Raw genomic sequence first — 71537 nt, 5'->3', positions numbered from 1 at the left:
CCTTCCTCACAGAAACCTGGATGAACGCCTCCACAGCCCCGACATCGCCATAGCCATCCCGGAGGGCTACAAGATCACCCGGAGGGACCGCGTCAACCAAACCGGAGGAGGCATCGCCATCGTCCACATAAACACCATCCGCATCACAACCAACTCCGACGACACCCTCACCGCCGCCGAGCACCTTCACTTCCAGATACACACCGACCCCAAGACCACCCTCAGAAGCACACTCATCGACAGACCCCCGGGACCACGCACACAATTCAGCGAAGCCATTGCAGACTTTGTCAGTCCGCACACCCTCACCTCCTCAGACTACATCCTCCTAGGGGACCTCAACTTCCACCTGGAGAACAACAACGACAGCAACACCTAACTTTAGGACTCCTAAACTGAGAAAAATCCTAACTTTAAGACTTTCAGTATTCACAGAAGGCATTTAGGAGTCCTAAAGTTAGGAGTCCTAACTTTAGGACTCCTAAATGCCACCATTGGTCCCATAGTGTCAGTGTATGATCCAGATCAAGCGAGAAATGGGAGTTCATCACAGTCAGTAGTAGGAGCGGGAGAACTGGTTGCCGCCTTGTTTTTGGACACAGAGAAGGCGTTTGATAGGGTCTCCTGGGAGTATCTATGGGAAGTGATGAGGTGGTATGGATTAGGGGATGGTTACATTCAAGCGATTCAGGCGTTATATAGGGAACCGATGGCTCGGATTAGGATTAATAGAGGTCTCACCACCCCAGTATTTATCAAGAGGGGAACCAGGCAGGGCTGTCCGTCATCACCGTTGTTGTTTGCGTTGTAAATGGATCCCTTTTTGCGCAAATTAGAAAGGAACCCAAATATACCAGCAGTACGTTTTAATAGTAGGCAGTTTAAAACTTTCACCTACGCGGATGACGTGGCAATAGTTACCCCTAACCCCGCCACGGCCATTAGCGAGATAGAAACGGAGGCAAGATTATTTGGGGCAATCTCAGGATATGGGCTCAATCGTAACAAGACTCAAATAGTACTAAGCTCATTCGCTGTGTGCAATGATCCTCGCGTAGTCAGTGCCGCTGTCTACCTGGGGGTGGAGATTTCTTCTGATTTAAATGGGGTTGTGGAAAAGAATATGACACCTCTTATGGCTAAGGTTAGTGCAGACCTGGTTAGGATGAATAATCTCATTCTCTCCCTGGTAGGGTGCACGAATGTAATTAAGATGCTCATTCTTCCAAGGTTTTTATATTTGTTTAGGGCAATCCCGTTGTTTTTTGAGGGTATATGGTTTAATAAATTGGAAGCTCTGCTGGGCGCATGGGAAAACCAGGAGAGCGTATAGATTCATGTTTTTACCTAGAGACAGATGGGGTGCCCCGGATTTCAGATTCTACTATTGGGCTTCGGCGTTACAATTTATGCAGGGGCTGGTTGGTGGGGGGGGGGGATAGACCCGAGAATAACATCAAGCTCTACCGCAGTGTATGAAACCATCCTTGGCCCTGACAATGAGAATTGTGAGGAAATATAAATTTTATGGTCAAGTTGTGTTCCCTATCGTGTACCCCACCGTCTCCATGTACCAGCTTAAAGTGCATGTAACTTCCCTCCTGTGCCAGCTATGAAGACGCAAATACATTTGCGTCCAACGTTAACATGTCCTCTTTCAGACCCACCTTGAATGGGTTGAATAGTCCGTTCCTAAGTATGCTATGCCAACGTCCTTTTGTAGTGTACTTTACACGTTTTTCAGCTCTGGCAAAGTAGGCCCTGAATTTCTGCCATCGAGCCTTTTTCTGGCTTCTGACTCTGAAAGCCTCAGCCCAGGCTGTCTCTGTACCCGTGAACTCTGACTTACTTCCAGCGCGGCCCACCGCGCTTAGCTCAGCCTGCTGCCTGCCAAGACTGACTACAACCTTCGAATTATCTGTTCCGCTCCTCGAAAATACATTCCTGCCTACTAGTTTAAGTAAACATCTCCCAGCTGCAGAGCAGAAGGGCCGGCCTTACTGTCTCCGTGCAAGTAATTCATAGCCTCTGTTACCATGCTCCCATGGAAGGCCCATGCCCCCACGCTTCTCATGCAGACACTTAGGCGCTTATACACGCACTCACAGTCAGTATAGAATAGCTTCTGCCCCAGAGACCTTTTCCGTTCAGATAATATGGTTCCCAAACATCAGATATCAGATATGATAGAAGTACGAGTTGATCTGACATGCCAGACTTCTGTCTCTTTCCGCTAGTGTAAATGTCAAGTCCCCTGCACCCTCCAGTTTCACGTCAATCACACGTCATGCAGCTGCGCGCGCATCCAAGCCTCCGATTTCTGCTGACATTGCAACATTTCTGTTTAGTGCCACCCACTTATGACACCTACCTGTGACGTTTCTAGCACACACCTCCAGTTCACGCCTAGTTCACGCCTTCTGATTACGTACTCCTAACACGTGGATGCTGTTATCTTGTCTTCTCTCAGCTGTTACGCCTACTATATTGGTTTCTATGATGTGATTTAAGTATATAAGCTATGCATTGTCAATAAAATATTACTCTATCCCTTCCTGAACCCCTTGTGGTTGCAGGAACATGATATCCAGTTCCGGAACGATTCCTTTTTAAGGAATAAAACCCCTAAGAACTCTAACACCACGGACTCTGTTTTTTTCTTTCCGATTGAGTTATTATTGATTAAGTACTTACCTGCATAGAAATTAAGATGGTAAATTAAATATTTACGACATTTTGGCGCCCGAATAGGGACCCCTCCCCCACCCCACGCGCCGGTTGGTGCGTTGCAAGCTCTGTCCCCTGCCATCAGTTAGACGGAAACTACGCGTACCGGCAGGATTTCCTGTATCTCCCTCTGGCCCACGGAGGTGACGAAGACTGCGATCAGCACCCAGACGAGGCGGTGAGGAGTGTGGAGGATCCCGACCAGAGCCTAGCCGAAAGAAGCAAGGTCCGAGGTGTCAAGAGGCCCACCAGTTTTCCGAAGTACCCACGTGTTGAGTCGAGTCGAGTCCGGTCCAGTCCAGTCGAGTTTTCCGAGGCCTTCTGTTTCCGTGCTTCCCGGTGAGTACCATTGCTGGGACGTATCTAGACGGGTTTGGGTACACAAGTCCAGTCTGCACTGTTTTAGACAGTGTATCTGTACTGTTTAGCAGTACATCAGTTATTTCAAGTTCTTGCACTGTTCTTAGCAGTGTATCTGTGCTGTTTAGCAGTACATCCGGTATAGGGGGTAGTCATATATGTCTCAAATGTCTCTTCATGTGATTAATATCGTGGTATGAGTGTGACTGTTTTTATGTGCATTATTGTGTTCTTGTATAAGTAGCTGTATTCAGTATTAAGTAGCAAGGATTGAGCATTCAGTACTAAGTAAACGAGATGCTGTTTTTCAACAAGTTAAAGCAGATAGGAACTAGGAAAGGGATACTAGAGGAAGAAATTCCTATCCCCCCTAGGGACACTCCTGGAAATTTTATGTACCATAAGCATGGCTTAGATGCCATATTGTATCTAGATTTATGGGCCGATTATACTAAGCATCTAGACGAGAGACACAGATGGCCTGTTACCGGAACATGGGATGCCGAGTGCATCATGAAGGTAGAGGAAGCACTATGGAAAAAGAAAGCCAGACAATCTCAGAAAGACGCCATAGAGTTTTTGCGTAAGGAATCACATAAGCGTGCTGAAAAAGCACTACGTAGAGAAGACAGACTTAAAGAATCAGATAAAGCCCAAGAAAACGAATTAGTTACTGAAGGGATCCGAGTAAAATCAGAGCCAATAGACCGCGCACGAAACAATCTCGTAAATGGCATGTATCTCGCGGCCGAGGGTTCGCCTGAGGCCACTTCAGAAATACCGAAAAATCTGCTGCCACCATTGGTTCCAACTAAAGTAACTCACAGGACCACTAAAGACATATTCCTGAATTCCTATCTAGAGGATGTAGCACCCGCTTACACCAATCTGCCTGTTCGCGTCCCGCCTACTGACGGTGACGGAGGTGGCAACCCGCCACAACTGCAACCAGGTTTCCCCGTTCGATCACCCACCATTCCTCCACCTCCACCACTTCCTGCACCTAAAGTCGATCTACCAAAACCGCTTCTACCTGACCCTACTAAAAGACAAATTCAAGTACAGATACAGACTCCACAGAGAGATAATGTCCAAGCTTCCGCTTCAGGAGGTGCGATAGGGGGTCTTCGGACCCCGCCATTAACACACAGATTACACCTTAGGGATATGCAGAGTCCTTTCACGTTCAAATCACCCCGTCTCGACCTACTCAAAGAACCACTTGCAGTTTGCAGGTCCGGCAAAGACGATAGAATGATGATGGCATCACTACGGTTACGATATGCTGCCGATTACCTGCTGTTATTTGCAGGAATGAAAGAGCGCCTAGATAGAATATATCACTTTGTTCAGACTGGGAAAGACCCTGAAAGTATTAAGGATGCCATGGAGCATCAGAAAGTTGACACTCAAGCATATTCTCCAGGCGTTAGTTAGTTAAGCATTTGTAATCACACACACAGCAAAATGCATTAATCCCCCCTCAAATGGACACCAGGCTTGTGGTTGTATCAAAATATGGTTTCTTTATATAAAAATATGTATGCAGGCAGATATTTAACACAAGACCTTAAATAACGCTTTTCTTGGCCACCAGAATGTAAAGCAGGCAAATGCTCTTCTTGGTTGCAGGTCAAAATGAATACTCTTAGTCTTTTAAAAAAATGTTACTTGTGGTTCCAGTTACTTTGGGACAGTTCTCTGAGTCCCTGTGGGATGCTCCACTCCACAATGCTCCCTTTTACCCTTCTTAGGGGCTCACAGCCAGTCTTTGGCCTCCGGTGTACTTGGCAGCACTTCCCCCGCTCTGGGGGAGGAAAGCGATCTGGACTCTACCGCGGCTCACGCATCTGGCGTGAGTATGCCTATGCCGCGTACGGCTCTTCCCAGCGGCTCGGGGTCAGAGCTGGGGGCGGGCCGGGCTTGCGGTGCGGCTGGTGCTGCGGGAGGGCTCAGAGGAGCAGGGCGCCTGTCAGGGGAGCTAGGGGTCCCAGATGGGAGGACGGCAGTGTGCGCTCGCTCTCACTCACCCGGGAGGACTTTGGTGTAAGCGCAGGCTGCCTCCTTCAGCCCCCTGACACGATCGACTCCTGGTGACGGGCTCACGGGTTGCAGCAGCAGAAGCGGCTGACTGTGCAAAAGGGGAAAACAAACGTTGCGGGCCCCTAGCCCGGTGTGAAGCTTTTCCGATGGCTGTTACTTCGTGGAGGGCGAGTCGTGCACAGTCAGCGCGACTCATCCAGTTCAGGGTGGCACCTTTGGGTCCTGGACGTCAGCGGGTGTGGGCACACAGGCAGGCACGGCCCTCAAACCCCAGCACCACGGTACGGGGGTCTCCACAAAGGGGGCAGCGCGGCCTGTAAACACTTGGGGGCAGTGAAGCGGAGACGGCAGGGCACGGACCGTGCAGGCTGAAGTCTCGGCGGAGATCACGATTTCCCCAGGAATTCCGGCGGGAGGGGCGGGAGGGGCGAGAGCGCTTCAGCGCGCTCCAGTAGCAGACAGTGGCAGAGGAGCAGGCAGCCTAACCCGGGGGCAGAGAGCGACTCTAATTAGAGCGAGGCTCTCAAGGGTGAAGAGGCAGGCAAGCTCCAGAGTGCCACAGCGTTAGGAGGGGGCGATGAGGGGCGCAGTCTTACTCCGGCGGGAGGCACACACGGGTCGGCGTTCAAAGATGAGCAAAGGCACCAAGAACCCACTAGTCCTGGGGTTCAGTTAAGGGAGCTTGCTCAATCAAGCCCTTGGAGAATGTTTCGTAGCACAAAGCAGCAAAGTCTTTAAAGCAAGTCTTCTTCCTGTCCTTTCTCAGCAAGGCAAGCAGCAGGCCAGTCCTTCCAGCGTCTTCTTCTCCTTCTAGTCGGGCAGAGGTTCTTCGTGGGGAAACAGGATTTCGATTTCTTAGGAGCAGGGCTCCTACCTTTATACTGCATTTCTTTTGTTCTTACAGACAGGCCAGGGTGGCCTTTGCATAACTACTTTCAGTCTCTGAGCACTGTGTTGGGGGTACTCTGACTTCTGCTTTCAGTGTGAGGGGCTGGCACATCAGACGCTCCACAGGAGGTGGAGCCAGCATTGTGTGGACAGGGGCAGCCAGGAGTACCTTGTTGATGGTGCCTCACCCTTCCTGGGCCAGGTGCCGGCTGAGTCATCAGTCGCTCCCCAGGGGGGCGGAGCCAGCATTGTGGTGGCAGAGCACAGCCTGATTAAGAGCCCAGGGCCACTCCTACCTCCCACTAAGGTGTAATCCTTGCATTCACCACCTGTCATCCCCCAGCCCTGTCACTCACACAACCCAGACAGTCAGATACACATACTGCAGAGGCGGGCTGAAATGGTTAGGCAAGCAAATGCTAGCTCTCTAAAAGTAGCATTTGCAAACACAGGATATTAAAATAAACTTTACTAAAAGAAGTATTTTATTATTCTGAGTTCAGGCATACTAAACATTATTTTCTACCAGGTTCCCTGAGCCTGCTGGGATTATAGAGTGTAATAATTCCAGCAGCCCATCTGGCCTAAAGGGAGCAGGTAGCCTTACAATAGTGAAAAACAAATTTGGCTGTAATTCACTATAAGGACATGCCACACACATCAGGGCTTGTCCTACCTTACACTTACAATGCACCCTGCCCTAGGGCCTACCATAGGGGTGACTAATATGAAGTTAAGGGAAGGTTTAGGGGCTGGCAAGTGGGTGCACTTGCCCAGCCAGCATGACAGTACCAGACTGCACGCAGGTTCTGCAATGGCAGACCCTAGACACATTTTAAGGCTGCTTCTGTGGGTGGCACAATCAGCGCTGCAGGCCCACTAGCAGAATTGGCATTTACACGCCCTGGCACTTCTGGTGCACTTTACTGGGGACTGACAGTAAATCCAATGAACCAATCAGGACATCAATCACAGTTACACTTTACATTGGGAGAGCATATGCCCTTTAGCACTGGCCAGAGTCATTAAACCAACAAAAACAGGTCAGAGAGAGTATTGGAGGAAGGCAAAAAGTTTAGGGATGACCCTGCCAAGAGGGCCAGTTCCAACACACCTGTGACAAGAGCTGGTTAGAAGCATTGACAACCTTTGGTACTGATTACATGCAGCATTTCAGGTCACAGGAGGCACTGCTGAATGCATCTGGCTAGCAGCAGTGGTGGCCTCTAGGAAGAAGGAATTGAGACTGCGTAACTGCATATACTTGTTGCCTTAATACTGATAATTGTTTACAAATGAATGCCTTAACACGCATTGTTATATTACACAACCAAATTACAACGATCTTATATCAATTTGATGTGTTTGTTCGCCTTAGTATGGCTGCAAGTCCTGACTTCTCTGAAGGCTGTCGCTACTCACGCTGCTCCCTGCCCTGGTATCATAGCGCTTATTGCCAGACTGCCAGACTGATCTTTGCATTTGAGTCCAAGTGTGCACTGCTTGCTGCAATTAATTGTGCCTGATTGTATCGTATTGTATTGTATCGTTTCCGTAGCGCTTAACTGCTGGACTGCTGCTCATTTGTCAATCATCTGTGCGCTGCTTGCTTTGCCTATTATAATTTTGTGTGCCAGATTGTGCCGGTGCGACTGCCCAGTTAATTCGCGATTTCTAGGTTGTGCCCCAATCTCGTCCAGTTTCACTTGTGGCTTGCTGCCATTTTGTTGTTTGTTTGTTGTGCCTCCCAGCCCGGCTCTCCACCCCGCTCCCGCCTCCCAGCTGCTCCTCCCTCGCTCCGCCCCCCTCCACTATCCACTTATGACAGATGCTTTTGCACGCAGCGAATGCGCCCTTTGCGCGCCGAAGGTGCGCCAAAGGTATGCCCGTCTACGCCCGTCCACGCCTGGACCGCGCCCAGCGCCAAACCCCCTGGCCCCCGCAAATTCCACTCCGCCCGCATAACGTACAACGCCACAACCCTCTCAGCCCTTAACGCCGGCCGACCACCTAACTGCTACCAAGCCGTCCCAGGACACACCCATGGACCCTTCACCTGCCACTCCTGCAAGTTCGACTGCATCAGAACCCACACCAAATCCACAAACTCCAAGCCAATGATGCACAGCTTAGCACCTCCAAACGCCATGCAAGTGCTCAGAATCACCTTACAGGGGGAGGATAAAAATGACCAGATAATCCTCATAAATCTCTATTTACACCAGTGTGACAGAACTAAAGGCATCCAGCAACTGAGGGTGGAGCTCGAGAAAATTATAACGGAAGAGCATGCCAACAGCCTGATCATTACCAGGGACTTCAATTCAAATATGTTCAGGAGTTCATTTGAAGATATTGATACGGAGGAGGACCCATCCGTACGGGACGCAGTAATACAATATAATAACTCAGGCGGAAGACAAACAAAAACAGCTCAGAGGCTTCTAGCGATTTGGGAGCAGCTGGGCTTCCGAGCATTAACCCCTTGTGCGCGGCTGCGATTCTGCGCCTGTGTGGTCATTTTAATGAGTGGGCGAGTTCATGACGGCCCCCAGCCGTCATCAGCACACGCCCACCGTGATGCATGATGGACGGGGGCATCAGCATGGAAGGGGTTAAACAGAAGTGTAGTAAGGCTTATAGGTCCATTGTCGACATTGCTAAATTAGCATGTGCACTAGTCACACTCTGTACCAGCCACGCTGCACGGTGCAGTGCACCTGTCACCAGCTGCACATGGCAGTGCACCAGTCACACTCTGCACGGTGCAGTGCACCTGTCACCATCTGCACGGTGCAGTGCACCAGTCACAATCTGCACGGTGCAGTGCACCTGTCACCATCTGCACGGTGCAGTGCACCTGTCACACTCTGCACGGTGCAGTGCACCAGTCATACTCTGCACGGTGCACGAGCCACACTGCACAGTGCAGTGCACCAGTCATCCTCTGAACAGTGCAGTGCACCAGTCACACTCTGCATGTTGCAGTGCACCTGTCACCCTCTGTACGGAGCAGTGCACCTGTCACCATCTGCACGGTGCAGTGCATCTGTCACCATCTGCACAGTGCAGTGAGTCACACTCTGCATGTTGCATTGCACCTGTCACCCTCTGTACGGTGCAGTGCACCTGTCACCATGTGCATGGTGCAGTGAGCCACACTCTGTATGTTGCAGTGCACCTGTCACCCTTTGTACGGTGCAGTGCACCTGTCACCCTCTGCACGGTGCAGTGCACCAGTCACACTCTGCACGGCGCAGTGCACCAGCACACTCTGCACGGTGCAGTGCATCTGTCACCATCTGCACGGTGCAGTGCACCAGTCACACTCTGCACGGTGCACCAGCCACACTGCACAGTGCAATGCACCTGTCAGCCTCTGCACGATGCAGTGCACCAATCACACTCTGCATGGTGCAGTGCACCTGTCACACTCTGCACGGTGCAGTGCACCTGTCACCCGATGCACTGTGCAGTGCACCAGTCACCCTCTGCACGGTGCAGTGCACCAGTCACACTCTGCACGGTGCAGTGCACCAGTTACACTCTGCACAGTGCAGTGCACCAGTCACACTCTGCACACTGCAGTGCACCAGTCACACTCTGCACGGTGCAGTGCACTAGTCACACTCTGCACGGTGCACCAGCCACAGTGCAGTGCACCTGTCACCCTCTGCACGATGCAGTGCACCAACCACACTCTGCACGGTGCAGTGCACCAGTCACACTCTGCACGGTGCAGTGCACCAGACACCCTCTGCATGGTGTAGTGAACCAGTCACCATCTGCACGTTGCAGTGCACCAGTCACACTCTGCATGGTGCAGTGCACCAGTCACACTCTGCACGGTGCAGTTCACCTGTCACCATCTGCACAGTGCAGTGCACCAGTCACACTCTGCACAGTGCAGTGCAACTGTCACCCTCTGCACGGTGCAGTGCACCATTCACACTCTGCATGGTGCAGTGCACCAGTCACACTCTGCACAGTGCAGTGCACCTGTCACCCTCTGCATGGTGCAGTGCACCTGTCACACTCTGCACAGTGCAGTGCACCAGTCAGACTCTGCACGGTGCAGCGCACCTGTCACCATCTGCACAGTGCAGTGCCCCAGTCACACTCTGCACGGTGCACCAGCCACACTGCATGGTGCAGTGCACCTGTCACCCTCTGCACAGTGCAGTGCACCAATTGCACTCTGCACGGTGCAGTGCACCTGTCACCATCTGCACAGTGCAGTGCACCAGTCACCCTCTGCACAGTGCAGTGCACCTGTCACCATCTGCACAGTGCAGTGAAACAGTCACACTCTGCACTGTGCAGTGCACCAGTCACACTCTGCACGGTGCAGTGCACCTGTCACCCTCTGCACGGTGCAGTGCACCAGTCACCCTCTGCACAGTGCAGTGCACCAGTCACAATCTGCACGGTGCAGTGCACCTGTCACCCTCTGCACGGTGCAGTGCACCAGTCACACTCTGCACACTGCAGTGCACCAGTCACACTCTGCAGCGCACTAGTCATGCTCTGCACGGTGCATGCACCAGTCACACTCTGCATGGTGCAGTGCACCAGTCACACTCTGCATGGTGCAGTGCACCAGTCACCCTCTGCACGGTGTAGTGAACCAGTCACCATCTGCATGTTGCAGTGCACCAGTCACACTCTGCATGGTGCAGTGCACCAGTCACACTCTGCACGGTGCAGTTCACCTGTCACCATCTGCACAGTGCAGTGCACCAGTCACACTCTGCACGGTGCACCAGCCACACTGCACGGTGCAGTGCACCTGTCACCCTCTGCACGGTGCAGTGCACCAAACACACTCTGCAAGGTGCAGTGCACCTGTCACACTCTGCACGGTGCAGTGCACTCGTCACCCTCTGCACGGTGCAGTGCACCAGTCACACTCTGCATGGTGCAGTTGGTGACTGGTTCACTGCACCGTACAGAGGGAGACTGGTGTATTGCGCCGTGCAGAGGGTGACAGGTGCACTGCACCATGCAGTGTGGCTGGTGCAGAGTGTGCAGTGCACCAATCACACTCTGCACGGTGCAGTGCACCTGTCACACTCTGCACAGTGCAGTGCACCAGTCACACTCTGCACGGTGCAGTGCACCAGTCACACTCTGCACGGTCCAGTGCACCTGTCACCCTCTGCACGGTGCAGTGCACCAGGCACACTCTGGACGGTGCAGTGGACCTGTCACCATCTGCATGGTGCAGTGCACCAGTCACACTCTGTACGGTGCACCAGCCACACTGCACGGTGCAGTGCACCTGTCACCCTCTGCATGGTGCAGTGCACCCGTCACACTCTGCACGGTGCACCAGCCACACTGCATGGTGCAGCACACCTGCTACCCTCTGCACGGTGCAGTGCACCAGTCACACTTTGCACGGTGCAGTGCACCAGTCACAGTCTGCACGGTGCACCAACCACACTGCACGGTGCAGCGCACCTGTCACCCTCTGCATGGTGCAGTGCACCTGTCACCATCCATTCCGGTCAAGTAGCACGCATCAGGTGTGACGCTCGCGCATTTCAGTGTGGTTTTCCGCAACACAGCACTGAAATGCATTGTCACGCATTTAGTGCCACTTGCCAGCGCACGCCACCTACGGTGCCTGTGAACCGAGACATGGTGCCAGAAGCTGCTTCCTGGACTCAGTAGTTCCTAAATAGTTTAAAATGGTCTGCTCTCAGCTCTGGAGTGGCTGCCCGCCCTGTCGCGCCTGGCTCCAGGCTACATGAATAATTGCGGCGGTGCCGCGCGGCTTTAACACACTGCTCTTGCAATTACCGACTGCTCTATGCAGTGAGTGGTTGCTGCTACTGGCTTAGGTGGCACATCATCGGGGATTATAATCTGGATGTGACCATTAGTGAGCCCGGACTTCGTTGGGGGACGAGGCATCCAAAGTTGCTTCGTTTATGAGGCAGGCTGACGTCCCGGCAGTGGAGAACGGGTCCACAAACTGAGGAAGAGATGTTTCTGGATAACCGAGGCATGGGGAGTCAGTCAGTGGAACCACCACAGGGCAATACTGGCTTCCACCTTCGAATGAACAGGTGGCAGCGGCAGGGTGCTCCAGACATCTCTGGGACCTTGCTGCGCATGCGGAGAGGTGCAGAGGATGATGATGCCAAGGCCGTGCAGCTGTATGAGCCGAGGGTGATAGCCGAGTACCCATGTCTCATTGACACGGGCCACCTGAGTCCTACCAGGCCACTGCTCACGTTAATCACAGACCCGTCCAGAGTCAGGCATGGTGGGGCCTTGGAGACGGACAGGGCTGAGAGCAGAGGGGAACCAACCATGACTGACCAAGAGTGCCCGCAAGTCCAGAACCCACGCTACCCCATGACGGAGAACTCGTATAGCGCTTTTGCCATGATTCTGCTCTCATTGATCGTCTTCGCCGTGGGCATCATCGGCAACCTGTCCATCATGTGCATCGTGTGGCATAACTAGTCCAGGTGCACTGCTGACCGGACGGTCACGGACCGGGAAGAGACAGCAGTCTGAACTCGTCTAGTCCAAGAAAGTGTTACTTAAGTTACATCAGTCCAACAGGCAAAGTGCTGCGCACCAGGCAGAGCCGTTACTGACTTACTACTTTACAGTTAGCTTATTATTGTACTTTTGTGTCAGTACAGATGCAGAGCGGCACGAGTTTGTCTGATCATCAACAGAAAAAATAATTTCACAAACAATAGGATCTGGAGGCAGTTACCTAAACGCTGCTGTCCGGCCCTCCGTATCCAGCACGCTCCCTCCTCACTTACTCTACTTTAACACTTACACACAGTCACACAGCTGGGGTGCTTCTGACTCAATTCAATTCAATTAATTTATATAGCGCGCTACATACCCAGAGGGTCTCAAGGCGCTTGGAGAAGGGTGGGGAATTACTTGTCGAATATCCATGTTTTAAGTTGCTTTCTGAATGCTAGGTGGTTCTGAGTGAGGCGGAGGTGAATGGGAAGCGAGTTCCATGTTTTAGCCGCCAGGTAGGAGAAGGATCTTCCTCCCATGGTGGTTTTGTTGATGCGAGGTATAGCAGCAAGGGCTTGGTGGGAGGAGCGTAGCTGGCGGGGTGGGGGGTGTAGAAGGAAAGTCGTGTGTTGAGGCATTTGGGTCCAAGTTCGTAAAGTGCTTTGTGTGCGTGGGTTAGGAGGCGAAATGTTAGCCTCTTATTAACGGGGAGCCAGTGGAGGTTTTTCAGGTGACCAGTGTTAGACGGAGACCTGGAGGGTCGGCCGAGTACAGGGGGAGAGGCCTCCGGTGAGGGCCGTCTCTGGTGATCGTACAGACAAGTAACTTCCCCCCCCACAGATGGACACCACACAAAGATGAATTCGGCACACTTTATACGAATCTTGAGGCAAGGTGATAAACGATACAGCGGGACCAGGATACGAGGATCCTGCCAATTCTAGTCTCTGTAGGGAAAAGGTACTAAGACTGTCCCGGTACTGGAACAGCAAGATATGGAGCTCACAATCCTCGAGCTTGAGGGTTCGCAAAGATGGGCTGCGGCAGCGCCAGCAGGCTACGAAGATGGTTCGAGGTGGTGAGGGCCGCACCAGCAGGCTTCGAGGATGGTTCACGATGAGGAGGGCCGCGGCAGCGCCAGCAGGCTAGGAAGATGGTTCACGATGAAGAGGGCCGCGGCAGCGCCAGCAGGCCTGGACCATGGTTCACGATGAAGAGGGCCGTGGCAGCGCCAGCAGGCCTGGACAATGGTTCACGAGGAAGAGGGCCACGGCAGCGCCAGCAGGCTTCGAAGATGGTTCACAAGAAAGGGCCGCGGCAGCGCCAGCAGGCCTCCAAGGATGAGTTTGTCTCGGTGTCTCTCGACTCCAGGATACAACTGCCTTCCTGCTCTGGAGCTGCCCCAGTTATAGGTCAGGCCTCCTTTGATGTCCGGACCCTCGCACTTGGAGGTCGGGAGGTCCGGGATGAGGGAGTCCAGACACCCAGCAGGGGGGTGGAGCCAGCGCCCGGGGAGGCCGGGGGCGATCGACACCTGGCGGAGGGGAGCCATTGACACTCCTTCTCCCATTGACCTGCCAAGTGGTCTCTTCACCTCCTGGGTGGATGGTGGTGCCTCGATGTCGGGGCCTGGCCAGGCCCAGGGTTGGGGTCGACCCGAGGCCACGCGGCCTTGTCGTGTAGTGTCCAAAAATGGCGGCTGGGCCGGGGCAGTGGTACTGACGGGGGCCCGGGCCAGCCGATACCGGGGTGGACAGGAGTTGGAGCTCCGTTGTGGACGGGCCGTGGGTTGCCCCGGTAGGTTGCCGGGATGGTTCTTGTCTTGGATACATGGTTCTTGTCTTGGATACAGGGAGAGCAGGGGTCCGGGCCCGCCATGCGGGGAGGGAGCGGGCCTTCCACGAGGCCTGTCCAACAACCAGAAATGTGGTCTTTACGCGGAATGTCTAGTATGAGTCCGGCTGATGCGTTCTGGATGCGTTGGAGTTTTTTCTGAAGTTTTGCGGTGGTGCCGGCGTATAGGGTGTTTCCGTAGTCCAGGCGGCTTGTAACCAGTGCGTGAGTGACCGTTTTTCTAGTTTCGGTGGGGATCCAGCGAAATGTTTTTTTGAGCATGCGAAGAATGTTGAAGCAAGATGATGAAACGGTGTTGACTTGTCTGGTCATCAGAGTGAGGAGTCCAGAATGACTCCCAGGTTCCGTGCGTGGTCTATTGGGATGGGTGCTTTTCCAAGGGACTCTGGCCTCCACGAATTGTCCCAGGCGGAGGGGGAGGTACCTAAGATAAGGACTTCTGTTTTGTCGGAGTTCATTTTCAGACGGCTGTGCTTCATCCACTCGGCTACTTCTCTCATCCCTTTATGTATGTTGGTTTTGGCGGTGTTAGGGTCTTTGGTGAGTGAGAGGATCAGTTGAGTGTCATCAGCGTAGGAGATGATGTTGAGGTTGTGTTGGCGTGCGATGGCCGCGAGGGGGCTCATGTATACGTTGAAGAGGGTGGGGCTGAGTGAGGATCCTTGAGGTAAGCCGCAAATGACTTCAGTGGCCTCTGACTTGAATGGTGGTAGGCGGACTCTCTGGGTTCTTCCGGCAAGGAACGATGTGATCCATTCCAGCGCTTTTCCTTGGATTCCGATGTTTCTGAGGCGTTGTAACAGGGTGCTATGACAGACTGTGTCGAAGGCTGCGGAGAGGTCGAGGAGGATGAGGGCGACTGTGTCTCCATTGTCCAGTAGAGTTCGAATGTCGTCTGTTGCTGCGATGAGTGTGGTCTCAGTGCTGTGTTTGGCTCGGAAGCCTGACTGTGAGGAGTCAAGGGAATTGTTGGTTTCGAGGAAGGCGGCGAGCTGGTTGTTGACAGCTTTCTCGATGACTTTGGCCGGGAATGGAAGGAGCGAGATGGGGCGATAGTTTTTCAGTTCTGTGGGGTCAGCTGTGGGTTTTTTCAGAAGGGCGCTGAGTTCGGCGTGTTTCCAGCTTTCCGGGAAGGTGGCGGAGTTGAGGGAGCAGTTGATGACGTCTCGGAGGTGAGGTGCTATGATGGAATCTGCTTTGTTGAAGATGTGGTGAGTGCATGGGTCTGTGGGGGATCCTGAGTGGATGGAGTTCATCAGGCGGATGGTGTCCTCAGTGGAGATTGGGTTCCAGTCGTTAAGGGTGTTCAAGGGGGGTGAAGGTACGGCAGAAGGTTGGGTGGGTTGTTCTCCGGGTTGGTTGTCAAAGATGTTGTGGATGTCTGCGATTTTGTCGTGGAAGAACGAAGCAAGGGAGTCGCAAAGGGCTTGAGAGGGGGTGATGTCGTTGGAGTTGGCAGTGGGGTTGGTAAACTCTTTGACGATGTTGAATAATTCCTTGCTGTTGTGGGCGTTGTTGTCCAGTCGGTCTTTGAAAGCGGCTTTCTTGGCAGTCCTGATCAGTTGGTGGTGTATGCGGGTGGCGTTTTTGAAGGAGTCCCTGGTGCTGGTGTTTGGGTCTTTTTTCCAGGCCTTCTCAAGGGAGCGACAGAGTTTCTTGGATTTCTTAAGATCATCGTTGAACCAGGAGGCGTTTTTGTTGCCTAGCTTGGTTTGACGTTTTTTTCAGGGGTGCTAGGTTGTCGGCGCTGTTGGTTAGCCATTGAGTGAGGTTAATGGCTGCTTGGTTGGCGTTCGAAGAGTGGGCAGGGGGGTCTTGAAGAAACGATGAGGAGATCTGGTTGATGGTGATTTTGTTCCAGTTTCTTCACAGAGTAGGTTGAGGGTGGTTGTGGGTTGTGGTCTTTTTGTAGATAAAGTGAACGCAGCTGTGGTCCGTCCAAAGGAGAGCTGTGGTGTGACTGAAGGAGATATGTTTGCTGGAGGTGAAGATGGGGTTGAGTGTGTGACCTGCGTGGCGAGTGGGGGAATTAACAAGTTGTTTAAGTCCGAGAGTGGCGAGATTGTCCGGAAGGGTGGTGGTGTTGCTGTCGTTGCTCTTTTCTAGATGGAAATTGAGGTCTCCCAATAGAATGTAGTCCTCGGAAGGGAGGGCGTGTGGGGTGATAAAGTCAGTGATGTCTTCACTGAATTGTGCACGGGGTCCTGGTGGTCTGTAGAGGAGGGTGCCTCTGAGTGTGTTCTTGGGGTCGGTGTGGATCTGGAAGTGAAGGTGTTCGGCGCTAGCGAGATTGACGTCTGAGCTGGTAGAGACGCGGATGGAGTTCTTGTGGACGATAGCGATGCCTCCGGGGCCGCCGCCAGAGGGTCGTTTCTGTTTTTTTTTTAGTACCTATACAACTTTTCTGATAATGTAACCTTCTCCTTTCCTGACACTTGTATTTGCTATCTAATGGACTGGTTTGCCGAAAACATAGGTGGTCTAGCTATCTTCACACAGCTGCCACCAGACACCACTGCGCTCCTGATTATCTCATTTCAAGTTACTGCGCAATTCCTTTTAAATGGCAGGATTCGTTGCTACATTTGTTTCACTCTTGCGCCAAGTCCAGTTCACCTCTCCTCACTCTGGGGATAATTTTCCTTTCCATTGGTTTGAGGCAGAAAAGACATTGACAGTGGCGTATGGTTCTCTTTTGGAGGCGTCACAAGGTACACACAGTAACATGACTGTTTGAATGTTTTTATTGGCTTTGCAAACGCACGTGACAATAAGTAGGTCGTCTCTAGATCTTGCACGTTTCGTGACATTTTTTATTTGTGCCACAAAGCATACACTGAAAAAAAAGGTTTCATGTATACGTCCGATACAAAGGAACCTCGAAGGGCATCGTATGCACAACCCTGGGCTAAAAATGTAGAAAAGGACGCAGGTCTTTCACAGAGCTCCAGTGTCGTGTAACCGGATACAGACATCTCACCTACCCATCAGCCTCTCCTACTCCAGGGTAACTAATGAGCTGGGATAATCCTCACACGAGAGGGTGTGAGCTTGTGCCCCAGCCGCTAATCACAGGCGCTGTTTACATGCAAACCCTGTGCTTGGATTCTCTTCACTGGAGCACACACTGCATTCCCACACACACACAGCGCCGCTGTTGACACAAACCTCACTAAGCGCTACACCAGTTACAAGCACTTGCCCGGTTCGCACTCCTGGCTTCCCTTTACTCCCACACGGTACATTTACAAATAGTTCGACAGAGCCCTGAGGAACAATACATTGTTAGAGGTAACCAGGTATAAATTCAGGCGCACAGCATGAGTAAAGGCAAGTTAGTAACATAAGTGCAATGAGGTGCTACCAAGCAAGAGGGAAAGGTTACCAAACTTTCACACGATCCCAAAGTAAAACTTTAGGTATAACAATTATTAAGATTTCTCACTGAGCACTCAAAATATCAAGATTGAAGCTGTAACAGTTCAGTTGAAAATCACTATTTCCAAGTGTCAATAAAGTTCATATCTTCCCAAAGGTCTGCATGAAGTTGAAATCAATTTAATTATGGCCTGGAAGTAGAAAGACACCTGGGCTCAATGTTCACTCGTGGTAAATACTTCAAAATGTATTTGTAGATATCCCATCAAAAACGTTTTCAGTAACCAAAGTTTGCAGCAGCCAATATGTGTTTCGTCAGGCATTACTGTCATGCCACAATGACTTCATCAGGGCTAAGCTGTTATTCCAAGTGCCGTAAGTTAATATTCTTATATCGGCACTGAGCAATCATAAATGAAGTTTGAACAAAGTTTTCTAAATAATGTCTTGGTATCGCATATTCACTAATCCAATCATTCTTCACGGATAGTCCTAGCTGCCAATATTGTATCCAGAGGTCTATTTCAGTAATTCTCATTCAAAATCGTTATGTCCCCACCGTGGTCAGTACGTCCTCCAAATCCCAACGTGACCAGTAATATTATAGTTATATATTTCCAGTTCATTCAAACACGAGTACGTGTTACACTGTAACGTATATCAATGTGCTTCGGTCTCACTGTGAACCGGTGTCGGTTTATGATTGCTCAGTGCCGATATAAGAATATTAATTTACGGCACTTGGAATAACAGCTTAGCCCTGATGAAGTCATTGTGGCATGACAGTAATGCCTGACAAAACATGTGTTGGCTGCTGCAAACTTTGGTTACTGAAAACTTTTTTGATGGGAGATCTACAAATACATTTTGAAGTATTTACCACGAGTGAACATTGAGCCCCGGTGTACCGACAGGATTTTCGGACCAGATGGGATCAGCTCCTGGGAGCCCCTCTAACCCAGTCGGAACGTAACCACCTCCCTCCTCAGGACCATCTATCCAGGCACCTGGGTACCTACCTGAGGATGGGGAACTCGCAATATACAAGCTCATATTATCAGAAACACCACTAAATCTATAGGGATACTAAGAATACTCACTGATTACTAAGGACATCCATGCCCTACACCACACTCATACCTTATAGTCTCGCGACCACATGGGTCCAGACTAATCTACCCTGGGGCAGTTCTGATTATCTACCATTACACACTGCTCTGACTCAGTGCTCACTCGACATGCAATCCGGCGCGCCTACACACATGGGCCTGCAGTCCCAGTGCTCTCATTTATACCCGGTCTGCAATCCGGCAGACCTACACACCCCTCTGTCTTAGGTGCTGTCATTAACGCCTCTTTCTCTAGAGACGATCTCATTACACACCAGTGTCCTCCCTGGTGCTCTCATTTACAAGCCACAATCCTGTGGGTATACACACTGACCACAATCAGTGCTCTCACTAACGCCACTTACCAATGACGACCACTTTCCTATGAATACCTTCAGCTCTCTGTCTCTCTATGTTGGGAAGTCTCTCTCTCTCTATTCACTAAGGGTTTGCTACTACAATAATAGATGGCTTTCCAAATTGCAATATGTATAAACTTTTATCCCTTAGTTGCAGGTTTCCTATCTCCCTAATTATTCACTATTACTTACCTGATCAGGGGTAACATCTGTTCAAACAGTAATACCTGACTAGGAGACAAGGTTACCTCCACTGTATGGGGACAAAAGATATACACCACACTAGTTCACTAAGAAATGGGGTGTTTTATTTTAACAATGATAAAATACACATACATAAATCTGTGGGGTTTCTATGACTAGCAGTAACTTTAACACACCGCTGAAAGAAAAGGATTAGACATACAATGTATCTGCGGGGTAACAGGAACTTTTAACACACCGCTGAAAGGGAAAAGATTAGACATACAATAGCCTAGGGAATAAGGACAAGATTAAAGGAACGAGGTCACCTTGGGAGTGTGAAGTCTTGCTCTAGCTGTCATCTGGGCTCCTCTCTCGTCTGTGTCTTGGCTCATCTCAGACTCTCTCTCTCCTGCACTCTTGGATACACCTCTGCGCTGATCACTTTGCACTGGATTTCTCTCCCCCACGGACTCTCTCCACCTTCCAACTTCAATCTAATGGTTTTTGCCGCTCTGATAACTGTTCATTCCACTAGCTTGTTCACTCTGGGTACGATCTCTGTGCCAATGTCCAATTAACTCCAGCTGCTCCCACAGGTTAATCCACGATATAACTTCAGTCTCTTCTAAAAGGCATTACTTCAGACTCCAGCTATTCACAACTCCTCATGATAAGTAACTGCTTCTGATTGCTTCCTTCAGTTCCAGCTCACTGACTGTCTGTTTGTCTTCTCTCTGTTCCAAGCATTTTCTGTCTCTTCTCCTCTTGCAATTCCACTCCTCCAACTCTACCAACACTCTCTGCTCCTCCAATTCAACTAACTGCAACTTCAGCTCAGCTCTCTCCTAGCTCGAACTCTCTCTCTCTGCAACTCCAACAACTCCTCTCTCTTCTACCACTCCAGCTCAACTCCCTGACTCTGCCTCTGCACTTCACTAATATAGAATGCTGTTTCCTCATGGAAAGTTCCAGCCATCAGCTTCCTCCCACCAATCCCATGCTCCAGGCTCCTTGCGCTAGACGCTCCCACAGTGACCAGCTGCTTGTTTCGTCTAGAGACCTGAGCCCAGAGAGACTTCCTGATTAGATTCAGCCCTGGCCGGTTCTCTCCGGTTCGCTTAGGGCGAACAACAGCTTTAACTATAAACTTTACCTTTACCCCTGAAGCCTCTCAGCTCCATCAAGATGGAGTCCCTCTAGTTCTGGGCCTATACGCCTGAGAAGGATGAAATAACCCTTAGCTCTGTCAGAGTACCTACATAAACCATACCAATGGGTAATATAAAGTCAGGACCACAGGATCCAACCTCTACTATAAGAAATAATGACAGGCCAAAGCCAATAGGCAATAGATGGCCTCTTCTAGGTCTGGAAGAAAGGGCTTTAAAGGGCCAACACAAGCTAGGAATACGTATCCTAGATGTGAGCAAGATTAAAGTCTATATCACTCCGAAATAGAGCCAAAAAGCCTGTCAAGACACCCGGTGTCTTTCTACTTCCAGGCCATAATTAAGTGGATTTCAACTTCATGCAGACCTTTGGGAATATATGCACTTTATTGACACTTGGAAATAGTGATTTTCAACTGAACTGTTACAGCTTCAATCTTGATATTTTGAGTGCTCAGTGAGAAATCTTAATAAGAGCCCTGAGGAATTTGGCGAGGAGAGAAGGGGTTATCAGAATTCTTGGGGGATGGGTAGGAGAAGAAAGTCAATAATCTTGTGGGGATGAGGTGGGGGGAATCAGTGGTAGCAGGGGTTCTTGTGTGGGACTGTGGGGGCTGCTGAAATTCTCGTGGGGTGCGATGGCACCTCAAAGTTCAAGGAAACTCATCCGCTGGGCCCTGGAGTCACGATCTTTACAAATTACATTACACCGAAAAGCCATACACCTCACTGTAATGAAACGTACAAAATGAAAAAAATAAACGTAGCGAAAAAAGTGAGGGGCTATAGAAAATGAAGCTCTTTGAGGTTTTGAAGTGCCGTACATGTCCTGTTTCTCGCTTTCTCCTGCTGTGGGAGCAGTCAATATCGGACTATGCTCCGTGATGGAACCGCTGACCAATTGCGGGAGGGAACAGGTACCGTAAGACTGAGGTGCCAGTTCATGGAAAAGTAAATCTGGTCCTTGCTCCTTCACATGCCTTCACAAATGTCTGGTCAGAGTCACCGCAATGTGCAACAGTCATGAACCCGAGGTGCTCGCCCACTTACCCTCTCGTGAAGGGCCCCTGCCTCACTCATGCCCCACAGACCACACTATGATCACACACTCACCCTCTCGTGAAGGGCCCCGCCTCACTCATGCCCCACAGACCACACTATGATCACACACTCACCCTCTCGTGAAGGGCCCCTGCCTCACTCATGCCCCACAGACCCCACTATGATCACACACTCACCCTCTCGTGAAGGGCCCCTGCCTCACTCATGCCCTACAGACCACACTATGATCACACACTCACCCTCTTGTGAAGGGCCCCGCCTCAATCATGCCCCACAGACCACACTATGATCACACACTCACCCTCTCGTGAAGGGCACCTGCCTCACTCATGCCCCACAAACCACACTATGATCACACACTCACCCTCTCGTGAAGGGCCCCGCCTCACTCATGCCCTACAGACCACACTATGATCCCACACTCACCCTCTCCTGAAGGGCCCTGCCTCACTCATGCCCCACAGACCACACTATGATCACACACTCACCCTCTCGTGAAGGGCCCCTGCCTGTCATGATCGCTCTCGCAGCCACAACGAGAGGACTTAAGAAAGGACAAAATGCGCGTTCACTCCTTCGGCACTACAAGTCCCAGAATGCCAAGCGGACCGGGAAAACAGGAAGGAGGGTCTTTTCTATATAGCTCCGCCTTAGTTGAGGATCGGTGCTTGACAATTGTCATCGTGGATTCATGAAGGGCGGATGGTGTTCCCCGCCGGATTTATCCCAGAGAAGATTACCAGCGCCGATCAAGTGCCTGCGCGGTCAGAGGAGATTGCCAGCGCCGATCAAGTGCCTGCGCGGTCAGAGGAGATTGCCAGCGCTGATCAAGTGCCTGCGCGGTCAGAAAAGCATCAAGCCAAGTTCCGAGTAGGAACCAGAGCGGTCAGAGGAGTGGAGCAACTTCCAGAGAACCGCAAGTATCACCACGGAAGAACGGGATCGTTCTTTCCGTTCAGACCTGAGAAATTGCTATTGTTTCACGGAAGTTCCCGTTATTTTTGTTTTAGTTCTTACAAAGCCAGTACTAACTCAATCACAGGGTTCTATTGCATTTGCTGTATACTCAAGCGTTATTGAGGATACAATTGAACGGAGAACAACACTAAAAGCACCAGATACCGATACTCTTTCTAAGGAGTACAGCACTGAGCGGGAAAGTGACTTTCAACTTTTCACTTCAGGCTTTCGGAATAAGAGGAACAGACCGGTTCCATTTACAGTGCGAGTGACAGTAACTTTGGTAAGTGTGATTGCTCAAGGCCAGGGGAGAACAGGGAAAAGAAGGGAACAAGATACTTATACCTGTCCATTGTCTTCCCCTGCTGCAGCACATCCTTCCAAGGAGGTTTCCCCGGACCCAGACTCAGAGGGCCTCATCCTGCACTCCGTTCTTTCCTGCACATTATCCCTCCGGCTTTCTGCAATGCCCATTCAGACGGCGATCTATAAGACGCCCCTGGGTGCGGTGTTTAGGCAAGTCGAAAGGACATTCGTCCCATCGTCCCTGCTGACCGGATTGCTCAGGTTAGTGGTGCGCGAAGGTATTGGCGCCGCTTGCAATCGCGACAGATTGTCAAGCCCACGAATACTCTTCAGCCCGGACGATGGACGCCGATGCTACCTTTGCTTCCCTGATGGAAAGCTTCTCGGAGCTTCGTCAGGAGGTCCTTACCTCTCGTGCCGAGAATCAGGCATTATACCAGGAAGTCACCCTAATGCGTAAAGAGATGTCAGACTTATCGCTGAAGGAACCAGCGGCTCGACCTATTCTTAAACCAGCCACTTTGCCTCCACCTTCGTCTTCCCGAACCGGGGGTTACTTCTTGCCATTATCGACTCCCGCAACAGTCCCGGATGCGGTACCGACGGTACAGGTGATTCAGAACCAAGGGATTCCTTTGGCCCCTCCGGAGAGGTTTTATGGGGATCCCCGCAAATTCGAGACGTTCATGAATCAGTGTCGTCTTCATTTCCTTTGTAAACCTGTGGTCTTCCAGGAGGAAGCGGTTAAAACGGCATTCATGATGTCCTACATGGGAGGGAATGCGTCAAGCTGGACCATTCCCTTATTAGAACGTAACCACCCGGTTTTACATAATTTTTCGGATTTTTGTCTCGAATTACGCAAGCTATTCGACAGGAAATCCCATATGCTCACCCTTGACCGAGAAATCATGACGCTGAGACAGGGGTCTCAAGATTTATTATCTTATATCACTACCTTTAATCGCCTGCTCGTGGAAACGGATTGGCCGGTGGAGAAACGGATTTCCCTCTTTTATCAGGGGTTGAGAGGAGAATTAAAAGATGTGTTGGCCCAGGTGGTACAACTTCCCACCACTGTATCAGAATTTATAGATCTCACCGTACAGTTGGACCATCGATTACTGGAACGTAAAGGAGAAAGGCCCAGAGGGGACAATCCTTTCTACTATCCCCCTTCCCGTCCCAAATTTGGAGGAGAGGAAAAGATGAAAGGGGTAGATGAGCCGGAACCCATGCAGATTGGAGGGGTCAGGGGGCCTCTTACTTCCGAAGAAAAAGACAAAAGGCGACGTCTGAAACTATGCCTTTATTGTGGTAAAGGAGGACATTTCATTAAGGAATGTAGAGCCCGTAATTACGTTCCCGGACGCTCTACCCTTCCCCGGGTCCAAGCTACTCAGAAAGACAGCGAACCGGCGGAAAACTTCAGATCTAAAGTCAGACGGAGGTCTCTGACTTAAGATACCAGCAGCCTATGATCTCCCCCGTACTGGCCAACACCCTTCATCCAGCAGTGGCCCACATGAATGTACGTGTATCTCTCTGGATTGCCTCGCACAACAAATTACAGATAGATGCCCTTCTTGACTCTGGGGCCACCGGAAACTATATTGACCAGGACTATGCGTTAAGGATGGGCATCCCTTGCGAGAAGAAGCTGCGTCCCGAGACAGTGAAGGCAGTGGACGGAACTATCCTGTCGTCTGGTCCGGTGGTTTATAACACCTTGTCACTTTTGATGGAATTCGGTGAGAACCACCAAGAACACATCCAATTTGATCTGATCGATGCCCCGCAGTTCCGGCTCATCTTGGGTATGCCGTGGCTTACGTTGCATGATCCCTTCGTGAGTTGGTCACCCCGAACAGTCAGTATGACCTCTCCTTATTGTAAGGAACATTGCATGAATCATGAGATGCGTCCTCATGTTCTGGTGCCCTCGCCGGCGGCCTGTTTGGCGAGCGCCTGTGGCTTGGAACTGTTCCGTTGTGCCACGGTGCTTCCCGTTGAATATCTGGAGTATAAGGCGTTGTTCGACAAACAAGAGGCAGCGCAGTTACCCCCCCATAGGGTTTATGACTGTCGAGTGGACCTCATACCGGGGGCAGATATCCCTTGTAGCAGGGTTTATGCATTGACGGAGAAGGAGACCCAATATTTGAAAACTTATATTGACGACAATCTCGCTTCCGGATTCATTAGACACTCTACCTCCCCAGCGTCTTCACCGATGTTTTTCATTGCAAAAAAGGACTGTGACGAGTTAAGACCCTGCATAGACTACCGTGCAATCAACAAGGTGACGATAAAAAAACGCTATCCCCTTCCCCTCATTCCGGTCTTGATGGACCAATTGAAGGGGCGAAATATTTCACGAAGCTTGATCTTCGGGGGGCATACCACCTTGTTCGAGTGCAAAAGGGAGACGAGTGGAAGACCGCGTTCAGAACCAAATTCGGATTATTTGAATATAGGGTGATGCCCTTTGGACTCTGCAACGCCCCTGCTGCCTTCCAATTCTTCATGGATGAGGTGCTCAGGGGGTGCTTGGAAACATACTGCGTGGTCTACATAGACGATATTCTGATATACTCAACAACAATGACAGAACATGTTGTCCATGTGAAAACTGTGTTGCAGAAGCTTCTGCAAAACTCATTATACGCCAAATTGGAGAAATGTCTCTTCCATGTCCAGGAAGTCGCCTTCTTGGGGTACATCATCGACGCTCAAGGGTTCCGAATGGACACACGAAAAGTCGAGGTGATCCTGAACTGGAAAACCCCACAGAATGTTAAGGCGGTGCAGAGTTTTCTTGGCTTTGCCAACTATTACAGACGCTTTATTCAGGACTTTTCGAAGGCCATACATCCCATCACATCCCTCCTGAGAAAGAACGCCCCCTTTGTATGGGGACCTGAAGCAGCACAGGCCTTTCAAGTCCTCAAGGACAGGTTCACCCAGGCTCCTATTCTGAGGCATCCAGATCCTCAATTGCCTTATGTCCTCGAGACCGATGCATCCCAATACGCTCTCGGAGGAATCTTGTCCCAAAGACATCCGAAAACGGGGCAGTTGCACCCAGTGGCATACTACTCCAAGAAACTTACACCGTGTGAGATAAATTACTCTATCACCGATAAGGAACTCCTCGCTATTAAACGAGCCGGTGAAGAATGGCTACACTATCTTCTAGGAGCACTGCACACCGTGGAGATTATCACGGATCACCGCAACCTTTTGTTTCTCAAAACAGCTAATGCTCTGACCCCAAGGCAGCTTCGATGGACTTTGTTTTTTTCCGATTTTGATTTTGTAATCAAGTATCGACCTGGATCCCGTAATGGAAAGGCAGACGCCTTGTCCCGACTAGGTACAGAGGAGATGGTGGAACCAGCAGAGCCTCCATATATCCTTCAAGGCACAGACTGTTCTGAGGTATCGCTTGCCCTGGTATCCTCCGAAGACTTTCTGGATGATTTGAAAGTGGCAATAGCTGATCAGGACATCGATACTTGGATACAGGAAGAGCCAGGAAATCGACGTATGGAAAACGAACTGGCCTACCATTACCAAGCGTTGTACGTCCCACAGATACAGTTACAACAACAGGTGCTCAAATGGGCGCATGACTCAGTATTAAGTGGACACATGGGCATCTATAAGACCACTGCTAATGTGGAGCGTTCCTTTTGGTGGAAGGAAGTTCGCAAGGACGTTAAAGAATATGTAAAGACATGTGCTGTTTGTGCCCAGGGCAAATCTGTACATACAAAACCCTCGGGTCTCCTACGCCCATTGCCCATTCCTCCTAAACCTTGGCACACCATATCCATGGATTTCATAGTGGAGATGCCTCCCTGCGGCAATCAAACTGTGGTTCTGGTGGTAGTAGACCATCTGACAAAAATGGGCCACTTCATTGCTTTACCGGGGCTGCCTACATCGATAGAGTTGGCTAAAGTGTTCCTTCAACACGTTGTACGGGCGCATGGAGTGCCCAGTGTGCTTATAACCGATCGAGGCACGCAATTTACATCTCATTTTTGGAAAGCGCTCTGTGCCATCTTACAAATTGATGCCAAGTTATCGACTAGCTATCATCCTCAGACCGACGGTAAGACCGAGAGGCTTAACCAAACACTGGAGCAATACCTTCGATGCTTCACCATGCAGAATGCCATGGAATGGACCACCCTCCTGTGGCTGGCGGAATTCGCTTATAACAATGCTGTTCACTCCACCTTGGGGTGTTCCCCCTTTTTCTGCCTTTACGGTTTCCATCCGAATATGCTTCCCTTCGACTGGCCAGCGGAATCCTTGGTTCCTTCCATACATGAACATCATGCGCATTTGAGAGCCATTCTGATCGATGCGCGACATTGTTTACAGTCGGCACAGGCAGCACACAAACTGTTTGCAGACCGGAGGAGGTCGGAGGAGCCCGAGTATAAGGTGGGGGACAAGGTGTGGCTATCCACACGCAATATCCACTTGAAGGGTGTCAATAAGTTTAAGCCTAAGTTTATTGGACCCTATGGTATCAGTGAGGTTGTGAACCCTGTAGCCATGAAATTGTCCCTGCCGGTGTCGTGGTCCATTCATCCGGTGTTCCATGTGTCTCTCCTCCGGCCTTGTCCATTGAGTATGCGCTTGCCGGAGCGTCCCCCTGCAGTGGATGTGGAGGGACAGGAAGAATATGAAGTGCAGCGGATACTGGACTCCCGGTTGATTCGTGGCAAGGTTCAGTATTTGGTCGACTGGCAGGGATATGGGCCCGAAGACAGAACCTGGGAACCAGGGGACCATTTGCATTGCCCGGATCTGGTTGCGGAGTTCCATGAGCGATTCCCTGGTAAGCCGGGTCGACCGCCGAGTCGGAGGTCCTCGAGAGGGGGTTCTGTCATGATCGCTCTCGCAGCCACAACGAGAGGACTTAAGAAAGGACAAAATGCGCGTTCACTCCTTCGGCACTACAAGTCTCAGAATGCCAAGCGGACCGGGAAAACAGGAAGGAGAGTCTTTTCTATATAGCTCCGCCTTAGTTGAGGATCGGTGCTTGACAATTGTCATCGTGGATTCATGAAGGGCGGATGGTGTTCCCCGCCGGATTTATCCCAGAGAAGATTACCAGCGCCGATCAAGTGCCTGCGCGGTCAGAGGAGATTGCCAGCGCCGATCAAGTGCCTGCGCGGTCAGAGGAGATTGCCAGCGCCGATCAAGTGCCTGCGCGGTCAGAAAAGCATCAAGCCAAGTTCCGAGTAGGAACCAGAGCGGTCAGAGGAGTGGAGCAACTTCCAGAGAACCGCAAGTATCACCACGGAAGAACGGGATCGTTCTTTCCGTTCAGACCTGAGAAATTGCTATTGTTTTACGGAAGTTCCCGTTATTTTTGTTTTAGTTCTTACAAAGCCAGTACTAACTCAATCACAGGGTTCTATTGCATTTGCTGTATACTCAAGCGTTATTGAGGATACAATTGAACGGAGAACAACACTAAAAGCACCAGATACCAATACTCTTTCTAAGGAGTACAGCACTGAGCGGGAAAGTGACTTTCAACTTTTCACTTCAGGCTTTCGGAATAAGAGGAACAGACCGGTTCCATTTACAGTGCGAGTGACAGTAACTTTGGTAAGTGTGATTGCTCAAGGCCAGGGAAGAACAGGGAAAAGAAGGGAACAAGATACTTATACCTGTCCATTGTCTTCCCCTGCTGCAGCACATCCTTCCAAGGAGGTTTCCCCGGACCCAGACTCAGAGGGACTCATCCTGCACTCCGTTCTTTCCTGCACATTATCCCTCCGGCTTTCTGCGATACCCATTCAGACGGCGATCTCTAAGACGCCCCTGGGTGCGGTGTTTAGGCAAGTCGAAAGGACATTCGTCCCATCGTCCCTGCTGACCGGATTGCTCAGGTTAGTGGTGCGCGAAGGTATTGGCGCCGCTTGCAATCGCGACACTGCCTCACTCATGCCCCACAGACCACACCATGATCACACACTCACCCTCTCGTAAAGGGCCCCACCACATCTCATGCCCCACAGACCACACTATGATCACACACTCACCCTCTTGTGAAGGGCCCCGCCTCACTCATGCCCCACAGACCACACTATGATCACACACTCACCCTCTCGTGAAGGGCCCCTGCCTCACTCATGCCCCACAGACCCCACTATGATCACACACTCACTCTCTCGTGAAGGGCCCCTGCCTCACTCATGCCCTACAGACCACACTATGATCACACACTCACCCTCTTGTGAAGGGCCCCCCCCTCAATCATGCCCCACAGACCACACTATGATCACACACTCACCCTCTCGTGAAAGGCCCCTGCCTCACTCATGCCCCACAGACCACACTATGATCACACACTCACCCTCTCGTGAAGGGCCCCGCCTCACTCATGCCCTACAGACCACACTATGATCCCACACTCACCCTCTCCTGAAGGGCCCCGCCTCACTCATGCCCCACAGACCACACTATGATCACACACTCACCCTCTCGTGAAGGGCCCCGCCTCAATCATGCCCCACAGACCACACTATGATCACACTCACGCTCTTGTTAAAGGCCCCGCCTCAATCATGCCCCACAGACCACACTATGATCACACACTCACCCTCTCGTTAAGGGCCCCGCCTCACTAATGCCACACAGACCACACTATGATCACACACTCACCCTCTCGTGAAGGGCCCCTGCCTCACTCATGCCCCACAGACCACACTATGATCACACACTCAACCTCTTGTGAAGGGCCCTGCCTCAATCATGCCCCACAGACCACACTATGATCACACACTCACCCTCTTGTGAAGGGCCCCTGCCTCACTCATGCCCTACAGACCACACTATGATCACAAACTCACCCTCTCGTGAAGGGCCCAGCCTCACTCATGCCCTACAGACCACACTATGATCACACACTCACTAGGGCCACGGATAGTCCGTCCACACAACATCCTGTGAGGAGCTCGTGGCCCAACCTTTCGGGGCCACCGTGGGCGCCTCGAAACACAACAGCTGCTTCTTCAAGGCGTGACTCTCACACGCAGAAGCAAATATTTATCATTCACGTTTTGCTCCGTACTGCACGCAAAACAACTTTTAAGGAATGCAACAGAATCGGGCCTATCCATTATACGACAGGCTGTGTGACATAAAAATAGTTTTTTTCACATACGAAGAATCAGAATAGAAATATAATAATCAGAATAAAAACATACAATAACTGTTCACAGAACTACAAATTAAGCTTAGCCCCTTAACAGAATCGACTGCTTTCCCCTAAATGCTAACATAGGACACCCTCAGCCAGAGTCCTTTTCTTGGGGTTTGCGCGGAGTTTTAAGAAGCGCTTTTAAGAAATTGCACACCGAGCAATCCAACATAAAAAAAAATATTTATATAGTGATTGCAGACACTGGCGGCAAGGTGTCAGAGCACACTGAAGTGAACGCCGAGGTATTAAGAGGAATAACCCGTGTCAGCAGACACTGAAATAAAAACAGGAATAAACAATGAAATAAAAGTTTATTAAATGCTGAAAGGAGGCTATCCACATACACAGAATTGAAATTAATTATAATCAATTTCATTGAAGTTGGATAAATACAGAGTGGAAAGTATCAGCACTGCAGACACGGAAATGATGTAGCAGAAATTACAATGACAATCAGCTGCAGGCTCCTGAGGGTAAGTGCCAGAAAACACTAAAACGAAAGTATGAACAGACACCGCAGCAGCAGCAGGAAGCTACGTTAGTGGTGGAGCAGACGCTGACATGAGTGTGTGCAACACACATACATAAAAGTAGCAGCAGGAAGCTACGCTAGTGGTGGAGCAGACGCTGACATGAGTGTGTGCAACACACACACATAAAAGTAGCAGCAGGAAGCTACGCTAGTGGTGGAGCAGACGCTGACATGAGTGTGTGCAACACACACACATAAAAGTAGCAGCAGGAAGCTACGTTAGTGGTGGAGCAGACGCTGACATGAGTGTGTGCAACACATAGACATAAAAGTAGCAGCAGGAAGCTACGTTAGTGGTGGAGCAGACGCTGACATGAGTGTGTGCAACACACACACATAAAAGTAGCAGCAGGAAGCTACGTTAGGGGTGGAGCAGACGCTGACATGAGTGTGTGCAACACACACACATAAAAGTAGCAGCAGGAAGCTACGTTAGTGGGGGAGCAGACACTGACATGAGTGTGTGCAACACACATACATAAAAGTAGCAGCAGGAAGCTACGTTAGTGATGGAGCAGACACTGACATGAGTGTGTGCAACACACATACATAAAAGTAGCAGCAGGAAGCTACGTAAGTGGTGGAGCAGACGCTGACATGAGTGTGTGCAACACACATACATAAAAGCAGCAGCAGGAAGCTACGTCAGCGGTGGAGCAGACGCTGACATGAGTGTGTGCAACACACATACATAAAAGCAGCAGCAGGAAGCTACGTTAGCAGTGGAGCAGACGCTGACATGAGTGTGTGCAACACACACACATAAAAGTAGCAGCAGGAAGCTACGTTAGTGGTGGAGCAGACGCTGACATGAGTGTGTGCAACACACACACATAAAAGTAGCAGCAGGAAGCTACGTTAGGGGTGGAGCAGATGCTGACATGAGTGTGTGCAACACACACACATAAAAGCAGCAGCAGGAAGCTACGTTAGTGGTGGAGCAGACGCTGACATGAGTGTGTGCAACACACATACATAAAAGCAGCAGCAGGAAGCTACGTTAGTGGTGGAGCAGACGCTGACATGAGTGTGTGCAACACACACACATAAAAGCAGCAGCAGGAAGCTACGTTAGTGGTGGAGCAGACGCTGACATGAGTGTGTGCAACACACATACATAAAAGCTGCAGCAGGCAGCTACGTTAGTGGTGGAGCAGACGCTGACATGAGTGTGTGCAACACACATACATAAAAGCAGCAGCAGGAAGCTACGTCAGTGGTGGAGCAGACGCTGACATGAGTGTGTGCAACACACATACATAAAAGCAGCAGCAGGAAGCTACGTCAGTGGTGGAGCAGACGCTGACATGAGTGTGTGCAACACACACACATAAAAGTAGCAGCAGGAAGCTACGTCAGTGGTGGAGCAGACGCTGACATGAGTGTGTGCAACACACACACATAAAAGTAGCAGCAGGAAGCTACGTTAGTGGTGGAGCAGACGCTGACATGAGTGTGTGCAACACACATACATAAAAGCTGCAGCAGGAAGCTACGTTAGTGGTGGAGCAGACGCTGACATGAGTGTGTGCAACACACACACATAAAAGCAGCAGCAGGAAGCTACGTTAGTGGTGGAGCAGACGCTGACATGAGTGTGTGCAACACACATACATAAAAGCAGCAGCAGGAAGCTACGTTAGTAGTGGAGCAGACGCTGACATGAGTGTGTGCAACACACATACATAAAAGCAGCAGCAGGAAGCTACGTCAGTGGTGGAGCAGACGCTGACATGAGTGTGTGCAACACACACACATAAAAGCAGCAGCAGGAAGCTACGTTAGTAGTGGAGCAGACGCTGACATGAGTGTGTGCAACACACACACATAAAAGCAGCAGCAGGAAGCTACGTTAGTAGTGGAGCAGACGCTGACATGAGTGTGTGCAACACACATACATAAAAGCAGCAGCAGGAAGCTACGTTAGTAGTGGAGCAGACGCTGACATGAGTGTGTGCAACACACATACATAAAAGTAGCAGCAGAGTCAACAGTGAGAAAATCCGAGGAAACTGATTCGAAATATCAGCAGATGGTTAAAGGAATGTGGCAACCGTTCCAGAATCCAAAATATATGAAAAGTGTGTGTGAGAGAGAAATAATGTGTTTTATGCACGGCAAACTACACTTACGACTTCAAAGCGCTGCAACAAAAGATGTTACAGTTAAGCAACGAATTGGTACGCAGTACATCTTGCTGTACATTTGCATGTTAGTGCTTACAAATTACTGTTTTCAAACTTCATTTTGTAGTGTTCTGTTCAGCAGTGCCCTGTATGAGCTCTGAGCCCTCCATTGCCATTTGACCCGCACTGAAGTGCACAGGTGCATATCCCCTCCCTGGGCCAGGGCCTGGGCGATTGCCCTGTGTCCTTTATGTGCTGCGTACAGGTGCATAGATCTGCCTGGGTCCGTGTTCTGCCATGTCCTGTATAGGCGCCGAGCCATCCAGTGCCCTTTATGAGCCGTACTGAAGTGCACAGGTGCATATGACCCCCTGGGCCAGGGCCTGGGTGATTGCCCTGTGTCCTTTATGTGCTGCGTACAGGTGCATAGATCTGCCTGGGTCCGTGTTCTGCCGTGCCCTGTATAGGCGCTGAGCCATCCAGTGCCCTTTATGAGCCACCCTGAAGTGCACAGGTGCATATCCCCTCCCTGGGCCAGGGCCTGGGTGATTGCCCTGTGTCCTTTATGTGCTGCGTACAGGTGCATAGATCTGCCTGGGTCCGTGTTCTGCCATGCCCTGTATAGGCGCCGAGCCATCCAGTGCCCTTTATGAGCCGCACTGAAGTGCACAGGTGCATATCCCCTCCCTGGGCCAGGGCCTGGGTGATTGCCCTGTGTCCTTTATGTGCTGCGTACAGGTGCATAGATCTGCCTGGGTCCGTGTTCTGCCATGCCCTGTATAGGCGCCGAGCCATCCAGTGCCCTTTATGAGCCACCCTGAAGTGCACAGGTGCATATCCCCTCCCTGGGCCAGGGCCTGGGTGATTGCCCTGTGTCCTTTATGTGCTGCGTACAGGTGCATAGATCTGCCTGGGTCCGTGTTCTGCCATGCCCTGTATAGGCACCGAGCCATCCAGTGCCCTTTATGAGCCGCACTGAAGTGCACAGGTGCATATCCCCTCCCTGGGCCAGGGCCTGGGTGATTGCCCTGTGTCCTTTATGTGCTGCGTACAGGTGCATAGATCTGCCTGGGTCCGTGTTCTACCGTGCCCTGAATAGGCGCTGAGCCATCCAGTGCCCTTTATGAGCCGCACTGAAGTGCACAGGTGCATATCCCCTCCCTGGGCCAGGGCCTGGGTGATTGCCCTGTGTGCTTTATGTGCTGCATATAGGTGCATAGATCTGCCTGGGTCCGTGTTCTGCCGTGCCCTGTATAGGCGCAGAGCCCTCCAGTGTCCTTTATGAGCCGCACTGAAGTGCACAGGTGCATATGACCTCCCTGGGCCAGGGCATGAGCGAAGATTCGACTGCCCTTGGAGGCACCGGCCTGTCGATTAGTTTGTTCATTTCTCTATTTCCTGAGTATGTTGTCACTGTGTGTGCTAATCTCTGCTTCTGTCAAGATGTCTTCAGGTTTGTGTCTCTGTTCTGTTATAGTCTGTCCTCTGCTGCTCCTCTGATTGGATTCCTTGTGTCCGACCCCTGGTATGTCTCTATTCTGAGTGTCTCTACTCTCTGCCAGTCTGTATCCCAAGATGTCCCCATCTCTTCTTCGTCACTTTTTCCATGTGTGTCCCATGTCGCATTGTGTTCTCTTCGGCTCCACTGTATGATCTCCCTCTCTCTGACCCCTTCTGTCTCTCTGTGTCTATTGTAGGTCTCCTGGTGTAGCTGTTCTTTTGGATTATGTGTCCCTTAGTTTCACAGTCTCTTCTTTGTCTCTTTTTCCATGTGTGTCCCATGTCGCATTGTGCTCTCTTCTGCTCCACGGTATGATCTCCCTCTCTCTGACCCCTTCTGTCTCTCTGCGTCTATTGTAGGTCTCCTGGTGTAGCTGTTCTTTTGGATTATGTGTCCCTTAGTTTCACAGTCTCTTCTTTGTCTCTTTTTCCGTGTGTGTCCCATGTTGCATTGTGTTCTCTTCAGCACCGCGGTATGATCTCCCTCTCTCTGACCCCTTCTGTCTCTCTGCGTCTATTGTAGGTCTCCCGGTGTAGCTGTTCTTTTGGATTATGTGTCCCTTAGTTTCACAGTCTCTTCTTTGTCTCTTTTTCCATGTGTGTCCCATGTCGCATTGTGTTCTCTTCTGCTCCACGGTATGATCTCCCTCTCTCTGACCCCTTCTGTCTCTCTGCCTCTATTGTAGGTCTCCTGGTGTAGCTGTTCTTTTGGATTATGTGTCCCTTAGTTTCAGTCTCTTCTTTGTCTCTTTTTCCATGTGTGTCCCATGTCGCATTGTGTTCTCTTCTGCACCACGGTATGATCTCCCTCTCTCTGACCCCTTCTGTCTCTCTGTGTCTATTGTAGGTCTCCTGGTGTAGCTGTTCTTTTGGATTATGTGGCCCTTAGTTTCACAGTCTCTTCTTTGTCTCTTTTTTCATGTGTGTCCCGTGTCGCATTGTGTTCTCTTCTGCTCCACGGTATGATCTCCCTCTCTCTGACCCCTTCTGTCTCTCTGCCTCTATTGTAGGTCTCCTGGTGTAGCTGTTCTTTTGGATTATGTGTCCCTTAGTTTCACAGTCTCTTCTTTGTCTCTTTTTCCATGTGTGTCCCATGTCGCATTGTGTTCTCTTCTGCACCACGGTATGATCTCCCTCTCTCTGACCCCTTCTGTCTCTCTGCCTCTATTGTAGGTCTCCTGGTGTAGCTGTTCTTTTGGATTATGTGTCCCTTAGTTTCACAGTCTCTTCTTTGTCTCTTTTTCCATGTGTGTCCCATGTCGCATTGTGTTCTCTTCTGCTCCACGGTATGATCTCCCTCTCTCTGACCCCTTCTGTCTCTCTGCGTCTATTGTAGGTCTCCTGGTGTAGCTGTTCTTTTGGATTATGTGTCCCTTAGTCTCACAGTCTCTTCCTTGTCTCTTTTTCCATGTGTGTCCCATGTCGCATTGTGTTCTCTTCTGCTCCACGGTATGATCTCCCTCTCTCTGACCCCTTCTGTCTCTCTGTGTCTATTGTAGGTCTCCTGGTGTAGTTGTTCTTTTGGATTATGTGTCCCTTAGTTTCACAGTCTCTTCTTTGTCTCTTTTTCCATGTGTGTCCCATGTCGCATTGTGTTCTCTTCTGCGCCACGGTATGATCTCCCTCTCTCTGACCCCTTCTGTCTCTCTGCGTCTATTGTAGGTCTCCTGGTGTAGCTGTTCTTTTGGATTATGTGTCCCTTAGTTTCACAGTCTCTTCTTTGTCTCTTTTTCCATGTGTGTCCCATGTCGCATTGTGTTCTCTTCTGCACCACGGTATGATCTCCCTCTCTCTGACCCCTTCTGTCTCTCTGCGTCTATTGTAGGTCTCCTGGTGTAGCTGTTCTTTTGGATTATGTGTCCCTTAGTTTCACAGTCTCTTCTTTGTCTCTTTTTCCATTTGTGTCCCATGTCGCATTGTGTTCTCTTCTGCTCCACGGTATGATCTCCCTCTCTCTGACCCCTTCTGTCTCTCTGCGTCTATTGTAGGTCTCCTGGTGTAGCTGTTCTTTTGGATTATGTGTCCCTTAGTCTCACAGTCTCTTCCTTGTCTCTTTTTCCATGTGTGTCCCATGTCGCATTGTGTTCTCTTCTGCTCCACGGTATGATCGGCCTCTCTCTGACCCCTTCTGTCTCTCTGTGTCTATTGTAGGTCTCCTGGTGTAGCTGTTCTTTTGGATTATGTGTCCCTTAGTTTCAGTCTCTTCTTTGTCTCTTTTTCCATGTGTGTCCCATGTCGCATTGTGTTCTCTTCTGCTCCACGGTATGATCGGCCTCTCTCTGACCCCTTCTGTCTCTCTGCGTCTATTGTAGGTCTCCTGGTGTAGCTGTTCTTTTGGATTATGTGTCCCTTAGTTTCACGGTCTCTTCTTTGTCTCTTTTTCCATGTGTGTCCCGTGTCGCATTGTGTTCTCTTCTGCACCACGGTATGATCGGCCTCTCTCTGACCCCTTCTGTCTCTCTGCGTCTATTGTAGGTCTCCTGGTGTAGCTGTTCTTTTGGATTATGTGTCCCTTAGTTTCACAGTCTCTTCTTTGTCACTTTTTTCATGTGTGTCCCGTGTCGCATTGTGTTCTCTTCTGCTCCACGGTATGATCTCCCTCTCTCTGACCCCTTCTGTCTCTCTGCGTCTATTGTAGGTCTCCTGGTGTAGCTGTTCTTTTGGATTATGTGTCCCTTAGTTTCAGTCTCTTCTTTGTCTCTTTTTCCATGTGTGTCCCATGTCGCATTGTGTTCTCTTCTGCTCCACGGTATGATCTCCCTCTCTCTGACCCCTTCTGTCTCTCTGCGTCTATTGTAGGTCTCCTGGTGTAGCTGTTCTTTTGGATTATGTGTCCCTTAGTTTCAGTCTCTTCTTTGTCTCTTTTTCCATGTGTGTCCCATGTCGCATTGTGTTCTCTTCTGCTCCACGGTATGATCTCCCTCTCTCTGACCCCTTCTGTCTCTCTGCGTCTATTGTAGGTCTCCTGGTGTAGCTGTTCTTTTGGATTATGTGTCCCTTAGTTTCAGTCTCTTCTTTGTCTCTTTTTCCATGTGTGTCCCATGTCGCATTGTGTTCTCTTCTGCACCACAGTATGATCTCCCTCTCTCTGACCCCTTCTGTCTCTCTGCGTCTATTGTAGGTCTCCTGGTGTAGCTGTTCTTTTGGATTATGTGTCCCTTAGTTTCACAGTCTCTTCTTTGTCACTTTTTTCATGTGTGTCCCGTGTCGCATTGTGTTCTCTTCTGCTCCACGGTATGATCTCCCTCTCTCTGACCCCTTCTGTCTCTCTGCGTCTATTGTAGGTCTCCTGGTGTAGCTGTTCTTTTGGATTATGTGTCCCTTAGTTTCAGTCTCTTCTTTGTCTCTTTTTCCATGTGTGTCCCATGTCGCATTGTGTTCTCTTCTGCACCACGGTATGATCGGCCTCTCTCTGACCCCTTCTGTCTCTCTGCGTCTATTGTAGGTCTCCCGGTGTAGCTGTTCTTTTGGATTATGTGTCCCTTAGTTTCACAGTCTCTTCTTTGTCTCTTTTTCCATGTGTGTCCCATGTCGCATTGTGTCTCTTCTGCACCACGGTATGATCTCCCTCTCTCTGACCCCTTCTGTCTCTCTGCCTCTATTGTAGGTCTCCTGGTGTAGCTGTTCTTTTGGATTATGTGTCCCTTAGTTTCACAGTCTCTTCTTTGTCTCTTTTTTCATGTGTGTCCCATGTCGCTTTGTGTTCTCTTCTGCTCCACGGTATGATCGGCCTCTCTCTGACCCCTTCTGTCTCTCTGCCTCTATTGTAGGTCTCCTGGTGTAGCTGTTCTTTTGGATTATGTGTTCCTTAGTTTCACAGTCTCTTCTTTGTCTCTTTTTCCATTTGTGTCCCATGTCGCATTGTGCTCTCGTCTGCACCACGGTATGATCTCCCTCTCTCTGACCCCTTCTGTCTCTCTGCGTCTATTGTAGGTCTCCTGGTGTAGCTGTTCTTTTGGATTATGTGTCCCTTAGTTTCACAGTCTCTTCTTTGTCTCTTTTTCCATGTGTGTCCCATGTCGCATTGTGTTCTCTTCTGCACCACGGTATGATCTCCCTCTCTCTGACACCTTCTGTCTCTCTGCGTCTATTGTAGGTCTCCTGGTGTAGCTGTTCTTTTGGATTATGTGTCCCTTAGTTTCACAGTCTCTTCTTTGTCACTTTTTTCATGTGTGTCCCGTGTCGCATTGTGTTCTCTTCTGCTCCACGGTATGATCTCCCTCTCTCTGACCTCTTCTGTCTCTCTGCGTCTATTGTAGGTCTCCTGGTGTAGCTGTTCTTTTGGATTATGTGTCCCTTAGTTTCAGTCTCTTCTTTGTCTCTTTTTCCATGTGTGTCCCATGTCGCATTGTGTTCTCTTCTGCTCCACGGTATGATCTCCCTCTCTCTGACCCCTTCTGTCTCTCTGTGTCTATTGTAGGTCTCCTGGTGTAGCTGTTCTTTTGGATTATGTGTCCCTTAGTTTCACAGTCTCTTCTTTGTCTCTTTTTCCATGTGTGTCCCGTGTTGCATTGTGTTCTCTTCTGCACCACGGTATGATCTCCCTCTCTCTGACCCCTTCTGTCTCTCTGCGTCTATTGTAGGTCTCCTGGTGTAGCTGTTCTTTTGGATTATGTGTCCCTTAGTTTCACAGTCTCTTCTTTGTCACTTTTTTCATGTGTGTCCCGTGTCGCATTGTGTTCTCTTCTGCTCCACGGTATGATCTCCCTCTCTCTGACCCCTTCTCTCTCTCTGCGTCTATTGTAGGTCTCCTGGTGTAGCTGTTCTTTTGGATTATGTGTCCCTTAGTTTCACAGTCTCTTCTTTGTCTCTTTTCCATGTGTGTCCCATGTCGCATTGTGCTCTCTTCTGCTCCACGGTATGATCTCCCTCTCTCTGACCCCTTCTGTCTCTCTGCGTCTATTGTAGGTCTCCTGGTGTAGCTGTTCTTTTGGATTATGTGTCCCTTAGTTTCAGTCTCTTCTTTGTCTCTTTTTCCATGTGTGTCCCATGTCGCATTGTGTTCTCTTCTGCTCCACGGTATGATCGGCCTCTCTCTGACCCCTTCTGTCTCTCTGCGTCTATTGTAGGTCTCCCGGTGTAGCTGTTCTTTTGGATTATGTGTCCCTTAGTTTCACAGTCTCTTCTTTGTCTCTTTTTCCATGTGTGTCCCATGTCGCATTGTGTTCTCTTCTGCACCACGGTGGTATGATCTCCCTCTCTCTGACCCCTTCTGTCTCTCTGCGTCTATTGTAGGTCTCCTGGTGTAGCTGTTCTTTTGGATTATGTGTCCCTTAGTTTCAGTCTCTTCTTTGTCTCTTTTTCCATGTGTGTCCCATGTCGCATTGTGTTCTCTTCTGCTCCACGGTATGATCGGCCTCTCTCTGACCCCTTCTGTCTCTCTGCGTCTATTGTAGGTCTCCCGGTGTAGCTGTTCTTTTGGATTATGTGTCCCTTAGTTTCACAGTCTCTTCTTTGTCTCTTTTTCCATGTGTGTCCCATGTCGCATTGTGTCTCTTCTGCACCACGGTATGATCTCCCTCTCTCTGACCCCTTCTGTCTCTCTGCCTCTATTGTAGGTCTCCTGGTGTAGCTGTTCTTTTGGATTATGTGTCCCTTAGTTTCACAGTCTCTCTCTTCTTTGTCTCTTTTTTCATGTGTGTCCCATGTCGCTTTGTGTTCTCTTCTGCTCCACGGTATGATCTCCCTCTCTCTGACCCCTTCTGTCTCTCTGCGTCTATTGTAGGTCTCCTGGTGTAGCTGTTCTTTTGGATTATGTGTCCCTTAGTTTCACAGTCTCTTCTTTGTCTCTTTTTCCATGTGTGTCCCATGTCGCATTGTGTTCTCTTCTGCACCACGGTATGATCTCCCTCTCTCTGACCCCTTCTGTCTCTCTGCGTCTATTGTAGGTCTCCTGGTGTAGCTGTTCTTTTGGATTATGTGTCCCTTAGTTTCACAGTCTCTTCTTTGTCACTTTTTTCATGTGTGTCCCGTGTCGCATTGTGTTCTCTTCTGCTCCACGGTATGATCTCCCTCTCTCTGACCCCTTCTGTCTCTCTGCGTCTATTGTAGGTCTCCTGGTGTAGCTGTTCTTTTGGATTATGTGTCCCTTAGTTTCAGTCTCTTCTTTGTCTCTTTTTCCATGTGTGTCCCATGTCGCATTGTGTTCTCTTCTGCACCACAGTATGATCTCCCTCTCTCTGACCCCTTCTGTCTCTCTGCGTCTATTGTAGGTCTCCTGGTGTAGCTGTTCTTTTGGATTATGTGTCCCTTAGTTTCACAGTCTCTTCTTTGTCTCTTTTTCCATGTGTGTCCCATGTCGCATTGTGTCTCTTCTGCACCACGGTATGATCTCCCTCTCTCTGACCCCTTCTGTCTCTCTGCCTCTATTGTAGGTCTCCTGGTGTAGCTGTTCTTTTGGATTATGTGTCCCTTAGTTTCACAGTCTCTTCTTTGTCTCTTTTTCCATGTGTGTCCCATGTCGCATTGTGTTCTGTCCTGCTCCACGGTATGATCTCCCTCTCTCTGACCCCTTCTGTCTCTCTGTGTCTATTGTAGGTCTCCTGGTGTAGCTGTTCTTTTGGATTATGTGTCCCTTAGTTTCACAGTCTCTTCTTTGTCTCTTTTTCCATGTGTGTCCCATGTCGCATTGTGTTCTCTTCTGCTCCACGGTATGATCGGCCTCTCTCTGACCCCTTCTGTCTCTCTGCCTCTATTGTAGGTCTCCTGGTGTAGCTGTTCTTTTGGATTATGTGTCCCTTAGTTTCACAGTCTCTTCTTTGTCTCTTTTTCCATGTGTGTCCCATGTCGCATTGTGTTCTCTTCTGCACCACGGTATGATCTCCCTCTCTCTGACCCCTTCTGTCTCTCTGCGTCTATTGAAGGTCTCCTGGTGTAGCTGTTCTTTTGGATTATGTGTCCCTTAGTTTCAGTCTCTTCTTTGTCACTTTTTTCATGTGTGTCCCATGTCGCATTGTGTTCTCTTCTGCACCACGGTATGATCTCCCTCTCTCTGACCCCTTCTGTCTCTCTGCGTCTATTGTAGGTCTCCTGGTGTAGCTGTTCTTTTGGATTATGTGTCCCTTAGTTTCACAGTCTCTTCTTTGTCTCTTTTTCCATGTGTGTCCCATATCGCATTGTGTTCTCTTCTGCACCACCGTATGATCTCCCTCTCTCTGACCCCTTCTGTCTCTCTGCCTCTATTGTAGGTCTCCTGGTGTAGCTGTTCTTTTGGATTATGTGTCCCTTAGTTTCACAGTCTCTTCTTTGTCTCTTTTTCCATGTGTGTCCCATGTCGCATTGTGTTCTCTTCTGCTCCACGGTATGATCGGCCTCTCTCTGACCCCTTCTGTCTCTCTGCCTCTATTGTAGGTCTCCTGGTGTAGCTGTTCTTTTGGATTATGTGTTCCTTAGTTTCACAGTCTCTTCTTTGTCTCTTTTTCCATGTGTGTCCCATGTCGCATTGTGTTCTCTTCGGCTCCACTGTATGATCTCCCTCTCTCTGACCCCTTCTGTCTCTCTGCGTCTATTGTAGGTCTCCTGGTGTAGCTGTTCTTTTGGATTATGTGTCCCTTAGTTTCACAGTCTCTTCTTTGTCTCTTTTTCCATGTGTGTCCCATGTCGCATTGTGTTCTCTTCTGCTCCACGGTATGATCGGCCTCTCTCTGACCCCTTCTGTCTCTCTGCCTCTATTGTAGGTCTCCTGGTGTAGCTGTTCTTTTGGATTATGTGTTCCTTAGTTTCACAGTCTCTTCTTTGTCTCTTTTTCCATGTGTGTCCCATGTCGCATTGTGTTCTCTTCGGCTCCACTGTATGATCTCCCTCTCTCTGACCCCTTCTGTCTCTCTGCGTCTATTGTAGGTCTCCTGGTGTAGCTGTTCTTTTGGATTATGTGTCCCTTAGTTTCACAGTCTCTTCTTTGTCTCTTTTTCCATGTGTGTCCCATGTCGCATTGTGTTCTCTTCTGCACCACGGTATGATCTCCCTCTCTCTGACCCCTTCTGTCTCTCTGCGTCTATTGAAGGTCTCCTGGTGTAGCTGTTCTTTTGGATTATGTGTCCCTTAGTTTCACAGTCTCTTCTTTGTCTCTTTTTCCATGTGTGTCCCATGTCGCATTGTGTTCTCTTCTGCACCACGGTATGATCTCCCTCTCTCTGACCCCTTCTGTCTCTCTGTTTCTATTGTAGGTCTCCTGGTGTAGCTGTTCTTTGGATTATGTGTCCCTTAGTTTCACAGTCTCTTCTTTGTCTCTTTTTCCATGTGTGTCCCATGTCGCATTGTGTTCTCTTCTGCACCACGGTATGATCTCCCTCTCTCTGACCCCTTCTGTCTCTCTGCCTCTATTGTAGGTCTCCTGGTGTAGCTGTTCTTTTGGATTATGTGTCCCTTAGTTTCACAGTCTCTTCTTTGTCTCTTTTTCCATGTGTGTCCCATGTCGCATTGTGTTCTCTTCTGCTCCACGGTATGATCGGCCTCTCTCTGACCCCTTCTGTCTCTCTGCCTCTATTGTAGGTCTCCTGGTGTAGCTGTTCTTTTGGATTATGTGTCCCTTAGTTTCACAGTCTCTTCTTTGTCTCTTTTTCCATGTGTGTCCCATGTCGCATTGTGTTCTCTTCGGCTCCACTGTATGATCTCCCTCTCTCTGACCCCTTCTGTCTCTCTGCGTCTATTGTAGGTCTCCTGGTGTAGCTGTTCTTTTGGATTATGTGTCCCTTAGTTTCACAGTCTCTTCTTTGTCTCTTTTTCCATGTGTGTCCCATGTCGCATTGTGTTCTCTTCTGCACCACGGTATGATCTCCCTCTCTCTGACCCCTTCTGTCTCTCTGCGTCTATTGAAGGTCTCCTGGTGTAGCTGTTCTTTTGGATTATGTGTCCCTTAGTTTCACAGTCTCTTCTTTGTCTCTTTTTCCATGTGTGTCCCATGTCGCATTGTGTTCTCTTCGGCTCCACTGTATGATCTCCCTCTCTCTGACCCCTTCTGTCTCTCTGCGTCTATTGTAGGTCTCCTGGTGTAGCTGTTCTTTTGGATTATGTGTCCCTTAGTTTCACAGTCTCTTCTTTGTCTCTTTTTCCATGTGTGTCCCATGTCGCATTGTGTTCTCTTCTGCACCACGGTATGATCTCCCTCTCTCTGACCCCTTCTGTCTCTCTGCGTCTATTGTAGGTCTCCTGGTGTAGCTGTTCTTTTGGATTATGTGTCCCTTAGTTTCACAGTCTCTTCTTTGTCTCTTTTTCCATGTGTGTCCCATGTCGCATTGTGTTCTCTTCTGCACCACGGTATGATCTCCCTCTCTCTGACCCCTTCCGTCTCTCTGCGTCTATTGTAGGTCTCCTGGTGTAGCTGTTCTTTTGGATTATGTGTCCCTTAGTTTCACAGTCTCTTCTTTGTCTCTTTTTCCATGTGTGTCCCATGTCGCATTGTGTTCTCTTCTGCACCACGGTATGATCTCCCTCTCTCTGACCCCTTCTGTCTCTCTGTTTCTATTGTAGGTCTCCTGGTGTAGCTGTTCTTTGGATTATGTGTCCCTTAGTTTCACAGTCTCTTCTTTGTCTCTTTTTCCATGTGTGTCCCATGTCGCATTGTGTTCTCTTCTGCACCACGGTATGATCTCCCTCTCTCTGACCCCTTCTGTCTCTCTGCGTCTATTGTAGGTCTCCTGGTGTAGCTGTTCTTTTGGATTATGTGTCCCTTAGTTTCAGTCTCTTCTTTGTCTCTTTTTCCATGTGTGTCCCATGTCGCATTGTGTTCTCTTCTGCTCCACGGTATGATCTCCCTCTCTCTGACCCCTTCTGTCTCTCTGCGTCTATTGTAGGTCTCCTGGTGTAGCTGTTCTTTTGGATTATGTGTCCCTTAGTTTCACAGTCTCTTCTTTGTCTCTTTTTCCATGTGTGTCCCATGTCGCATTGTGTTCTCTTCTGCACCACGGTATGATCTCCCTCTCTCTGACCCCTTCTGTCTCTCTGCCTCTATTGTAGGTCTCCTGGTGTAGCTGTTCTTTTGGATTATGTGTCCCTTAGTTTCACAGTCTCTTCTTTGTCTCTTTTTCCATGTGTGTCCCATGTCGCATTGTGATCTCTTCTGCACCACGGTATGATCTCCCTCTCTCTGACCCCTTCTGTCTCTCTGCGTCTATTGTAGGTCTCCTGGTGTAGCTGTTCTTTTGGATTATGTGTCCCTTAGTTTCACAGTCTCTTCTTTGTCTCTTTTTCCATGTGTGTCCCATGTCGCATTGTGTTCTCTTCTGCTCCACGGTATGATCGGCCTCTCTCTGACCCCTTCTGTCTCTCTGCCTCTATTGTAGGTCTCCTGGTGTAGCTGTTCTTTTGGATTATGTGTTCCTTAGTTTCACAGTCTCTTCTTTGTCTCTTTTTCCATGTGTGTCCCATGTCGCATTGTGTTCTCTTCGGCTCCACTGTATGATCTCCCTCTCTCTGACCCCTTCTGTCTCTCTGCGTCTATTGTAGGTCTCCTGGTGTAGCTGTTCTTTTGGATTATGTGTCCCTTAGTTTCACAGTCTCTTCTTTGTCTCTTTTTCCATGTGTGTCCCATGTCGCATTGTGTTCTCTTCTGCACCACGGTATGATCTCCCTCTCTCTGACCCCTTCTGTCTCTCTGCGTCTATTGAAGGTCTCCTGGTGTAGCTGTTCTTTTGGATTATGTGTCCCTTAGTTTCAGTCTCTTCTTTGTCACTTTTTTCATGTGTGTCCCATGTCGCATTGTGTTCTCTTCTGCACCACGGTATGATCTCCCTCTCTCTGACCCCTTCTGTCTCTCTGCCTCTATTGTAGGTCTCCTGGTGTAGCTGTTCTTTTGGATTATGTGTCCCTTAGTTTCACAGTCTCTTCTTTGTCACTTTTTTCATGTGTGTCCCATGTCGCATTGTGTTCTCTTCTGCTCCACGGTATGATCTCCCTCTCTCTGACCCCTTCTGTCTCTCTGCCTCTATTGTAGGTCTCCTGGTGTAGCTGTTCTTTTGGATTATGTGTCCCTTAGTTTCAGTCTCTTCTTTGTCTCTTTTTCCATGTGTGTCCCATGTCGCATTGTGTTCTCTTCTGCTCCACGGTATGATCTCCCTCTCTCTGACCCCTTCTGTCTCTCTGCGTCTATTGTAGGTCTCCTGGTGTAGCTGTTCTTTTGGATTATGTGTCCCTTAGTTTCACAGTCTCTTCTTTGTCTCTTTTTCCATGTGTGTCCCATGTCGCATTGTGTTCTCTTCTGCTCCACGGTATGATCTCCCTCTCTCTGACCCCTTCTGTCTCTCTGCGTCTATTGTAGGTCTCCTGGTGTAGCTGTTCTTTTGGATTATGTGTCCCTTAGTTTCACAGTCTCTTCTTTGTCTCTTTTTCCATGTGTGTCCCATGTCGCATTGTGTTCTCTTCTGCTCCACGGTATGATCGGCCTCTCTCTGACCCCTTCTGTCTCTCTGCCTCTATTGTAGGTCTCCTGGTGTAGCTGTTCTTTTGGATTATGTGTCCCTTAGTTTCACAGTCTCTTCTTTGTCTCTTTTTCCATGTGTGTCCCATGTCGCATTGTGTTCTCTTCTGCTCCACGGTATGATCTCCCTCTCTCTGACCCCTTCTGTCTCTCTGCGTCTATTGTAGGTCTCCTGGTGTAGCTGTTCTTTTGGATTATGTGTCCCTTAGTTTCACAGTCTCTTCTTTGTCTCTTTTTCCATGTGTGTCCCATGTCGCATTGTGTTCTCTTCTGCACCACGGTATGATCTCCCTCTCTCTGACCCCTTCTGTCTCTCTGCGTCTATTGTAGGTCTCCTGGTGTAGCTGTTCTTTGGATTATGTGTCCCTTAGTTTCACAGTCTCTTCTTTGTCTCTTTTTCCATGTGTGTCCCATGTCGCATTGTGTTCTCTTCTGCACCACGGTATGATCTCCCTCTCTCTGACCCCTTCTGTCTCTCTGCGTCTATTGTAGGTCTCCTGGTGTAGCTGTTCTTTTGGATTATGTGTCCCTTAGTTTCAGTCTCTTCTTTGTCTCTTTTTCCATGTGTGTCCCATGTCGCATTGTGTTCTCTTCTGCTCCACGGTATGATCTCCCTCTCTCTGACCCCTTCTGTCTCTCTGCGTCTATTGTAGGTCTCCTGGTGTAGCTGTTCTTTTGGATTATGTGTCCCTTAGTTTCACAGTCTCTTCTTTGTCTCTTTTTCCATGTGTGTCCCATGTCGCATTGTGTTCTCTTCTGCACCACGGTATGATCTCCCTCTCTCTGACCCCTTCTGTCTCTCTGCCTCTATTGTAGGTCTCCTGGTGTAGCTGTTCTTTTGGATTATGTGTTCCTTAGTTTCACAGTCTCTTCTTTGTCTCTTTTTCCATGTGTGTCCCATGTCGCATTGTGTTCTCTTCTGCTCCACGGTATGATCAGCCTCTCTCTGACCCCTTCTGTCTCTCTGCCTCTATTGTAGGTCTCCTGGTGTAGCTGTTCTTTTGGATTATGTGTTCCTTAGTTTCACAGTCTCTTCTTTGTCTCTTTTTCCATGTGTGTCCCATGTCGCATTGTGTTCTCTTCGGCTCCACTGTATGATCTCCCTCTCTCTGACCCCTTCTGTCTCTCTGCGTCTATTGTAGGTCTCCTGGTGTAGCTGTTCTTTTGGATTATGTGTCCCTTAGTTTCACAGTCTCTTCTTTGTCTCTTTTTCCATGTGTGTCCCATGTCGCATTGTGTTCTCTTCTGCACCACGGTATGATCTCCCTCTCTCTGACCCCTTCTGTCTCTCTGCCTCTATTGTAGGTCTCCTGGTGTAGTTGTTCTTTTGGATTATGTGTCCCTTAGTTTCACAGTCTCTTCTTTGTCTCTTTTTCCATGTGTGTCCCATGTCGCATTGTGTTCTCTTCTGCTCCACGGTATGATCGGCCTCTCTCTGACCCCTTCTGTCTCTCTGCCTCTATTGTAGGTCTCCTGGTGTAGCTGTTCTTTTGGATTATGTGTTCCTTAGTTTCACAGTCTCTTCTTTGTCTCTTTTTCCATGTGTGTCCCATGTCGCATTGTGTTCTCTTCGGCTCCACTGTATGATCTCCCTCTCTCTGACCCCTTCTGTCTCTCTGCGTCTATTGTAGGTCTCCTGGTGTAGCTGTTCATTTGGATTATGTGTCCCTTAGTTTCACAGTCTCTTCTTTGTCTCTTTTTCCATGTGTGTCCCATGTCGCATTGTGTTCTCTTCTGCTCCACGGTATGATCGGCCTCTCTCTGACCCCTTCTGTCTCTCTGCCTCTATTGTAGGTCTCCTGGTGTAGCTGTTCTTTTGGATTATGTGTTCCTTAGTTTCACAGTCTCTTCTTTGTCTCTTTTTCCATGTGTGTCCCATGTCGCATTGTGTTCTCTTCGGCTCCACTGTATGATCTCCCTCTCTCTGACCCCTTCTGTCTCTCTGCGTCTATTGTAGGTCTCCTGGTGTAGCTGTTCTTTTGGATTATGTGTCCCTTAGTTTCACAGTCTCTTCTTTGTCTCTTTTTTCATGTGTGTCCCATGTCGCTTTGTATTCTCTTCTGCTCCACGGTATGATCTCCCTCTCTCTGACCCCTTCTGTCTCTCTGCGTCTATTGTAGGTCTCCTGGTGTAGCTGTTCTTTTGGATTATGTGTCCCTTAGTTTCACAGTCTCTTCTTTGTCTCTTTTTCCATGTGTGTCCCATGTCGCATTGTGTTCTCTTCTGCACCACGGTATGATCTCCCTCTCTCTGACCCCTTCTGTCTCTCTGCGTCTATTGAAGGTCTCCTGGTGTAGCTGTTCTTTTGGATTATGTGTCCCTTAGTTTCAGTCTCTTCTTTGTCACTTTTTTCATGTGTGTCCCATGTCGCATTGTGTTCTCTTCTGCACCACGGTATGATCTCCCTCTCTCTGACCCCTTCTGTCTCTCTGCCTCTATTGTAGGTCTCCTGGTGTAGCTGTTCTTTTGGATTATGTGTCCCTTAGTTTCACAGTCTCTTCTTTGTCACTTTTTTCATGTGTGTCCCATGTCGCATTGTGTTCTCTTCTGCTCCACGGTATGATCTCCCTCTCTCTGACCCCTTCTGTCTCTCTGCCTCTATTGTAGGTCTCCTGGTGTAGCTGTTCTTTTGGATTATGTGTCCCTTAGTTTCACAGTCTCTTCTTTGTCTCTTTTTCCATGTGTGTCCCATGTCGCATTGTGTTCTCTTCTGCTCCACGGTATGATCTCCCTCTCTCTGACCCCTTCTGTCTCTCTGCGTCTATTGTAGGTCTCCTGGTGTAGCTGTTCTTTTGGATTATGTGTCCCTTAGTTTCACAGTCTCTTCTTTGTCTCTTTTTCCATGTGTGTCCCATGTCGCATTGTGTTCTCTTCTGCTCCACGGTATGATCTCCCTCTCTCTGACCCCTTCTGTCTCTCTGCGTCTATTGTAGGTCTCCTGGTGTAGCTGTTCTTTTGGATTATGTGTTCCTTAGTTTCACAGTCTCTTCTTTGTCTCTTTTTCCATGTGTGTCCCATGTTGCATTGTGTTGTCTTCTGCTCCACGGTATGATCTCCGTCTCTCTGACCCCTTCTGTCTCTCTGCGTCTATTGAAGGTCTCCTGGTGTAGCTGTTCTTTTGGATTATGTGTCCCTTAGTTTCAGTCTCTTCTTTGTCTCTTTTTCCATGTGTGTCCCATGTCGCATTGTGTTCTCTTCTGCACCACGGTATGATCTCCCTCTCTCTGACCCCTTCTGTCTCTCTGCGTCTATTGTAGGTCTCCTGGTGTAGCTGTTCTTTTGGATTATGTGTCCCTTAGTTTCAGTCTCTTCTTTGTCTCTTTTTCCATGTGTGTCCCATGTCGCATTGTGTTCTCTTCTGCACCACGGTATGATCTCCCTCTCTCTGACCCCTTCTGTCTCTCTGCGTCTATTGTAGGTCTCCTGGTGTAGCTGTTCTTTTGGATTATGTGTCCCTTAGTTTCAGTCTCTTCTTTGTCTCTTTTTCCATGTGTGTCCCATGTCGCATTGTGTTCTCTTCTGCTCCACGGTATGATCGGCCTCTCTCTGACCCCTTCTGTCTCTCTGTGTCTATTGTAGGTCTCCTGGTGTAGCTGTTCTTTTGGATTATGTGTCCCTTAGTTTCACAGTCTCTTCTTTGTCTCTTTTTCCATGTGTGTCCCATGTCGCATTGTGTTCTCTTCTGCACCACGGTATGATCGGCCTCTCTCTGACCCCTTCCGTCTCTCTGCGTCTATTGTAGGTCTCCTGGTGTAGCTGTTCTTTTGGATTATGTGTCCCTTAGTTTCACAGTCTCTTCTTTGTCTCTTTTTCCATGTGTGTCCCATGTCGCATTGTGTTCTCTTCTGCACCACGGTATGATCTCCCTCTCTCTGACCCCTTCTGTCTCTCTGCGTCTATTGTAGGTCTCCTGGTGTAGCTGTTCTTTTGGATTATGTGTCCCTTAGTTTCAGTCTCTTCTTTGTCTCTTTTTCCATGTGTGTCCCATGTCGCATTGTGTTCTCTTCTGCACCACGGTATGGTCTCCCTCTCTCTGACCCCTTCTGTCTCTCTGCGTCTATTGTAGGTCTCCTGGTGTAGCTGTTCTTTTGGATTATGTGTCCCTTAGTTTCACAGTCTCTTCTTTGTCTCTTTTTCCATGAGTGTCCCATGTCGCATTGTGTTCTCTTCGGCTCCACGGTATGATCTCCCTCTCTCTGACCCCTTCTGTCTCTCTGCGTCTATTGTAGGTCTCCTGGTGTAGCTGTTCTTTTGGATTATGTGTCCCTTAGTTTCACAGTCTCTTCTTTGTCTCTTTTTCCATGTGTGTCCCATGTCGCATTGTGCTCTCTTCTGCTCCACGGTATGATCTCCCTCTCGCTGACCCCTTCTGTCTCTCTGCGTCTATTGTAGGTCTCCTGGTGTAGCTGTTCTTTTAGATTATGTGTCCCTTAGTTTCACAGTCTCTTCTTTGTCTCTTTTTCCATGTGTGTCCCATGTCGCATTGTGTTCTCTTCTGCTCCACGGTATGATCTCCCTCTCTCTGACCCCTTCTGTCTCTCTGCGTCTATTGTAGGTCTCCTGGTGTAGCTGTTCTTTTGGATTATGTGTCCCTTAGTTTCACAGTCTCTTCTTTGTCTCTTTTTCCATGTGTGTCCCATGTCGCATTGTGTTCTCTTCTGCACCACGGTATGATCTCCCTCTCTCTGACCTCTTCTGTCTCTCTGCGTCTATTGTAGGTCTCCTGGTGTAGCTGTTCTTTTGGATTATGTGTCCCTTAGTTTCAGTCTCTTCTTTGTCTCTTTTTCCATGTGTGTCCCATGTCGCATTGTGTTCTCTTCTGCACCACGGTATGATCTCCATCTCTCTGACCCCTTCTGTCTCTCTGCGTCTATTGTAGGTCTCCTGGTGTAGCTGTTCTTTTGGATTATGTGTCCCTTAGTTTCAGTCTCTTCTTTGTCTCTTTTTCCATGAGTGTCCCATGTCGCATTGTGTTCTCTTCGGCTCCACTGTATGATCTCCCTCTCTCTGACCCCTTCTGTCTCTCTGCCTCTATTGTAGGTCTCCTGGTGTAGCTGTTCTTTTGGATTATGTGTCCCTTAGTTTCAGTCTCTTCTTTGTCTCTTTTTCCATGTGTGTCCCATGTCGCATTGTGTTCTCTTCTGCTCCACGGTATGATCTCCCTCTCTCTGACCCCTTCTGTCTCTCTGCGTCTATTGAAGGTCTCCTGGTGTAGCTGTTCTTTTGGATTATGTGTCCCTTAGTTTCACAGTCTCTTCTTTGTCACTTAGCCCAGTCTCTCTCTGTCCCAGGTGACTTTAATCTCCTTTTCCATGTTACATACGTCTGTTCTGTGCCTCTGTCAGTCCCCTATTTGTCTCCGGCCTCTTCTCTTCTCGGTCTGTTTTGTCACTGTTACCGGGCGTCTTTTCTCCTGTTATCAACGTGGCCTGTTTCTGATGGATACTTCTACCCACAGTTTACTCACCGAAAGAATGTTCCCCAAGTGTGAGACTGGATCTGGAAACTTTAATGCAGGACTCTTGCGCACCGGTAGGTGGTGTCACAACGCTCCGACATGTCATGGTGTGAAGGGTTCCAATATTTGGTGACATGGAACTTCACCTCACAGTCCTGCATGACCTTCAGATTCAACTGAGCGCAGTCGATGCAGGCCCTAGAACTGTGCTCCGCAGCCAGGCACAGTAAGCAAACTGCATGACCTTCAGATTCAACTGAGCGCAGTCGATGCAGGCCCTAGAACTGTGCTCCGCAGCCAGGCACAGTAAGCAAACTGCATGACCTTCAGATTCAACTGTGCGCAGTCGATGCAGCCCTAGAACTGTGCTCCGCCACCAGGCACAGTAAGCAAACTGCATGACCATCAGATTCAACTGAGCGCAGTCGATGCAGCCCTAGAACTGTGCTCCGCCGCCAGGCACAGTAAGCAAACTGCATGACCTTCAGATTCAACTGAGCGCCGTCGATGCAGCCCTAGAACTGTGCTCCACCACCAGGCACAGTAAGCAAACTGCATGACCTTCAGATTCAACTGAGCTCAGTCGATGCAGCCCTAGAACTGTGCTCCGCCACCAGGCACAGTAAGCAAACTGCATGACCTTCAGATTCAACTGAGCGCAGTCGATGCAGGCCCTAAAATTTTGCTCCGCCGCCAGGCACAGTAAGCAAACTTAGCGAGGGTCTGTCACAAACATCTGTTCGCGATATTCCTTACATGGCTTGTTGTAAATACAGTTGGGTAATTTAGGTGGCTCCTGGACATGTCACAGCAGCTTCTTTTGGCGTCTCAGGTATAATCACCCTTGGATCTCAAAGGCTAACTCTCGGGTCTCACCGGAGGGTCACTTTGTTATCTCACGTATAGGTAATTTTTTTTATTTCAAAGTATTTTATTGAGGATTATATATATATATATATATATATTCAGTACAGTAGTAGTGGTGCGTGAGGGTGAATACAGACGCCTTTGGGGTTACATTAGGCATAGCGGCTCGTACGGCTTGAAGTAAGTCACCAACGCTCGAATTGCTGGCTGGGGTAAATTGTCCTCGGTACATTGTTGTGCCCTAATTAAGAGGAAAGAGGGGAGTGAGGAAAAGAGTGGTGGAGGAGGGGAGACAAAGCATTAAGATGTTTGATGTTTCCCTGCGGTGAGCATCCAGTGCCCATTATTGGCTTCGGTGGCCAGAGTATGACAGCTTCTATGGGGGTTTGTTTGTACCCAATTGTCTATCCAGAGAGGCCCACATTTCGCCCCTTGCTGTGTGGTTGGATGCATGTTGTGCCGTTATGTTGTCCGCCCCTCTGAGGAAGGTGATCCAGTTGACCCAACCTTTGAAGGTCGCCTTCCCTGTATCTTTCCAGTTCGCTAGTATTGTTTTGACTGCTGTAGTGAGGAGAAGGTCTATCAGGCCCCTGTCCCCCTTGGAGTCTAAATCTGTGGCCATGAATGCAGTGGCTAGCCCCGCAAAGCCTGGTTGTATTTCCCGCCCTGCTATCTTAGTGTTGAAGTCCCTGACCTTATTCCGAAAACTCGTTACTTTGGTGCAGTAAAAAATCAGGTGGGCGAGGTCTCCTCTCTCTTTTTGGCAGTTCCATCAGGTGTCGTTTTCTCTGACTCAGACCTCTGCTAGGCGGGCCGGTGTCCAGTAGGCCCTGTGTAGTAGCCAGTATTTTGTTTGTGCCACCTGGGGGAGACTTTGTTCTGGGAGGCTGAAAGCCACAGGCGGCACTTTTCCCTCTCGCTCAGTTGTCTCGCGAGCAATGTCTCCCAGAACCCTACTGCCTTGGTGTTGAGGTTCGATGTCGTCGGGCTCAGGAGTTTGTATATGTGGGAAATCTGATGGCCTATCTTGTTCAGGTTGTGCATGTATTGTATGATGAATGGGATTTCCGCTTCACCTAGCAAGATGAAACTTTAGACACATACACTAGAGGTGTGTACCAGTGTGGGAACACCGGCGTTGATGAGTTACCTCACCCACAGGAAGCAGGTGCACAGGTGCGAAGTAGAGTCGAGTTTTGTCACGCTGGTTGATGGTGCTTGAAGCTGAAGATGCTGCAGGCGTCGTGAAGAAGTGTCCGTTGTGATCCAAGGGTGGATCGGAATTGTAGAGTACCTGAAAGCAGAGGGGACAGAGTCTGGGTCACTCAGCAGTGACCAGGGTGGAACCAGGACGGAACCAGGCAATGTCGGGCGCAATCAGGTGGTTGTCGAGGAGCTTCTCTCCGCTGCCACGTGGACTCTAGGGCATCTGCAACGTCCAAGAGTGGATCACGAGCTGTCCCACGAAGGCTCTCGCTGTCGGCGGTGTAGGCTTCAGGATTGGAGCAAACAACACTTGGCAAGAGCAATCCACGCAGGACTGGAAGATTGCTTCTCACTTGGACCAGGAGTGCAAGTCTGGAGCAACCTGAATCACAAGTTAGTTTAAGTAGTTCGTCGGCACAGGGGCCACAAGCCAACGGGCAAGTGACCGGGCCAACGCGTTGAGCCAAAAGATGCAGAAGGGCCCCACGCAGCACTCAGTGAGTGTAGAGGGGTGAGCTTCGGTGCAAGAGCGGCTCAGGGCTGGGGCTTCTCAAATCCCGATGTACAGCTTCGAGGGTCACTCGTGGGCTGCACGGTCAGCGTCTCGTAGTCTTTCCAAGATGGCGGGCCCCACGCTTCCGGTCACCTCCACTGGTCTCAGCTCTGTGGATCGGGCTGTTAGAAGGCAGGCTTGCTTGGTCTTGTCGAACTCTGTCGCTCGAGTTCCGGTGGGGACTGCAACAAAGCAAACGTCTCGGTGCTGGATGGTACCTGTTTGCACAGGGTGGTCACTCCTTGACCACAAGGGAGATTCTCCAGTCTTCTACGTCAAGTAGGATGTCGAAGGGTCCAGAGTTTTGTATCATAAGTTTCAGTCATGATAATCTGAGTGCTTTGGCACTGCTCCCATTCTTATACCAATCTAGGGGGCTGGATTACCTGCTAGGTCCCCTCCTATGGCTGGGACCCAGGAAGGGGGTGGTTACACCCCTTACCCTTTGTCCAGGTCGCGCTGGGACTGGGGCTGGTGTGCCCCAGAACAGGTTTGGCCGGATTATGCAAGGGGAAGCCTTGTGCTCCCCAGGCACTGTCTGGTTTCTTTCAAACCTCCCTGCTACAATCCCCTATCTCCTGTCTGGGGTGGTGTGACACCTCCCTGTGACAGGAAACCCTTTGTCCAGGCCTCCTTGGCTGAGTTTCGGTCAGCAGCAGGAGGTCAGACCCGTGTCTGTGGCAGAAGCACCAATTTTGTGGTGCTGAGGCTCCTTTTAAAATCAACTGCGTTTCAGCAAAGTAACATGTCGTCCCCTCTAGAGGGGTAGAATGCTACCCCCGTCACCAGGACTGGCGAGGGGGTAGTATTCCAAATCGTATGACACCTTACACAACATGTTTTGATAAAGCCAAACCAAAGTTAACATATAACCGCGAGGATTATAATGCACTCAATAGTATATGGTATGGCATTATCCCGGAACAGCTTAGGGAATTGGTCCCGACAGCTGCAGACAGGCTCAGCTCATGCTAGAGCACCATCTCACATAAAACCAAGCACTCTGCCTCCAGGATTGTTAAGGCCTGCCATAGGAGTGACTTATAGGTATATATGTGTCCAGATAGGTTTAGATATAGGCATACTATATCTAAGCAAGGGGTGATTACACCACCTTGCCCCAGCTGAGTGATCAGCCAGTTGTGTCAATTTTGGATTGCCAGCCAGGGGTGGCAAAAGATATGCTGCAGCTCCTGGTAGTCCTTGGATGCACCTATGCCCTGGGCACCTATAGTGCACTGTACAGGGGCTGATAAGGTGACCCAAGCCAATTTAGTTACGCACCTAGGGTACATGGAATGCATTTTACAGAGAGAGCAGATAGCCTGGGGCCCTGATTAGCAGGGAACCAGGCCAACTAAGTCGAAAACCAGCTAAACACAAGGCAAAAAAATCTGGGGTAACCATAGTCAGGTAGCCATCTTCCTACAACCATCATCTTGATTGTTTCTACTCTGCCCCACCAGCTGATGTATTTTGGTGACCATGAGTTCAGTTTCTCTTTTACCTTTTTTAGGGTGGCTTCCTCATTGTGATCAAGCGTCGCCCTGATGTCCCAACCGAAGTGGAGACTAAAGTATTTGAGGTGCCATGCTAGCCCTGATTCGCCCAGGAGTGCGCTTGTAGTGTGGACATTCATGGGTTTGCACTCAGATTTATCCCTGTTCAGTTTGTATCCCGAGACACCCGCATACATCCCAATGGTGTTCATTAGAGCCGCTATTGATTGTGTAGGGTTCTTGGTTATGATCAGAATATCATCAGCATATGCTGCCAGCTTCACCGTGTTCCCACCTATGCAGATGCCAGCGATTTCGGTGTTGTTCCTAATCATATTTAGGAGCGGCTCTAGTGCTAGTAGGAACAGGGCGGGGGAGAGCGGACATCCCTGTCTCGTACCTCTCTCTAGTGTTAGTTGTTCGGATGTACCTCTGTTTACTACGACCCGTGCTTTGGGCTCCTTGTAAAGGGCCATCACCATACTCCTATAATTCTTCCCCAGCCCGAACTTCTGCATACATAGGTCTAAGTAAGGCCAGGAAACTCTGTCGAAGGCCTTTTCTGCATCGAGTGCGATCATGACTGCGGAGTCAGTACTGTTGGATGTGTGGTTAATAAGATGGCAAAGAAGCCTAGCGTTGTCTTGGGCCAGTCTGTTCTCAATGTACCCTACCTGCGAGTTGTCAATTAGGTGGGGGAGGTGGTTATTGAGTCTGGTTGCTAGTATTTTGGCGTAGATTTTGCAGTCCACGTTGATTAATGAGATCGGCCTGTAGTTTTGGGGGTACTGTGGATCTTTTCCTTCTTTGGGTATTACTAGGATATTGGCCTCTGCCATTGTGTCTGTCATACGGCCTATGTGCGCGCAGTGCAGGAACACTTCTACCATGGTAGGTTTTAATAGCTGTAGGAAGAGCTTGTAGAAGGCTGTCGTGTAGCCATCAGGGCCCGGCACCTTGTTCACTTTGAGTGTCTCTATCGCCTTCTCTACTTCCGCCCCCATTATGGCTTGTTCTAGGGATGATCTCTGGTTCTCCGTCAGCGTGGGTAGGCTTAGTTTGCTCAGTAGGCTTGCCCCCCGTCCATCGCTAGGTCTTTGTCTGCCTTGTATAGGTTACCATAGAAGTTTTTGAATACTGTGATTGGTTTTAATGGATCATAATGTTTATTTAATTCACTGGGATCTTGCTTCTGTACTCACATCAGGTTACATGTTAATTTGATTGTTTGTTAAAAGGAATGAACTTAATGCATAATGATTGTTTGTAATTTTATGGTGATTTTTAATCATCGAATAAAGAACCCAAATGAAAAATGGAATACTTCAAGTATCTCCTTGTTTGCTGTGTAAGTCTTTTTGGTTGTGTCTGTTATTGCTACGATAGAGTGCTGTCTCTTCTTCGCCTTTAGAAATGACGCTAGTGCCCACCCCGCTTTGTTGGCTGTACATAGATTGATGGCTTTATATTTGTTTATCCATGTGCCAGCTCTTTCACTCAGAATTTTGTTGAGTTCATACTTCCTCTTCGTAAAATCGGTCAGCGTGTTGCCGACCGCAAGGTTTAAACAGTGGCCTCTTTCTAGATCCCTGATCTCATTCTCAAGTTCTGTTAACCTCCTATTCCTTTCTCTGTTCATCCTGCCCTTGATGTTTAGGAGTTTGCCCCTTATTGTAGCCCTGAGGGCATCCCACAGGATGGCCTTGTCTACCTCATAGTTGTCATTGAAGGAGAGATACTCCTTGATTGTCTCCTCAATCTCAGCCCTGTTTGTGGGGTGTTTCAGGATGTCATCGTTAAGCCTACATCTTCGGCTAGGTTGTTCATTGTGTCGACCACTAAGGGAGAGGCTGATGTGTGCGTGGTCTGATTTTGTTATTGCTGCTATCTCCGTCTGGTCTATGAGGTGTGTGTGTGAGATGCTGACATAAGTATGTAGTCTATTCTACTGTATGAGTTGTGCGGATGTGAGTAGAACGTGTATTCTCTCGCGTCTGGGTGTTGTAGTCTCCAGGGGTCTCTAAGGTGGAGTTTGGAGCACAAGTTCTCCAGTGCACTCTGCTCCTAATGTCTGTGACTCTGCCTGACGGGGTGTCTGTCTATGGCCTGGTCCAGCACTTGGTTCATATCTCCGGCCGGCAGAATTAGGTCGTCCTGGGGGAGGTTTCCTAGTTTGGCTTCCACCCCTTCCCAGAAGTCCTTGTTCTCTGAGTTGGGCCCATATATGTTGGCTATGTGTATGATCTCATCCCCTCTCTTGAGACTGGTTATTAGTACTCTCCCATCCTCATCAGTGTATTTCTCCTGTAGGGTGAGGTTGCTTTTCTTGTGTATTAGTGTGATGACCCATGACCCCTCTTTTTTTATGTATGGCTGGTGAGCAGAAGGAATCGCTAATCCAGCTAGCTCTGAGGCGCTGCACGTCCTCTTCCCAGAGCTTCGTCTCCTGGAGGACGTAAACGTCGCCCTTGAGCTTCGCTAAGTAGTCAAGTGTCTTTTTCCATTTTACCGGATGGTTGAGGCCTTTGGCATTCAGGGATACCACTTTTATGTCTGAGCTCAGCTGGCTATATGTTTGTGCAGAAGTTGCTTGCATGTTTTTCGTGTGACAGTGTGGTGTTCTCCCTCAAAAACTTCCGTCTATGGTAATTCACCAGCGTTCTCATAGGTTCCCGAGCGCTGATAGTCAGCCCTGGAGGCTCTAAACCGATTGCGGCTAGGGTAGCTCTGTCTCTAGAATATATAGGGAGTGATGAAAAGGAAAAGGAAAAGGAAAGTAGAAAAACATAGAGAGCAAGAATCACATACCACTGTAATCGAGGGCCCCCTTCCCCTTACCCCCCTCCCCCCGTGCATTGTGCAGTAGGCATGTGACAGCAAGGACCCCCTCCCCCCAAGTCCAGTCCTGGGCTTAGCCCCCCCCCCTATTGCGTCTGCACGTGGTGCACATTTGAAGTAAAAAGGATATGAGTTCTGCTTCTTTCGGTTCATTCGTTCTGGCCTCGGTTGCGAATCCTAGAAGTTCGTCTCTTATTGTTATGTTTGGGTAGTGTTCAAGTCTGAGGTCTATGTTGGGTATTCTGGAAGCTCTGCAATGGCGATGGAGTAGTTCGGTGCACTGAGGTAGGATCTCAAAAAGTGATGAGATAGATCGGTTCAGTGAGGTAGATGTGCAAAAGCGTTGAGGTAGCTCGGTTCAATGAGGTAGTTTGGCTAGTGTAGAAATGGAAACCATAAAAAAGCTAGGCCGGCCTTCTGCGATTGTACCACGGGCAAGAGTCGTGTTCCGGTAACTGAGGACTGCCTGGTCACGTTCACATTCCGGTTCTGCTCTCCGCATTGTCTGACGGGGCTCTTCTCTTTCCTGTGCCTGGGCTCTGGGCCTCCATTTCCTCTGGGACTGGTCCTTGTACGTATCGTCTAAGCTCGTTGGGATCCTCGAAGACCAGTATTCCTCTTCTGTCTGTGATCCTCATCCTAGCCGGTCCGGTGAAGCTGAAGGTGATGTTGTTGCTCCTGAGTCTGTCTCTTAGGGCTAGGAAGCCTTTCCTGACTTCCATTGTTTGTCTTGAGAAGTCCTATGTGATTACTATTTTGTTTCCGTTCCATTTCATGTACTGGCTTTTCCTTGCAACCGCGAAGATTGCTTCTGTATGGTTTGCTCGCAATGGTTTGCAGATGATGGGGCGCGGACCGCGTCCTTGCTGAGGTTTGGTTGCCGGCACTCTATAGGCCTTGTCTATCTCGAATTGCTTGTCGAATTTTAGTCCCGTCAGCTGCAGCAGTAGGGCCTCCAGTAGGGCAGTGCAAGACCCGGGAGCATCTTCCTCCCACTCAGGCACTCCCAGGAGTCTTATGTTCCCCCTTCTGCTTTGGTCGTCCTGCTCAGCTAACAGCTTCTTGAGGTGGTTGGAGGTCTTCATCACAAACCCCAGTTCTTTGTGCATTTGTCCACTGGTGTCTTCAAGATCTCCGATCCTCTTCTCAGCTGAATCTAGCCTGTCGTTCGCTTTGCTCTGGTCCGCTCTTAGCTCTTATGCCCGCCAGTTCCAGTTGCATGTTATCTATCATTTTCTTTGTTGCTTTGGCCAGTTCGTTCCCCTCATTTATTTTCTTTAGGATAGTTTCTAGCGTGTTTTCATTCTTGAGGTCGTTTTTGAGCTTCACTGGGGAATCTGGCTGGTCCTTCCTTACTTTTTTGATGTCGTTGCTGGTTTTGCCTTCTTGTCCTGCCATTTCGCCGAATCTCCGTCTGGCTAGGTAGGTGTAGAGTGTATCGCCTCTTTGCTGTTCTGTTGTGCTCCCTTTATTAGCGTTAGCCCTGTCTAGCCGGAATCTGCTCGGCTCACTGATTGTCCTCGTTCTTGTCTTAGCCTCCGCCAGCCCAGCACTAGCTGCTCAGCAGTGTGACCCCTTTGTCGGTCGTCTGTGATCTTATTTGGTGCCGCAGGGCAACGTTAGAAAGGGGATCTTAGGGGGGAGGCAGAGGCTGTCTGGCCGACCACCCCGAGACCCACCACTCCTTTTAGAACGGGCCGAGCGAAGTCGAGAGGCCTCCTGGCGAGGTTCCTCTCCTAGGATCGTACAGGCGAGCAATCACACCACTACAGATGGACACCACACAAGGATAGATTCCTAACATCTTTATCAGCAATCAAGGCAGGTTATCTCGGCAATACAGGTACAAATGGATCGAGGGATCCTTTAGGTCTTAGTAACTGCGGGAAGGGGTAGCGGGACAGTCTTGGTACCAGCCTGGTACAGGGATACCCTACGCTCAGCTCTCAATCCTCGAGCTGGGGGGTTCCTTGGTGTCGGGCCGCGGCAGCGCCAGCAGGGTCCCGAAGATAGTTTCAGCGAGGTCGGGCCACGGCAGCGCCAGCAGGACTCCGAAGATGGTTTCAGCGAGGTTGGGCCGCGGCAGCGCCAGCAGGGCTCCAAAGATGGTTTCAGCGAGGTTGGGCCGCGGCAGCGCCAGCAGGGCTCCAAAGATGGTTTCAGCGTGGTTGGGTCGCGGCAGCGCCAGCAGGGCTCCAAAGATGGTTTCAGCGAAGTTGGGCCGCGGCAGCGCCAGCAGGGCTCCAAAGATGGTTTCCGCGAGGTTGGGCCGCGGCAGCGCCAGCAGGGCTCCAAAGTTGGTTACAGGTTCAAAGTAGGTGAGTTCTTCTCTGGGTCTCTCGACTCCAGGATACAACTACCGACCCATTCCAGGGCTGCACCAGATATAGGTCTGGAGTCCTTTGATGTCCGGACCCTCGCACCTGGGGGTCAGAGGGGCCAGGATGAGAGTGTCCAGACACCCAGCAGGAGGGTGGAGCCAGCGCCCAGGGAGGCCGGAGGGCGATCGAAACCAGGCGTCCGGGGACGGCTGCAGGGCCATCGAAACTCCTCTCCTCCTTGATCTGTCAAGTGGCCGTTTTACCCCCTGATCGGATCTTGGTGCTTCGATGCCGGGGCTTTGTTGGGGCCGCGGCCGAGGTCGGGCCGAGGCCACGGGGTCCGGACGGGGAAGGCCCAAGATGGAGTCGGGGCCTAAGAGGGTGGCCCGGGATAGGGATCGGGCCAGCAGCGTGGGGCGAGTAGGGGTCGCCATGTTCTGGTGGGGGAGAGCCGGGGGTCGCCATGAGTGGTGGCTCTCGTGAAGGTTGGAGGGGGTAGCTTCAGGCTGGAGGACAGGGGTCGATGTCGTCCAGGGTCCGCCATGCGGGAGGAGTGGGACCATCCCACGAGGCCGGGTCCAACACACGTCCCCCCAGCTGAAGGTAGGGAGAGTCACCCATCTTCTTGGGGGTTCTCCTCGCCGAGGCAGAAGAAGCGGGACAGGCCGTCAGCGTTGGCGTGGTCGCTGCCGGGGCGATGCTCCACAGTGAAGTCCATCCCTTGTAGGGAGATGGACCATCGTAGCAACTTCAGGTTCTCCCCTCGCATCTGCATCAGCCACCGCAGGGGCCGGTGGTCAGTTTGCACCCGGAAATGGGTGCCGAAGAGGTACGGTCGGAGTTTCTTGAGGGCCCACACCACGGCGAAGGCTTCTCGTTCAATGGTGCTCCAGCGCTGCTCTCGGGCCAGCAGACGCCGGCTGATGAAGGCCACCGGCTGATCAATTCCTTCGGCGTTGACCTGGGACAGGACTGCCCCGACACCATGCTCGGAGGCATCTGTTTGGACTACGAATTCCCGGCTGTAATCGGGGGCTTGGAGCACGGGGGCGGTACACATCGCTGTCTTTAGGGTCTCAAATGCGGCCTGACACTCGGGTGTCTAGTGTACCTTCTGTGGCTCCTTCTTGGAACTGAGTTCAGTGAGGGGGCCCACAATGCTGCCATAATTCTTTACAAAGCGCCGGTAATACCCAGTGAGCCCCAGAAAGGCTCGGACCGCTGTCTGGGTGACCGGGGGCTCCCAGGCCAGGATGGTGTCGATCTTGGGTTGGAGGGAGGCCACCTGGACGCTCCCCACTTGGTGTCCCAGATAGGTCACGGAACCTTGGCCGATCTGGCATTTGCTTGCTTTTATGGACAATCCGGCCCGGTGGAGGGCCGCCAGGACCTCCCGGTGGTGTTGGAGGTGTTCAGCCCAGTGGAGGCTGTACACCGCGATATCGTCCAGATAGGCGGCATGGAACTCTTCTAGCCCCGCCAGCACCTTATTCACCAGTCTCTGGAACGTTGCGGGGGTGTTTTTCATCCCAAAGGGCATCACCCTGAAGTGGTAGTGGCCATCGGGGGTTGAGAAAGCGGAGCGCTCTTGGGCGCCTGGTGTGAGTTGTTAGACGGGGACCTGGAGGGTCGGCCGAGGAAAAGGGGAGAGGCCTCCGGTGAGGGCCGTCTCCAGCGATCGTACAGACAAGTAACTTCCCCCCCACAGATGGACACCACACAAAGATAAGGTTAACACTCTTTATATGCAGTTCTTGAAGTAAGGTAGTACGGTACAAGGAGATCAGGACACGAGGATCCTCTCAATTCTAGTCTCTGGATGTGAAAGGGGGTAGCGGGACAGTCTTGTTACCAATCTGGTATTGAGATGAGACGATGGGTAGCTCACAATCCTCGAGCTCGGCGTTCGGGAAGGTCGGGCCGCGGCAGCGCCAGCAGGTCCCGAGGAGGTCGTAGGTAGCAACGGGCCGCGGCAGCGCCAGCAGGTCCCGACGAAGATGGTGGTTGCAAGAGGCCGCGGCAGCGCCAGCAGGTCCCCACGAGGATGAAGGTTGCACGGGCCGCGGCAGCGCCAGCAGGTCCCACGAGGATGAAGGTTGCAGAAGGCCGCGGTAGCGCCAGCAGGCAGGACGACAGTTCACAAGGCAGGACTACGGCAGCGCCAGCAGTCCGTCAAGGATGAGTTCTTCACAGTGTCTCTCGACTCCAGGATACAACTGCCTTCCTGCTCTGGAGCTGCCTCAGTTATAGGTCTGGTGCCCTTTGATGTCCGGACCCTCGCTTTGGGAGGTCGGGAGGTCCGGGATGAGGGAGTCCAGACACCCAGCAGGGGGGTGGAGCCAGCGCCCGGGGAGGCTGGGGGCGATCGACACCTGGCGGGGGAGAGCCATCGACACTTCTCTCTCCCATTGACCTGCCAAGTGGTCCGTTCACCTCCTGGGTGGATGGTGGTGCCGGGATGTCGGGGCCTGGCCAGGCCCAGGGTTGGGGTCGAGCTGAGGCCACGCGGCCGCGTGGTGTAGTGTCCAAGATGGCGGCTGGGCCGGGCAATGGTGCTGACGGTGGCCCGGGCCAGTGATACAGAGATATCCGGGAGCAGGCGTCCCGTAGGGGACGGGTTGCGGGTTGCTTCTGTGGGTAGCACCTGGAGAGCCGGTGTCCGGGCCCTGTCATGCGGGGAGGGAGCGAGCCATTCATGGGGCCTGTCCAACATGCGTCCCCCCCCAGCTGAAGGCGGGGAGAGTCACCCATCCTCTTGGGGACTCTCCTCGTCGAGGCGGAAAAAGCGGGACAGGCCATCCGCGTTGGCGTGGACTTGACCAGGGCGATGCTCCACAGTGAAGTCCATCCCCTGCAGGGAGATGGACCATCGCAATAGTTTGGGATTCTCCCCCCGCATCTGCATTAACCATTGCAGGGGGCGATGATCTGTTTGCACTCGAAAGTGGGTGCCGAAGAGGTAGGGCTGGAGCTTCTTAAGGGCCCATACTACTGCAAAGGCCTCCTGCTCGATGGTGCTCCAGCGCTGTTCTCGGGCCAGCAGGCGTCTGCTGATCAAGGCCACTGGTTGGTCGACTCCCTCGGGGTTCAGTTGGGAGAGGACGGCCCTAATGCCATGGTCTGAGGCATCAGTCTGGACAATGAACTCGCAGCTGTAGTCGGGGGCCTGGAGCACAGGGGCGGTGCACATGGCGGCCTTCAGCTTCTCGAAGGCCGCTTGACAGTCGGGAGTCCAGTTGACTGTTTTTGGGTGGTTCTTGGATGTGAGTACCGTGAGGGGCCCCACAATGCTGCCATAGTCCTTCACAAACCGCCGGTAGTATCCGGTGAGCCCCAAGAAGGCTTGGACCTCGGTTTGGGTTACGGGGGGCTGCCAGGACTGGATGGCAGCGATCTTGAGCTGGAGGGGGGCCACCAGACCGCTTCCCACTTGGTGTCCGAGGTAGGTCACGGACCCCTGGCCAATTTGGCATTTGCTGGCCTTGATTGTGAGGCCGGCCTGTTGGAGGGCCTGCAGGACCTCTCGGAGGTGGCCGAGGTGGTCTGACCAGTGGCGGCTGTATACCGCGATATCGTCCAGGTAGGCGGCGCTGAACTCTTCGAGGCCCGCCAATACCTGGTTCACAAGTCGTTGAAAAGTGGCTGGAGCGTTTTTCATGCCGAATGGCATCACTTTGAAATGGTAGTGTCCATCCGGGGTGGAGAAAGCGGATCGTTCTTGGGCTCTGGGGGTGAGGCCGATCTGCCAGTAGCCTGCTGTCAGGTCGAAGATGCTTAGGTAGCGGGCAGCCCCCATGCGGTCGACCAGTTCATCTGCTCGGGGGATGGGGTGAGCGTCGGTTCGGGTGACAGCGTTCAGACCCCGATAGTCGATGCAGAATCGGAGCTCGGGGGTGGTGCCCGGGGCAGCAGCTTTGGGGACCAATACGACTGGGCTGGCCCAGGGGCTGTCCGAGGGTTCGATGACTCCGAGTGCGAGCATCTTGGAGACTTCTTCTTGGATGCAGGCGCGCACCCGATCTGGTACTCGGTACGCCCGGTGTCGGATAGGGGGACTGTCCCCAGTGTCCACGTCGTGCAGGCACCAGGGGGTGACCCCGGGGGTGAGGGAAAATAGGTTTGCAAATTGCAGCAGGAGGGCTCGACAGTCTTGGCGCTGCTCTGGGGTCAGGGCATCGGAGAGTCGGACCCCGTCCACCGAACCATCTTTGTCACGGGTCCTCAGTAGGTCAGGGAGGGGTTCGGAGTCCTCTTACGCTCCACTGTCTGTAGCCATCAGCAGGCTGAGCTCCGAGCGCACGAAGTGTGGTTTGAGTCTGTTGGCGTGGAGGACCCGGAGAGGGTTCCGGGGGGATTCCATGTCGATGAGATAGGTGACGGGGCTCTTGCGCTCGACCACCTTGAAGGGCCCCATCCATTTGTCCTGCAAGGCACAAGGTTCGATGGGGGACATCACCCATACCTGCTGACCAGGCTCGAACTCGATGGAGGAGGCATGTTGATCGTACCATTTCTTCATGTCCTCTTGACTGGCCTCAAGATTGGCTTTGGCGATCTCTCTGAATCGCCTGGTCTGATTGCGGAGGGTCAGGAGGTACTTGTAGACGTCTGGAGGGGTCTTCAGGGAGCCATTTCCCATTCTTCTTTAACTAGGCTGAGGGGCCCTCGAACGGGGTGTCCGTACAGGAGTTCGAAGGGGCTGAAGCCGAGGGACTTCTGGGGGACTTCTCGGTAGGCGAAGAGGAGGCACGGGAGCAGCACGTCCCACTGGCGGCGTAGGGGTTCTTCCAGGCCCATGATCATCCCCTTGAGAGTGCGGTTGAACCGCTCGACCAGTCCGTTTCCTTGCGGGTGATAGGGGGTTGTGAATCGGTAGGTGACTCCGCACTGCTGCCAGAGGGATTTCATATATTTTTAAATAAAGTTCGTGCCCCTGTCGCTGACGACCTCCCGGGGGAAGCCCACTCGAGAGAAGATCCCCATTAAGGCTCGGCCTACCACTGGTGCTGTTACAGTTCGAAGGGGAACGGCCTCGGGATAGCGGGTGCCGTGGTCCACCAGGACCAGGATGAATCAATGCCCTTGTGCTGTTCGGGGGTCCAGGGGCCCCACAATGTCTATTCCCATCCTTTCGAACTGTGTGGTAACAACGGGGAATGGTTGCAGGGGTGCCTTGAGTTTGCGGCAGTTCTTCCCGCTGGCCTGGCAGGTGGGGCAGGACCGGCAGTGGTTGGAGACGTCATTTCTCATTTTTGGCCAGTAAAAGTGGGTTACCAGGCGGTTGTATGTTTTGTCTTGCCCCAAGTGTCCAGCCAGGGGGACATCATGTGCCAAGTTTAAAAGGAAGTCTCTGAAGCGGAGGGGCACCACCAGCACTCGACTGGCCCCCAACTCCGCGATTCTTTGTTCGCTGTACAGTAGGTCATTGTCCCAATAGATCCAGTGGGCCCCTGCGGTGTCTCCCGCGCTCTGGGCGAGTGCTTGCTGTCGCAGTCCCTCGAGGGAGGGACAGGTCTTTTGCTCTTGCCGGAATTGCTCCTGGGTGGGTCCCCCTTCTTGACGCCACTGAGCCAGGTCTGGAAGGTCTTGGGGCTGAGCGGGCCCTTCTTGGGTTTGTTCCGGGGGGTCGGCATGGACGGTGTCTTCCTCTGGAGCGATCGGGTGAGGAGGTGCTGGCCATTCGGGTTCTTCAGGTCTGGGGATGGTGCGGGCGGCCATGGACCGGGTTGTTACGCACGCCCAGTCCGGGAGGCCCAACATCCCCAGGTGCTCTCTTCTTTCAACAGCCGCCCACGGGGAACTCTCAAGATCGTTTCCCAGGAGGCAGTCCACGGGGGCATCATCGCGGACAGTCACTTTTAGCATACTGGACACTCCTCCCCATTCGAAGGGGACGCAGGCCATCCGACACAGGCTCTCAGAATTGTCGGCCGATCGGACGGGGCAAAGAACGTTTGGCAGGATTTGTTCGGGGGTCACCAGGTGACAGCGGACGGCCGTCACACTAGCCCCCGTGTCACGCAGGGCTTCGGCCTTGCGCCCATTTATGTTCACCCACTGGCTGTATTTCCTGGTGTTGGCGGGTAGGGGAGCCCGCGGGATCATGTCTCTTACCCCTAGGCAAGCCAGGACCATGGCGGCAGGTTCCCACTCGGGTTGCTCCTGCTCGTACTCTTCATGCTCTTCGGAGATTTGCTCTTCTCCTAGGGCGGCGGCAGCTACCTGGCGGGGCCCGGGAGTCTGGTTCTTTGGGCAGTTCGGGTCACTGGCATAGTGGCCGACTCGCTGGCATCAGTGACAAGTAACATTGGCCCGGAACCCCGGGCGCATCGGGGGTTGCCCCGGCCGGCCGGGGGCGGGGTGTTGTTAGCAGGAGCGGCCGGGACGGCGTCTCTGCCCCGGCCCTGGCCTCCTCCTCCTCCTCGGGGACGATGATGACCTTGGTTGGTTCTGTTCTGCTCGTTTGGCCCACTCCGGGCCACTTGGGTGCTTTCCCATCGGTCAGCCTCAGCGGCGAGCTGCCGTGGTTCAGTAAATTTACTGTCGAGGAGGTGCTGCCTGAGCTCGACGAAGCAGTTGTTGGAGAGGTGCTCCCACACAATGAGGTTGAAGAGCTGCTCGTAGGTTGTTACGTGGCTACCCTTGATCCATCCCTCGAAGGCTCGGCTGAAATAGTTCACATATTCTACCCAAGTTGTACCCGGGATCCGGGTGCAGTCGCGGAACCTCTGGCGGTACATTTCGGGCGTAAGCCCATATCGAGTGAGGAGGGCGGCCTTTATGTGGTCATAGGACGTCATTTGATGGTCCGGGAGCTGTAGCAGGGCATCGCGGCCTTCATTGACAAACCTCCCCCATAGACCGGCTCCCCAGTCACTTCGATCGATCCGGTGGGAGGTCATGGCGATCTCATAGGCCTTGAACCACTGCTGTATGTCGTCGTTCCGATAATATTCACGGACCACATCTTTAGGGATGTGGACCTTTTGTTCGGCAGCGCCTGGGGTGCGCGGTTGCTCGGGCACCCCTAGGTCTTTGTTCTGTTTCCGCATTTCTATCTCTGCTAGCTTGCGCTCGTGTTCGTATGCCAGTCTTTTTTCTTCGAGTTCTCTCTGTCTTTGCTTTTCTTCCCGCTCTTCTCGGAGCCGTAAGCGTTCTAAGTTTATCTTTTGTTCCGCCAGTTTCAGCTCTCCGTCCAACTTGAGCCGTGCCAACTCTAATTCGTGTAGTCTGCTTTTTTCTCGTTCTTGGATCTCTTCCCGGGAGAGACCCGCTCTCCTTTCCTCCGTCAGAGTGGTGTTTGTCTCTGGTGCTTCGATGTTTTGGTCCCGGGGTCCGGCGGCATTTGTTTCTGCCCAGGATTCTAGGGCGTGTTTGAAGTCATCTTTCGTGCTCAGACCGGTGGTAGCAATGCCTAGTTCTATACAAAATTGTTTTAGCTCTCGGTGGCTGTACTCTTCTACTTTTTCCATCTGGAATTTCTCTGTAGATCCACTCTCTTTGGTCGTCATTGTGGTTTAGTCGTGGGGTGAGTTACTCCCTGTACGATTACGCGTTGGTTCGGATCGTGCCGCTGGCCACCAATGTTAGACGGGGACCTGGAGGGTCGGCCGAGGACAAGGGGAGAGGCCTCCGGTGAGGGCCGTCTCCAGCGATCGTACAGACAAGTAACTTCCCCCCCACAGATGGACACCACACAAAGATAAGGTTAACGCGCTTTATATGCAGTTCTTGAAGTAAGGTAGTACGGTACAAGGAGATCAGGACACGAGGATCCTCTCAATTCTAGTCTCTGGAAGGGAAAGGGGGTAGCGGGACAGTCTTGTTACCAATCTGGTATTGAGATGAGACGATGGGTAGCTCACAATCCTCGAGCTCGGCGTTCGGGAAGGTCGGGCCGCGGCAGCGCCAGCAGGTCCCGAGGAGGTCGTAGGTAGCAACGGGCCGCAGCAGCGCCAGCAGGTCCCGACGAAGATGGTGGTTGCAAGAGGCCGCGGCAGCGCCAGCAGGTCCCCACGAGGATGAAGGTTGCACGGGCCGCGGCAGAGCCAGCAGGTCCCACGAGGATGAAGGTTGCAGAAGGCCGCGGCAGCGCCAGCAGGCAGGACAACAGTTCACAAGGCAGGACTACGGCAGCGCCAGCAGTCCGTCAAGGATGAGTTCTTCACGGTGTCTCTCGACTCCAGGATACAACTGCCTTCCTGCTCTGGAGCTGCCTCAGTTATAGGTCTGGCGCCCTTTGATGTCCGGACCCTCGCTCTGGGAGGTCGGGAGGTCCGGGATGAGGGAGTCCAGACACCCAGCAGGGGGGTGGAGCCAGCGCCCGGGGAGGCTGGGGGCGATCGGCACCTGGCGGGGGAGAGCCATCGACACTTCTCTCTCCCATTGACCTGCCAAGTGGTCCGTTCACCTCCTGGGTGGATGGTGGTGCCGGGATGTCGGGCCTGGCCAGGCCCAGGGTTGGGGTCGAGCTGAGGCCACGCGGCCGCGAGGTGCAGTGTCCAAGATGGCGGCTGGGCCGGGCAATGGTGCTGACGGTGGCCCGGGCCAGTGATACAGAGATATCCGGGAGCAGGCGTCCCGTAGGGGACGGGTTGCGGGTTGCTTCTGTGGGTAGCACCTGGAGAGCCGGTGTCCGGGCCCTGTCATGCGGGGAGGGAGCGAGCCCTTCATGGGGCCTGTCCAACAGAGTCCGATCTGCCAGTAGCCGGAGGTTAGGTCAAAGGTGCTTAGGTAGCGGGCCGCTCCCAGGCGGTCGATCAGTTCATCAGCCCGGGGAATGGAATGGGCGTCCGTCCGGGTGACGGCGTTCAATCCCCGGTAGTCTACACAAAACCTTAGTTCGGGAGCAGCACCAGGGGCGGCGGCCTTGGGGACCAGGACGACAGGGCTGGCCCACGGACTATCCGAGGGTTCGACCACCCCCAGAGCCAGCATCTTGGACACTTCTGATTGAATGCAGGTCCGAACTCGATCGGGAACTCGGTAGGCCCAGTGTCACACAGTCGGGCTGTCCCCGGTGTCAACATCGTGGACTTACCACGGGGTGACTCCGGGGGTGAGAGAAAACAAGTCTGCAAATTGTCCCAACAGCTCTTGGCAGTGTCGGCGTTGTTCGGGGGTCTGGGTGGAGGAGAGGTTGACTCCCTCCACAGAGCCGTCTTTTTCGGAGGCGTTCAGGAGGTCCGGTAGGGGCTCGGAGTCGTCTTCGGCCCCACTGTTTGTAGCCATCAGGAGGCTCAGTTCCGATCGTACAAAGTGAGGTTTGAGCCTGTTGGCGTGGAGGACCCGGAGGGGGTTCCTGGGGGACTCCATGTCTACCAGGTATGTGACGGGGTTCTTGCGCTCCACCACTTTGAAGGGCCCAGTCCACTTGTCCTGGAGGGCACATGGTTCGACCGGGGACATGACCCAGACCTGTTGGCCCGGCTCAAACTCAATGGAAGAGACGTTTTGATCATACCAGCATTTCATTTCTTCTTGGCTGGCCTCGAGGTTGTTTTTGGCAAGTTCTCGGAACCGCCGAGTCTGGTTTCGGAGGGTCAGGAGGTATCGGTAAACATCGGGGGGAGCATCTTGGGCGGCCACCTCCCAGCCTTCTTTGACCAGGCTTAGGGGACCCCGGACGGGGTGCCCGCACAATAGTTCGAAGGGGCTGAACCCCAGGGACTTCTGAGGGACTTCCCGATAGGCGAAGAGGAGGCAGGGCAGCAACACGTCCCACTGGCGTCGTAAGGGCTCTTCCAGGCCCATGATCATCCCTTTGAGGGTTCGATTGAAGCGTTCCACCAGTCCGTTCCCTTGGGGGTGGTAGGGGGTCGTAAATTTGTACGTGACCCCACATTGTTGCCACGTAGACTTCATGTAGCGGGAAATGAAGTTCGTGGCCCGGTCACTGACGACCTCTCGGGGGAAGCCCACCCGGGAGAAGATCCCCATCAGCGCCCGGCCCACCACGGGAGCCGTCACGGTCCAGAGAGGGATGGCTTCGGGATAACGGGTGGCATGGTCCACCAGGACGAGGATGAAACGGTGACCTTGAGATGTTCGGGGCTCCAGTGGTCCCACGATGTCGGTCCCCACCCACTCGAAGAGAGTGTTGACGACTGGGAATGGTTACAGGGGGACCTTGACCTTTCCGCCGCTCTTCCCGCTGGCTTGACAGGTGGGGCAAGTCCGGCAGTGATTGCTTACATCATTCCTCATCTTGGGCCAGTAGAAATGGGTCACCAGGTGGCTGTATGTCTTGTCCTGCCCCAGGTGCCCGGCGAGGGGCACGTCGTGTGCCAAATTCAGGAGGAAGTCTCTGAACCGGAGGGGGACCACCAGTACCCGGCTGGCTCCCAGCTCGGCAATCTTTTGTTCACTGTAGAGGAGATCGTTGTCCCAATAGACCCAGTGGGACCCCGAGGAGTCTCCGGTGCTTTGAGCGGCAGCTTGTTGTCGGATCCCCTCGAGGGAGGGACACGTTTTCTGTTCTTGACGGAACTGCTCTCGTGTGGGGCCACCTTCTTGGTGCCATTGGGCCAGTTCCAGGAGGTCGCTGAGCTGGGCAATTTCTTCATGGTTGGGCCCCAGTGGACCGGGCTCAGGGTCGGTGTCTTCGGAGACGACGGGTGGTGGAAGCTCGGGTCACTCTGGTTCTAAAGTTGGGGTGGCGGCTCGCTCGGCCATGGATCGGGTTGTCGCGCAGACCCACTCAGGGAGGCCTAGCATCCCCAGATGCTCTCTCTGCTCGACGTCGGCCCAGGGGGAACTCTCCAGGTTGTTCCCGAGGAGGCAGTCTACGGGGGCATCGTCCCGGACGGTCACTTTCAGCATGCCCGACACTCCCCCCCTCTCAAAGGGGATGCGGGTCATCTGGCAAAGGCTCTCAGAATTGTCCGCGGACCGCACTGGGCACAGTACATTGGGCAGGATTTGGTCCGGGGTCACCAGGTGGCAACGGACGGCCGTCACGCTGGCTCCCGTGTCGCAGAAGGCTTTGGCCCGGTTTCCATTAATGGTGACCCACTGGCTGTACCTCTGAGTGTTGGCCGGGATTGGGGCCTGGGGGACCATGTCTCTTTCGCCCAGACATACCAG

This window comes from Lissotriton vulgaris, unplaced genomic scaffold, assembly GCF_964263255.1.
Source record: "Lissotriton vulgaris unplaced genomic scaffold, aLisVul1.2 SCAFFOLD_451, whole genome shotgun sequence".
Lineage (NCBI taxonomy): Eukaryota > Metazoa > Chordata > Amphibia > Caudata > Salamandridae > Lissotriton > Lissotriton vulgaris.
The sequence above is the reverse complement of the archived record's forward strand: the minus strand, read 5'-3'. Positions refer to the sequence as shown.